Source organism: Thermobia domestica, chromosome 17 (assembly GCF_964235325.1).
Source record: "Thermobia domestica chromosome 17, izTheDome1.hap1.1, whole genome shotgun sequence".
Classification (NCBI taxonomy): Eukaryota; Metazoa; Arthropoda; class Insecta; order Zygentoma; family Lepismatidae; genus Thermobia; species Thermobia domestica.
In genome coordinates this window covers 185,451,549-185,523,637 of record NC_137470.1, presented here as the reverse complement: position 1 = coordinate 185,523,637, position 72,089 = coordinate 185,451,549, and the positions used below count along the sequence as shown (strand labels likewise).

General features: G+C 37.0%; 1 long non-coding RNA gene across 1 annotated transcript; it reads right to left on the bottom strand.

The window, feature by feature from the left end:
• Positions 1-15,927: 15,927 nt before the first annotated feature.
• On the bottom strand, positions 15,928-59,953 carry LOC145673871 (uncharacterized). The gene is made up of 3 exons (XR_014128836.1): positions 59,833-59,953; positions 54,885-54,970; positions 15,928-17,082 (listed from the first exon to the last, which is right to left on the bottom strand). It is a non-coding gene; the product is annotated as an uncharacterized LOC145673871 (long non-coding RNA).
• Positions 59,954-72,089: the final 12,136 nt, after the last annotated feature.

The following is a 72,089-nucleotide window of genomic DNA, read 5'->3' as shown; positions in this document are numbered from 1 at the left end:
CTCTATCTGGATTGACACAAAATAGTTGTTTTAATAAGATGGAACAATCATCAGCATTTTTGGTTTTACGTTCATTCATGGAATCATTAGAGAATTGTGATGGTACGGATCCCTTAAAATTGTATCAATTTATTCAAAAGATTGATGAGTTTTGTAATATTGAGCGTTTTCCTTTTTCTGCGGTTTTGTATTCATTGCGTGGGAAAGTTACGGGTCCACTGCAGGAAATTCTGAACGAGCTGCCACATACATGTAAAAGCTGGGATCTTGCACGTGACTTTGTTTTTCATAATTTATTATCAGAATGTGCTATTCAGAGAATAATAGTAGAATATATGTATCGCCATCAAGAAAATAACGAGGATTTAAAAGCTTTTGTAAAGCGTGTAACCACTGTTGATAAACTTTTGAAGTTGCGTTGTGGGGACGAAAAGCTGATTAGTTTTATTACCAGTGGCGTTCTTCCGAACATAAGGGAGCGGTTGTTTTACCAAAGAAAACCCCAGACAATAGATGAACTTAATAAACTAGTTAGTGAATACAGATATCATGAACTTTATATGAAGCAGTTTAGTTATAAAACGACGTCCCAAACAGGGTTGCCGGATGCTCCGGTAAGGAGTGACTTTAAGAATTCTCGTAGAACTATAAGCTGTTACAAGTGTCAGGGTCCACATCCAGTGAGACTATGCCCAGAAAACAAAAGTTCGAAAACATTTTCTTCTTTTTCAAATAAGACTAATAGGAACTTAAATCGTTTAAATAAAAAAGATGATGCAGCGTGTATTGAAGTTAAAGTATGTGGAATTGCAGTGAATAGTTGTTTAGATAGTGGGTGTGTGACTAATCTTTTGAATTTGGAGCTTTTCAATAAAATTAAAAACTCTAGTGATGTGCAAGTAAATTATAAAGAGTGTTTTAAAGGAAAGACTATAAATAACGAATCTATGGTGTTGAGACCTTCAGTTTTGATTCCATTTACGGTGAATGATTACACTTTTAAATGCAAACTGTTTTTGTTTAAAGAATTGGAATTTCCCATTTTGATGGGACTAGACTGTTTTCGTCAGGAAGGAGTTTTAGTGGATTTCAATGAATCTAAGGTTGTTTTTAGCAAAGGAAATGTTACAACCCCTCTTGTTGACTTCCCCTCCCCCTCATCTTTCCAAACGAATTCTTCTGCGGCTTCTTGTCATTCCAGGGGTCCTGGCGACGGAGGGTCATCCGCTAGGCTATTTTTGGGAGATCTCTCTAGTCCCGATGGTACGCCCTGGAGCAAAAGAAAGAACAAACGTGGAGTAAATAGGCAATTGATCTTCGCTCGCTCGAGTTTTCCTGAAACTACTGCTGATAGGGAGAGCGACTCTGGAACTTCGTCTGGTGGTCCAAGGATGTTTGGTAATGGAGAGGAAAAGAACAGGTTTGACAAAAAGCATTCATTCCAGAAGAAACAACATAAAAAAGTAAATGGTAGGAGAAACAATAAACATTCGGTTGAGAAAATAAAAGAGAATTCCAGCTTTAATTCTAATCGAAAAAGTGTCGCGGATATAGGTGGCTCTGTTAGTTCTATGTCAATAGAGGGAGAAAAACAGTGTGTTAATGATGATGTAACGTCTTGTTATAGTAAAGAAGATTATAATTCTTCTGATGTTTTGGGTCAGGAAGGGGATCCGTTACTATTAGCATTTAACAAATGTAAAAGCGATAAGTGGGAAATTAGTACAGATGAAAAGGTTAAGATTTTGAACGGTATTGATGAGGATATGGTGAAACAAGATCCTACTTTGGTTCAGTATGTAGAATATTTATTAGATAAATATGCGAATGTCATTACCCACCGAATTGGTACTATCAGTGACTTTGAATACACTATTCAATTAAAGTCCGATGAAGTAGTTCGGGAGCGCCAATATCCTTTTTCGAAAAGTCAGCAACAAGAGTTATCGAACTTAATTGAACAATTATTAGAAAATGGTGTGATACAACCTTCTAAGTCTGAATATAGATCTCCGTGCTTCCTGGTGCGTAATAAAGATGGGTCACCTCGATTAGTAGTCAACTACTCTAAACTGAATCGGCTCATTTGTGGGGACGGCTTGCCATGTCCTAATATAGAGGAATGTATTAGTTCGCTCGCTAAAGCTAAATATGTAAGCAAGATAGATGGAAAAAAAGCTTTTTTCCAGTTACAGTTGACTCCCGATAGCCGTAAGCTCACAGCATTCGCCGTACAGGATAAATTATATGAATATTTGCGAATCCCCATGGGTATTTGTGTCGGAGTACAAGCACTTATGAGGGCCTTGGATGATATCCTGGGAGACCTACGTGGGCGCGGGGTAGAATACTATGCAGATGACATTGTGATCTTTGGTTCTACAATCCAAGAACATAATCGGTTATTAGAAGAAGTCTTATCGCGTTTTGCGAAAAGGGGCTTAACCATCTCACCAGATAAATGCTTACTTTTGAGAAGTAGTATAGAATTTTTGGGGTTTCTTATTAAAGATGGTGAGATATCTATGTTGCCAGATAGGTTGCAAGCCATACAGGATCTCCGTCCGCCTGTAAATCGCCGGGGGTTGTGTAAAATGTTAGGATTTTTAAATTTTTACGCTAAATTCTGCGATAATTATGCAGGTATCGTAGAACCGATGAATCGATTAAGATCTCCGAAGGTGAAGTTTGAGTGGGGTCCGTTACAGGATGAGAGTCTTGCACAAATAAAAGAGGCTTTTTCTGAAAAAATTATTTTGCGAATTCCAGACATGAGTAAGCGCTTTTACTTACATACCGATGCAACTTTACGTTGCCAAGCGGCTATTTTGTCACAAAAGGATGAGCAAGGTTTATTGCGTCCTGTATGGTTCTACAGTAAAACTTTGAAACCAGCCGATTTTAATCGCACTATTTTTCAACTTGAACTTCTTGCTATATATAATGCGGTAATGAGATTTCGCCCGTTTTTATGTTCGGAGTTTACTATTTTCACGGATAATAGTGCCTTGGTTAATATGCTGCGAAACCCTAAGAACTTAGGAAGATATGCCAATATTGTACAGAACTTATTTGAGTTCAGATTTAAAATAGTGCATGTCTCGTCTTATAAGAACTATCAGGTAGATTTTCTTTCAAGGATTTATGAGATAAATCCGAATGATATTGATGTTGATCCTTGTCCTTTTAATGACTCAGAGGGATATATGTATAGTCTGTGGAATTTACCGCTAGCACATGAGGACATTAAACAGTATCAGCAATCAGAGGCAGATACTAAGGATATTTATGAGATGGTAAAGAGCCATGGCGGAGAGCATGAACAATATAAGTTAATGAGAGATACTTTATACATGAAAACCAAGGCCAAGGTGTCGCCTTATAAAATACTCGTCCCACGTATCTTGAGACCTCTACTACTAAGCTATTATCATACTTTATTGCCCAATGGCGGGCACTTAGGTTTGTTGAAGGTATACAAAAAGATTTGTAGATATTTTTCTTGGCCAAATATATTCAACGAAGTGCGGGACTTCGTTCGCTCGTGCCATGAGTGTCAATTAGTAAAGGCACGGAATACTCTTCCGCAAGGACAACTAATTTCGGAATATTGTAAGGAAGTTAACGCCCACTATTACGCAGATTTAGCGGGGCCGTTGCCGTCTAGTTTCGGGTATCAATATGTCCTTCTGTGCTTAGATAATGCGAGTCGTTATCTACATTTAGTTCCCTTACGCAATGCTACTAGTAAGTTAGTAGTTAAGGCGTTATATGATATTTTCTGTAAATATGGATTTATTAGAGCTATTTCCACGGACCGGGGCCCTTGTTTTTCATCGGCCTACTTCAAACAATTTTTGTTTGGTAATGGGATAAAGCACATACGCTGTTCTCCGTATTTTCCAGGAGGGAACGCAGTTGAAAAATATGTGAGATTGGTTAAAACGAGCCTTCGGGCATATCTGGATGGTAAGCAGGAGAAATGGGTGCGTTTCCTGAATGAGCTCCAATTTTGTCTTAATGCTGCGGAACATGCGGAGCTTAAGTTTAGTCCATTTCGTCTGTTTTTTGGGAGAGAACCGGTGGATACGTTGATGGTAAAGTGGAGTATTACACCTGAGGATTTGGAGGGTCCTAATAATGCCCAAATATGGGAGCAAGCTTTCGTTAATATGGATAAAGCATGGGAAGCAAGGCGTCGGTTGTATAATAAGCGGATGCTTCCAGTCACGTTTGCTGTCGGAGACAGGGTGTTGGTGAAGTCTCAGTTAAAATCTTCCTTGAAAGATAACGTAACAAAGTCATTGATGCCACAGTGGTGGGGGCCAATGACAGTCGTATCTAAACCTACTGCCAACACACTTCAATGTAAGACTGAAGATGGTAAGACGGTTGTTACCCATACAAGTTTAGCAAAATTATATAGAGAACATAGAAATGTTAATAACATCAGTGATAATTGAAAAACATATGAGAATTGAGGGTACCGGTTTTGTGTGTATATTTTGTTATTGTTCACTTTCATAATCAATCAATCATCTACTAACACTTTTTTTCATCATCATTTCATTTCATCTTCATTGAAAAATGTGTAAGGTACTCCTCAAATTTGGTTAAGATGATTTAATTTGTTCATTTTATTGAAAATTGGTCAGTAATGAAAAATTTCTTTGGGGAAAATTTTTCATCTATGGAGGGGGATGTGTGACGACGTGGATCGTCACGAATATGTGGGTCACTTGTTATTATGGATTATTTAAGAAATAGATGGCGCCATCTTTTATTAATATGGAGATTTGCGACCTTATTCTCCCTTCACCCTTTTCTATCCTACCTTTTTGGTCTCAAAATCAGGTTTGTGTTGTAGTAGGAAAATATATATGAAGATCTGGTACCAGCTGGTAAGGTAATATGACGAGGTCCTCGTGATGTAAAATCCGGATTGTGATTGGTTGGTTTTGAACCCGGAATGGAAGCCATGGATCAACTGACGTAGATCGTCAGTTGGTCACTCTTCGAGGTACGTAGTGTTTCTTTTTCAAATCTGTTAAATTATATTATTGTTTTTTTTTTGTGAAAATTGGTGTAAATTTATCTTCAGAAATTTCGTGAGTATACTCATAATGGTATTCGAAAAATGATAAATACTTCTGAATTGTCATATTTAGTCTCGAGCAAGTGCAAAATATTGCTGATTGAAAAGTTAGATTACTGAAAAGACGAAACATAGTGGTTGGTGTAGGCCATGTTGGAATGGCGACTTTTTTTTTTTTTTAATGTGTGCTAGGCTGTTTTTCCATCAGAAAACAGTAAGATTGTTTGTTCTTCTTATTACTATTAATATCGAACTGTTAATATTTTGTGTACTATTTGTTTTTTTTATTTTTTATTATTATTATTTTTTTTCTTTTTGTTATAATAAATTGTTTATCCTTGTTAAAATTGAAATAGTAGGTTTTGTCATTGCTAATTAACTTCCTTGAAACAACTGAGAATTTTTGCTTGCATTTTTCGTAAATTAAAGGTGAGAGTTATACCTATACATATTCTGGGTGCGCTAAGCGGCCTTTTAATACAGTACCGGCGAAAGCTCTCCTCGCTTTTTTTCAGGATTATCTTCCCCGGTGGGCGGGTCTGTATTTGAATGTTTAGATGTGTGCTATTCTTTTTCATTCTATTCAAGTATGGATTTTGGCCCGGGGTGGTCATTCTGAAAAGGAGGGGGGATTAAGGGTGTTTTTCGTTACAAGGGCACTTCCGGTTGACCTGGAAAGTTGAAATTTGGCACGCTTGAGCTTTCAGAGACTAATCGGCAGGAAAATTACCAAAAGAAAATATTTCTAGTTTTTAGAAAGTAAAGGGGGATGAAGAATTTCCCCATGTTATTTAAATTGACCTTTTCTTGGACCTATAATCTCATGTTTTAGGAACTTGGAATTAAAACTTGAAATTCGGTATGCTTGCACGTTTTTATTAGTATTACCTTAGTAAATCAATAAAATAAAAAAAAATTACAACTTTGGAGTGGTTTTATGGGCCACTGAAAAATCTTTCTCATGTTATTCATAATTGCACACCTTTTCACCCCAAAATTATTGGGCACTTCCTATAGGGCTACACTGACTAAATTTGACACGATTGTAGCTTTTCGGGATTAACCGACAGAAAAATTGCCAAAAGTTAATATCCTTAATTTTTAGGAAGCCTAAAGGGAGATGAAGAAATTTCTCATGTTATTGAAATGGGCCTTTTTTGGACATATAATCTCATATTTAAGGTACTTGAAATTGGAGTACAAACTTGAGACTCGGTACACTTGTACGTTTTTGTTTAGGAATGGGCACCAGTTGAGCTAAAACTGGACTCCAATTGAAACTCGAAGCGAATTCGAGTCGAGTTTCGAGTCGAGTCAACGATAATTTTCTCAAGTCGAGTTCCGAGCTGAGTCACTGTTTTGAGGTCGAGTTTCGAGCCGAATCGACTTTCAAAAATTGCTCGCTCGTTTCTCTTAATATTTCAACTACCCAAAATTTTGTATCTCAATGAGAGGTCTATTTAAATAACATGGGAATTACTTCATCTCTCTTAGACCTCTTAAATCTAAAAATATTCAGTTTTGCCAATTTTCCTGTCGATTAGTTCTGAAAAGCTACAATCATGCAAAATTTCATCATTCTTATCCGCCCTGAAGAGCCTAAGCATTTTGCACTTGAGAAAATGTCCGACATAAATAACATGGGACAGATTTTTCAGTTCCCCATAAAACCACCCTAAAGTTGAAAATTTTTCTTTTGGGTGATATAGTTAGGTAACGCTAACGAAAATGTAGAAACATATAGAACTTTAAGTTTTTATTTCAATTCGAAGTACCTAAAATATGAGGTTATAGGTCCAAAGGAATGCTCATTTAAATAAAATTGGGAAGTTCTTCATCCCCTTCCTTTAGACCCCTTGAAAAAAAAATAAAATGTTCACTTTTGGTAATTTCCCTATGGGTTAGTACTGGAAAGCTACAATCATGACCAATTTGAACTTTTCATGTCAACCAGAAGTACCCCTTTATTTTATGTCAGTTCACGAAGCTTTATATATAGGTCCATAGTTAGGATAATATATATATATATATATATATATATATATATATATATATATATATATATTATGTACTGATTTCCGGTAAATGCAGTATATTTGATTTTGGGGGTTTGGGGGAAAGTTCTTCATTTAGAATTTAAATTAAACGAAAATGAGAAAGTTACTAACAAAAAAAGGACATGAACCTGTCATCCGGACATCCGAATCAAACGTAGTCCATCCAATAAGAATAACAAAGATTGTTCAAGAAAAAAAAAGTTAAGTGTCATGGACAACGGAGAAAATCTCTGGGACCCATTAACCCTGTCAGTATGAAGAAAATTATAAACTCACAGTGAAATAGGTATTGCATCAACACTGTTTATCGGAAAGTCATAGTTTATAATTCAGTCTCTTTAGCATAAAACAAGCTTTCCAGAGGTGCTATGTATTGGGGCCTATAACATACTTGAACATTGAAAATCGGGGGAATGTGGGGAAAATTATATCCGGAAATCCCTTCCATTACTTTGAATCCCTCCGGAGTGGCCCTGGGTAAAAGCATACAATCCAAATATATCTAATAAAGTAATCTAGGGGAGTAAGGAATGTGTGTACCAAGTTTTGTATTGATAGAGAGAATAGATATGAGGGCAAAGCGTGTATTGGTATACAATATTTTCCCTCATACCTATTTTGACTATCAATACAAAACTTGGTACACACATTCCATATTCTCTAGAGTATTTTCCGATATAATTTTGATTGTGTGTTTTTATCCGGAGCCACTTCAGACGGGTCCAAAGTTGATGGGACTGATTTCTGGAGGGAATCTTCCCGACATTATTCCGATTTTTCCTGTCCAAGTATGTTATGGGCTCACATACATAACACCTCTGGATAGCTTGTTTCATGCTAAAGAGAATGACTTTCTAACTAATAGTGTTGATTCAATTACAATTTACTGCGAGTCTACGCTTTTCTTTATACTAACAGGGTTAATGGTCCCCAGGGACTTACTCCGTTGTCCATGGCACCTAACTTTTTGTGCATGAACATATCTTTGTTATGTTTATCGAATGGACTAGGTTTGATTCGGATGTCCGGAGGACAGGTTCATGTCCGTTTCTTATAAGTTTCTTTTTTTTCCTCTTTTTTTAATTAAGCCTTCTGTAATTTCCATAACAATTCACTGCAATAACTAGCACAACTAACAGTTGAAAATGCAAGGTTTCGACATAGCGAATTATCTTACACAGGAAGAAATACCTTTCCTGGTTGGCTGAAGAACCAATTAAAAGTTGATTTCCTTTGTAAAACCAAGGACAATATAATTAGAAATTGCTCAATTCCATCTTAAAGGGTAATTAAGAGTTGAGTTTCTCGAAAATCAAGAAATATATAACTCAGAGAAAATTGTAGTTTCTTCCGATTTCCGCAATTTTTTATTGTCTTCTATTTTAGGAGGAACAAGAATGATTGTTTTCTTAAATTGACTGAATCAAATCTTTCCACTTATCTGTCATAACTTTGTACAATTACTGGCTAGGCGAAACGAGGAATAGGCCAAAGGATGCAAAAGTCATGTAAATGGGATGTTGTGCAGATTCAAAGCACACTTTTAGAAAAGGACTTTAACTCAGTGAGCCCCATTTTTTCTGACAGTGAACCCCATATATCGCTCACGACATTACGACACAATTGATTATTTTATTAATAATTATACAAACTATTGTAGTATAAGCCCTTCCATGAAGTTTCTATGAACTATTAAATCTATGTAGTACTAGCAGGATTACTGCCACTAAAGCATTAATGATGAGCCTGCACTTTGTTTCAAATTGACTTTAACTAATTATTGAATGCTTGTTTGTTTAACGTTTCCGGTTTGGTAATTCTAACATTTCGCGACCTCCCAATGGGATTGTGTTTAATTGAATATGTTGCGACATACCAGTTGAGATTCACTGTTTTAACTAATTATGTAAGTGGAATATTGTCTGGCTTTGAAATGCGTTGAAGAACGGATTTCGTGAAGCTCTTCTTTACGCACGACCATAGTGCGTGTACTACAGGGTGGTCCAAAAGTAGGTATACACTATCGTACTGATCAGTTATTGTTATCCATCAGATAGAGTTAGTTTTTTTTTATTTGTTCTTAATTTGCTTTTACTTATATCTTAAGCTCAGAACAACCAAAGCAAATAAACCTATAAACTATAATGTTATATTAGATCAATGCAGGGGTGTATACCTACTTTTGGGCCACCTTGCATTATCAAAACGTGCCATTATCGTAGCAAGTACATTCTCTTCAAACTCACCCTTTTGCACTGTATGAAGTCATCCATCTTCCAGTCGAAGTGATAAAACGTCTCCCTCGAAGGCGAACATCAAGTTGAAAAAAGTAAGTGTGACAATTAACATCCGAATTAGGGACCGTTCATTGTACACACATGTCCAAAATAATTGTCGCGTATCTATAACTGTCTTCTTGTAAGAATATAATTTGATAATGATTTTGCAGGGTACTTTTAATACTGATACTATGTGTATAATCGGGAAATGCATATTTTCGATAAATTTCATAGGAAAATAATTGTAAATACGAAAATCAGAATGAGTAAAACAAAATGTTGCTAAAAGGAGAAGAAAGTTTTATTTTCGTTTTATTGTTCTTATTTGCTGCTCTTTTGACATGAAATTTGTCACATACATGTCTTTGCCGATTATACACATACTATTTTATAAGAAATACCGGACGAATTCGTTATCAAATTATATTCCTACAACAACATATTTATAGACATGCGACAATAATTTTGGACATGAATGTACATGCACAGCTATTACCTCGCATCTTTCCATAAACAAAATGAATGTCCTCGCGCCTAAGCTGTTAGCGCAATCGCATTTTGCGTGGGAGGCCAGGGTTTTGCGAAATGTTTCCTTTTTTCTTTTTTTGGGAAAATCGTTCAAAAAGGACTGACCCCCAACAGTAAACTATCCCTTCTTGCTGTTTTCCAGAAGGTTTTTACTGAAGTAGCAATATATGAAATTTAAACAAAATTGTAAGAACAGTTTTCAAGAAAAAATAGGTCCTATATATATTTTCACCCTTGAGAAAACTACCCTTAATTTTGAAACTAGGAAGAAAATTTGAAAAATCCCCTAGAGAACCATATGTAAAACATTTGACGGGGTACGGAGTCGAGTGAACGCATTTACATGGGAACGAACGGACGGACGGACGGATGACCCGACAAACTACTATTCAAAAATAATTTTATTTTCTTTCGAGCAACTATGCAAAAGGAGAAAATATGGTGATTGTGAAATAATCCAATTCCAGATTTCAACGGATTTTCACGTTTTATGTCTTATACGAACCGAAAACCGTACTTTTGAATGTCCGTCTCTTTATCCGTCAGTTCATCTCTCCGTCCGTCTATCCATTCTTCTAGATGTGAAGATGTTCATTCACCTAGAGGCCCGTTCAACGTATCGAAACCAAAATTTAAATTTAAGGTTTCTATAAAATTGTGTAGAGGGTATCCTTCATGACTAAGATGTTATCGTATGCATCTTTGGTGTGAGAGACCCGGGTTCTATTTCCAGTGGAGCTCGTGTGGCCATGATTCACGTCTCATATAGCGTTGCTGCTGAAGGGAAAGAGGTTTCTTGTAAATGGTTTAGCGTCCTAACTCCTAAGGCAACGTACCATGGTTATTCCGAATACTCCACCAAAACAGAAAATGATTCAAATTTCATATTACTTCTGGTTTCAATTCTGATTTCCACAGAGCAAAACTGTACGACATATTGCGATTCAGTTTTTTTTCTTCAATGGATTCAGCGTCCCAACAGTATGTTCTTCATTAACCCTGTATTCAATCCAGAAGTGGTCTATTAGCACCTTCCGGTTTCAACACTTATCGCCATAGAACAAATATGATAATAGATAGCGACAATGGGCTTTCTGCAATTGGTTTAGGGTCTCAAGAATACATCACAACCCGAATCGCTCTACCAAAAACGGAAGTTCTTGATTTTTACTTCTGTTATACTTTCGGTTTCAATACTGATTTTCGTATAACAAACAGGCAAGACATATCAGATGCAGTTTTTCAGTCGATTCAGGTTTCCAAGAGTAGATTTTGTCTCCTTCCTTAACCATTTTTTTAAATCCAGAATTGATGAATTGACAACTTCTGGTTTCAACTTTTATCGTCATAGATAAAAAAAGTAAAGCCTGGAGAGTAATAACTTTTTGATATGGATTCAGCGTCCGAGGAATAGGTTTTATCTTCGATCTTATTAATATAATGTAACCGATAGTTATACGAGATGCCATTTTGTTATAAGTCCACATTTTGTCATTTCAAGAAAGCAACTGAGGCGTCCAACACTTCTATCCTTCGTATCTAAACAGTGGAAGTTTGTTTGCTAAACGGCGTGACAAACATCTTGGCATTTGAAGGTGGCGCTCCAAGTTCCATTTAAATGGGGCTAGCAAATGAGAGGCCAGCGGTATTGCCACGTTTATTTTGTACAGATCCACATCTATCCTCTGCCACCTGATCGCGCTGTAGTTTGTCTGCTTAGCCATAGCCACACCCCTTTACAACTTGGTAACGTCGCGTCAGAGCTTGCGTTTTATTCGTTTAGCTGAAATGCCATGATGTTTGTCACAGGCTTTAGGTGGCAGCTGTTGAATCACATCACCTGAACTAGTAAGACGTGTTTCTGATACTGGTCGAGTACATAATTTATAATTTTCGGTTGAAGATCAGTGGATAATTGTGAAATTCCTTACCGCAGCTGGAAATTTGTAGCCAATATCCATCCCCAATTGAAGGATGTGAGTAGAGATAGTGTTCTTGCAGAAAAAAAAAACTGATAGGCAGTGGGTACGTGAGTTCAAAGCAGGGCGAACGAGTGTGAAAGATGAGCTGAGATATGGACATCGAGAAACAGCATCAACTGACGCTAACATAGCCCGTGTTGAAAATTTAATCATGGAAGATAGGCGTGTCACTATGCAGAAGATTTGTGATATACTTTGACTAGAGCAGAAGAACGAATAATTGAGGCAGTCTACGTAAAAAGGGCATATAGGAGAAAACTGTTTTTAGTAAATGCAAAAACAAAATGGTAATACTTTATGCTTTCAATAAAATAACGGTTACTGAGTTGGCAACAAACCGCATAGAAGATACATCCTGTGCAAAACGTAATTTCCCGATGACACTGTACTGCACTTGTATATTCATGAGTAATACATACAAATGTGAAGGATGTTTATGTGCCTTTTTAAGCAGAACATTTTTGTGGTACAGAGCGGATAATTGAAAGTCATATTAAAGTTTCAGAAACTATCTTTATTTCACAAAATGTAATGAAACTGAATTGATTTTTAATTTACTAACTTCGGGATAAGAACATCTTGTAGTTCTTACGTTGCAAAAATCTGCAATATCATGAATAGGTGGCCAATAACTAAATACATTATATTGTCAAAGATAAGTTTTAAAACACAGCAACGCACCACTGGGTAATAATTTGATAACATATTTCATTAAAGTAAAGGGAACCATCATTTTTGAGACAGTATCTTTTTTCTTTCTTCGAAAAGAAACTGTTCACAAAAGGCTCCCAATCATGTAAAAGTTATGCGTTCATGACAACTTCAAAAAGTGATGGGAATTCCCTTCACAACACCATTACAGTTAGATAAGTCTGTGAATTATCAATCATTTACCTGATCACACAATTGTTTCAGTCACACTGGAAGAACCTATGTCCTCTGAGCGGAAAGAGTTGAAGCACATCCCTTTTATAAAGTCTTGCTAATCAAACAGTAAACTTAGTCATCAGAAAATTTCCATTTTGACCACCTGTGGCATCAGAAAACATACGATATCGTCGACTTCAAACAGATGTACCAGCCTCATTTTTTAAGGTATTGATATTAAACTGGCACCACTAAACCTTTAGATACAGGAGTGGATGCAGTGGAAACACACAGATTCCCCCCCAAAAAAATCTTTAGGTGACGTCTAATTAGAAGGTACTGTATGCTATTTTCTGGAAATCCCATGATGTGATATTGTCCCGCTCTATTCCGAAAGCTCATATAATTACAAGCTAGTATTTTCGTATACTTTTGAATACAGAATATTTCCCAAAATTGACTGAGAAGTGACCACAAATGGTAAAGGGTAACTTCATCCTCCACACGGACAAGGCACCGCCACACCTTGGTGACGTTGTGACCCCATTCTTGGCTGACCAAAGTATTGAACTTTTGACACACCCACCTGATTCATCAGATTTTGCTCCGAGTGACGTCTGGTTGTCCTCAAACCTCATTCTCTTCGTGGACACCATTTAGCCAGCAGATCATCCCTGAAAACTGCTATTTTTCCAGTATCTGAAACATACTTCCAAAGATGACTATACTACACAAAATGGACGGAGTGATTGTAACTTTGCACAAATACGGCTCCTTCACACTAGGAAGTTGTGAGGCGCTTGCATGAGCCGACCATGAGAACCTGTAGTGTGAAGGCATTGAATACTTCTGAGCCGCTCAAAAGATAGTGATACCAAAATGGCAGAAATTGTAGAGTCAGAAGAAACTGCAGCTTCAATCTTGGCTATAAATTGCAGGTAAAAAGGAAAAAAAAAAGAATGTAGAACAATGTAGATTCATCCTATAAATCGATCAAGACTGGAATAACGTTCTTTTCACAGTATGTTTCCTAATCTGAGGGAAGATGAAATATTTTTTTCAACTACTTCAGGATGTCTATATCTTCGTTTGACAACTGTATACTAGTATAAAGTGTGAATTTCATAAGAGGAACACCAAAATGAGAGAATTGTCAACATCAAATATATGTACGGTACACTTTCCTACAATCCAACTGAGTTCACGCTGACGTGTCAGGGGCTTTCAAAGGACTACGTGTTAGTTTCTTCCCCTGCAGCAGCTCAGAGGCGCATCCCACTTGCACCAAAGCGCATGTGTGAAGGCGTACATTTAAGGTAACGTAAAGCTAGCAGTTGCAGCACAAGCGAGAGGCACGCGGGATTCTAGTGTGAATGCTACCTAAAGAGGGAGAATTTATTAACAAATAGGCACAGTTTAGTTCCCTGTATTTTTTTTCTCCTGGAAATTAGAACAAAACGGTACGCACTTTTGGAGTGCGCCTCGTAGTTATACTACCTCAAATTTGAGTATGGAGTTCCTATAGTTTGAAAGTCTACCGTAGTTTCTCACTAGAAAACAAAATTAAGTTGTTTATTCTTTTCAAACCACTATTACATTCATTTTTGCCTAAGTGATCAATGTCAAAGATTGCGACATCATTTTTGCTAATTTTCTACATTTGTACAATATAAATGAATCGTCTCTTTACACATATTCATTAGAATTTTTTTAGAAAGTTTTGCACGCTTAGTGGTCGATTAAAGATTAACGTCCCTTTAGAGTTCCAAATCTATATGAGACAGTAGCTATTGTGTATAGTAGAATTCGAATGATAATCGAGTTTCTAAGGCAAATCCTTTCAACGGGAATCGAACCTGAGATCATACGTACACAAAGCACATGGATTAACAATTTTGTCATGAAAGGTTACGACGTGTGTTGACACATTAAGGTAGGGCGCCAGTTGGCAAAATTAAGTGTTCTAAGACACTAGGTTGTCTGTCGCGAGCTCGAATCACGTTCAGGGCATGAATGCACTTTGATTATGATTATTTCATTTTTATAATTCATGGGACGGCAGTGGGCATACCATAAATAAATAAACCCTGGTAAACAGTATCATGTGGTTCTGATTCCACGTTAGTCTGCAGGTCCACGTCTCATATAGCCTCGCTGCTGAACTGAACTGCTTAAACTCAAAATCAACTCAACTCTGTACACAGTAAAAAGGATCCTCTACAAGTTTCAGCTCCGACTCCTAGATGTCAGCCCATAGAAGATGTTTACTGCCATCTAATGGTGAGATATATAAGTTTTACTACCTTTGTATCAATAGTAGAAAACGGGATTTTGATTGCTACCATTAAAATCACCGTTACTTGTGAACATATTAACTGATTGAGTTCATTAACGAAGTCAGCCGAGCCAGTAAAAAACTATATATCCTTTATCACGGACAACCAACATTTCTTTGCAACTGTACAGGTTGCATACAAACTATAGAATATTATAGATTTTAAATAGGATAAGCACAGCCAACGTTACCAGTGAATATGTTAAAAGATTGAGTCCATTAATGAATTCGGCCTGCTTTATCAGTTTATTAAAAACATATGAAAAAATCGTTTGAAGTAATGGTTGGGCGTAACTCACTGTCACCCGTAAAGATCTCAAACGGATTGACCAGATTAACGAACATATCTGAGATAATTGCCACGAAAAAAAAATATAATTAAACAAATCGTTCGTTATCGATAAAGAGTTACCGTTTGGACTAACGGACGGATATAAGACACGTTTATCCGTTAATGTGTAAAGAGTCTTCATCCCGGCGAAATTAAAATACCGCTAATTTTACAGTAATTATGTGATATCTTCAAATAGATAAAAGATAATTGAAATATGGAACAAGAGCGCCCTAGACAATATTATTTTACATGATAATTCGTTATCACGACTCACTTATCTGCTTTCGATTTCGAGCCATTTTGAAAATCGGCATTTATTTTCGCGTTTCTAAACAGCTGAAAACGGAAAGCCACTAGGTGACTTGTGATAACGGTACCTTACGCAAAATAATATTGTCTAGGGCGCTCTTGTTCCACATTTCGATTATCTTTTATCTATTTGAAGATATCACATAATTACTGTAAAATTAGCGGTATTTTAATTTCGTCGGGATGAAGACTCTTAACAGATTAACTTCATTACTGAAATCGACCGAGATAATTGCAGTAAGAAACATTACATATCCTTGTATAGGCAACCTACATTTTCTTGTCACTACACAGGTTGCATAGAAGCTAGGGAATGTTATAGACTTTTTACGGAATATGGATAACACCGTTACCCATGAAGATGTTAACGGGTAGACTCCATTATCAATTAGAAAAACATGATTCAAAAATTATCGTGTGGAGTAACGAACACTCTAGTATTACAATCTCATAAGTTCTATTTGCGTGATTGAGTTTTTTTAATATAATAATTGAATAACACATAATCAGCGAAAGAAGTTTACATTGATATAGTTTTTAAAATTCGGACAGCAACGGCCAAATGTACAGATTACAGAATGTTCAATCATCTGTTAGATTCAGTTATGAGTCAGCAGAGAGTGGTAATATTTCAGTTGAGTCCTCGTTGTATCTGGGAGGGCTCCCTGAAAGAGTCGTCAAGTTCGCGGGCAATTTGTCGCATTTCTTTCCTTACTTTTTTATCTTTCTCTCCATTTGGCCATGCCTCTTTCATCTTGTGTTTGCTTCAACACCTTCTTTCAATCCTGCTTCAGATACCGAAACGCCCAAACAATCTTTCTCTTTTTGAGGCCGTTTTGCTTTTATTGCGTTGAGAAGAAGGCAGAGCAACCCTCTCTGCTGAAATGATGCCAACGCGAGAGCAGTAAATCTGTTCTGGTGGCAAACGAAGAAGCGGATGCAATCCACACAGTGTCAGGCCTAATTAACAATGGCACTTACGGGCTCAGGTTCTTGTGATGCATTTTCGTGGTTGAAAACATGTAAAATAAGCACTTGAGTTAAATCACTAACTCTTCAATGTTAAACGTAAAGAAAAGAGCGTATTTTACAGGACAATTTGGTAGACAATTTGCGTTTTAGAACATGACTGCGAATGTACTGCGATTAAGCACACAACATTTGTCTCGACTAATTGTTCAATACATTCGCAGTACCAACCAAGCAATTAATAAAAGGATTCCATTTTTATATTGTTTCTTAAATTTGGCGTTACGGACTCTGTTTTGTAGCCAGTTCTGGTCCAGGACGTCACACCTGAAAAAAGAAAAAAGAAACTAATGAAGTGTAGTGAGATGCAACATGTAAACCTTCAATACATATAGACTAAATTGACATAAATAAACAGACATCCAACGAATTACTGTGTGGGCATTCTTACGTACCAGAGCACATAAGGTACACCCAGCCACAAAGGTATCTACCCCTAAGTGCTCTAATTCCATTACTCGGGGTTCAGGTCTTTTGCAATTGTGAGAACGCCTAGACAGATGCAATCCAACGTGCACGTAACTTTTCTCGGCACCGAAAGCAGTTGGTACCACTGAGTCAAGTCTGTATACAAGTAAAATTGTGAGTTGATGACGCACGAAACATTTCTTCATTCTGAGATCAATCTCTCTGGTTCAGAGCGTGTTGTCCAATGAACATCATATGTTAATCTCAATATTGTTGTGTATGTAATGTATTTTTTCATTATATAGTGTATATTCAAAGAAATAAAAACACAGATCACATATGAATCAGAAAGTGCTTAAAGTAGCTGAAAATATCAAACCTAGAACAACTGCTGGAAATAACTTTGTAAATGATTGCCTCCATTGAGAGTCCTTATCCAATTCTCCTCATTCCAACATCTTTTTTTCTTTCTGGAGGAGAGAAGATCTTGCTTGTCACACTGAGTATGCATTGAAATTGAAATTGAAACACAAACACTTGAAAAAGTTTCAGCCTCGCCGGGATTCAAACCCGGGTCCACCAAATAAAAGTTCAATGCGCTAACTGCTGAAGTTTTATTGTATATAACTAGCAAACAACTGAATTAGGCCTTGTAGAAAAATTAACCTAGAACATCATGAACAATAAGGCAATTCAACTTAATCAATACATAATAAAAAGAAGCAATAAGAATAATAAAGTAAAATAATAATATAAAGAATAATAATAGTGTGACTATGCTCTTTAGAAAGTAAAGCGAAGAGTTTATTGTAAGACCACTTCTAAAAACCGGCTGAAATATTGCCGGTCCAGCTCCGGGGAGTAGAGCTTTCGACGTGTACGTCTCAAAAAGTCAGAATAAGTGCACGCATCCAACAAGAGCACATAGCGCTGGAAATGTGTAAGAGTGCATGCTACAAGAAAAAGCACTGCCTGAAGCTTAGTGTGGGGGAAAAATGAAAATCAGGAAATAACAAGTGCTCCACTGTAAACTGAAAGGGAGGACGGCGAGTAATGAGTCTTAACAATACCTGTAAAGCATGCCAAATAGGGGGAGCTCCAACGCATTGTGTATAATGATGAGCCAAAGTGTCATCTTGCTTTCAGTTATCACATTACGCATCAGGGACGCGTTGAATATCAAATAATCGCGCACGAGTAGGAATAATCTGATGTACAACCTGGAACCAGGTGGTTTGCATGTACGAAGGTAGTACAAAAGCCGAGATACTAACCCACACTTACTGCCAAATGACTTCTGGAAAATGATGTACTACGCGCAGCCGCGTTTGAGGATAAGTTAACGTTAGGAGGGCACAATATAACGAACGTGAGGTGTGAAGGTGGGGGTTTATGATCATCCCTGAATAGGTCCATTAGCGGATGAAAGTCTGGACATACGCCGGACACCGGGCTGCAAGTTGGATAAAGGGGGGATTCAAAGGGTACTCATAGTTCGACCAGAAACAACTGATCCAGTTATGAGTGAAAGAAGCTGCAGAAGTAAGCGCAGTGAAAGGAATCTAACATGTACTAAGTTTGACATTTTAAGCGGATATTAACTAATCCTAACCCACCAAATATGGAATATGGAAATAAAAACCGCGCCAGATATGCCAAAGAAACAAAGATTCGAACCGTTTGGCGTATACCTCCGGTAATAGGTAAACTCGCGCCTGGTACCACAGTTTGGTTGTAACAAAAATATTGATAAATTGAATACGGCGTAATAAATGGAGCCGACGAAAACGCTGGGAATAGAACAAACGGAGGACCTGTGTGAAAAGAGGGGACCAAATCTCGTCATACTGCGGGGTAGGGTGTGACTTAAAGGGAATGCCCAAGATTGTTAAGGAAGTGACATGCGGCAGACACGGGGTACCAGGAACTCTCACAGATAACTGAAAGCCATTAAACTGTAACACGTGAGTTTTTCTGTCGTTATAATGAAGGCCAGATCAACGAGAATATCGCTGTAAAACAGGAAAAACTCCCTGGATAGCAGCAGAATCCACTCCGGTAATGGTTAGATCGTGGACAAACCCAAAGATGTTTTGGCTGCGAAAAAGAGATGGTCCAGAAGGAGACAAACGATTAAGAAGCGGGTCTAAGACTAAAGCGAATAACGTGGCGGAGAGACATCACCTTTGATGCAAGCCACGCTGTAACGAAATAACGGGAGATAAATGGCCATTAATTTGAATACGGAAATTTGCTGTAGCGTAAAGGTTGGAAATTACTTGACAGAAAGCCAACGGAAAGTCCCACGCTTCAAGCGTTAAGCGAAGGAAACCATGATCCACGCTGTCATAAGCCTTAGCCAGATCTACTGCTAGGGCTCCTGCGAGAACCTGACGAGAATGGAAATATGCGAAAAGATCCCGGAGAGAGCGAAGGGTGTACTGTGTGTTACGCGTCTCATGAAGTGCCGCCTGAAAAAAACTGATATATCGTTGAATAATAGGACGTAATCTGGCTCTAAGAACCTTCGTGAATAATTTAAGGTCTACTTGTAATAAAGAAATGGGTCGGTAATCAGTAACCACGCGTGCAGTAGGCGATTTCGTAATGCACAACGATAGCCGTATTATGGGGGGGAAAATCCCCCGACAACAAAGAGTTAAAGATCGATACAAGAGTCGCACTGAGAATAGGCCAATAACGTCGGTAAAAAGAAATGCTCAAACCATCAGCCCCTGGTGCACTGCGACCCTTGGCACGTCAAAGAACAGAAGATATGTAATTGGGCGCATCAAATTATGACCGTCGCGTGCCGTCAGCTTCTGGGGTATTGCGAAAAAAAAATTCTGGTACTGAAGTATAATCCATAGGCTGAGCACTCGCAAATACGTTATAGTACTGAGTGAATTCCTGTAATATTTTAAGCGAATCTGTATTAGTAGTGCCATCCGCAAAAACAATGGAGTCGATGAAGGTCGAACTCCGTTGTCGTAACAGGAGGTCCACGTGATACAGGGAGGAGGTATCCTCCGGAAAACAATGATAGAAGTTCTCTGAAAAATAAGCTTGAAAAGAGGCGTGAGAGTCAATCTGTCTCATCCGACATTTAAGTTCGTGAATACTGGCGTGATTGACAAGAGACGGTGGTGTCGCCCAATGTTCACAAAGTGTACAGTAAAAAAAAAGTCGTGTAACTGACGGTCCTGTTTACCACGTCATTGAAAGAAACTACGTATATGTTCACAATAAAGAAGCCAACATGCTCCAACAGTCGGATAATTTTGTTGCATTCAACGCAGTACTCAAAACGCGTGGAAAAAGCTTCCACCACTTCCTCACCTGACATCACTACATTATTAATCTTCCAAAAGGAAGGGCCGCGTGCAGCAGGAATAAAAAAGGGAGCTTAAAGGCTACTTCTATTACTGCGTGATCTGACATAGGTACGGGTAAAGCTAAGACGTGTAGCGCTGCAGTACATAAATGGGCCGTAACATAGTCTCTGTCAAGTCTCCTCTTAGTCGTGGGGCCGCGGAATGTCATTGCATGCTTAGAATTAGATGTAATCAGCGCATCTTGTAACTTCAGAGCGCGCACCAGCTCCACTAAAGAATGACAAGGAGGTGAAAGGGTGAGAAAATCACGAGGGTTTATCACCGCAATAAAATCATCTACCAAGATACATTGGTTTACACCGGGAAAAAGCAAAGACGGAATGGTTGTAGCATAAAACTCTCCCTTTTCTCTTATCCTGAGTAGTGATGGGCAGTGGGAATATTCCCGGTGGGAAGGAATTTTAAAAAATGGGAATATTCCCGGTTTTTTCCCTAGCCTATAAATTCCCGGGAAGGAATTTATTTCCATTTCTTTTTTTTATCTTCCAAATTATAAGAACCATATGACTAATTACTTAATTTTAATATATTATGATTTACTTCTAGGTTTTAAAGAATTTGGAGGTTAAAAAATTTAAAATTATTTGACGGCACTTTATATAACTAATAATATCATTTTTTAAAGTTAAATTTCCATTTGTACTAAAAAGTAAGATAACTGTTTAGAATTGGGGGGCCAAAACTAGCAAAAAGTAGGATGATTTACGGAGAAAATGAGTTGAGAGTGATCTTTCAAGTAGTCAAGAAAGTATCGAATACCTTTTTTTAGGGCAGTAAGGGATTTATAGAAAACGGAAAGGTAAGTGGAAGTGATTTATGTAAGAAAAGAAAGTGAATTGTTGGCAACGAAGATAGAAAGCAACGTGCCATGCGGGGCTCTAACCCACCTTCATTCGCTAACGCTCGCTCTGCAGCGCTGTCTGAATTTAATGTTGTAACGTAATTTAACGTATGAAACCATAAAACAACCGCATCGGAATAGAATATCGCAAAACAGTAGGCGCAAAAGCTGGCCCCCAATGCTAAAGAACAGCCGAAATTAGCAAAGTACTAATTTAAAAACGATGAAAAAGAACCATTTTGTAAAGTAATTTAGAATTATGTAGAAATAGAGATGAAGTACTATTAATAAACCCTGAACCACCATTAGTAATAGATGTCGGTCTGTCTCCTCTATCTGACTCGAATTTCTGAAGTACTTGGACTTCTCTTACATGTGAATTATCGTATGGAATTTTAAGAAATAGGTAGAATAAAAGGTCGTGTATGGCAATGTTACGTGCTAAAATATAAAGATAATTTTGTGAACATAAATATGTATGCTCAAATGTTGATAAAATGGTGAGACATGTATCTTCTAGCATTTACCCATTCTAATTGGTTAATAACATTTATAAATTTAATGTGTTATAATATCAGTAATAGAGTCAAGTTGATCAAATCCACTTACATAAAAATTCAAACTGTTTAGTAGTTTAAAAGTATTAGGTCTTACTATATAATATTTCACGCATATTTAATTGATAGAACATATTGTAAATAAATATGCATTTATGCGTACTCTCTAAATATAATAAAGTGCTAACAAAGTAGCATAGCAGCGTTCAGAATATGCATTTTAAAGAATTCTCTGTGGACAACAGTAATAATATGCTGTGATATAAAAATTAATTCAACTTTGAAATCATAATATAGTAATAGAAGGAAATTTTCTTTCTGATTGAACATAAATTCCCGGATAAATTCCCATTTTGGAAATCTTCCCGGGAATATTCCCGAAAAATATCTTCCCGGGAATTTACCCGTCACTAATCCTGAGATAGCCAGACCCATGACCCGTGAACCGTGACCCGTGACCGTGACCCGCTACGACGCACCACCTACCGTGACCCACCACTCACTATGACGCACTCTGACCCACTGACCCTCTCTGCTCATTACATTGTAGACAGCATCTTCTGACGCGACAAAACGCCAATGAACCACAAAATTACTGCCCCAAAATATGTTAAATCGCCTATATGTGTGATTTGTCTACATTAAGGTGAGTCTAGAAAACACTAAAAAAAGTACCAAAAAAGTACTTTGCCACGGAGGCAATAAAGGAGACGTCGCTTGTAAAGGGATAGATCGTTGAGATTTTTTAATTTGGTCAATCAAAGTGCTTTTTTAGGGTTACATGCGTAGGATCGAAACTGCGTAGCGTCGAAACTGCGTACGATCGAAACTGCGTACGATCGAAACTGCGTACGACCGAAACTGCGTACGATCGAAACTGCGTACGATCGAAACTGCGTACGATCGAAACTAAAACCGGCGTAGGATCGAAAACAGATAAGGTCATATGATCAAGCAATAAAAAAACAATTATTTTATAATCACAGAATATTAAGTAATAGTAATTTTTTGAGGTTATATAGGGAAAAACCGGAGTAGGATCAAAACTGTATACGACCGAAACTGCGTAGCGTCGAAACTGCGTAGGATCGAAACTGCGTACGGTCGAAACTGCGTAGCGTCGAAACTGCGTAGGATCGAAACTGCGTACGATCGAAACTGCGTAGCGTCGAAACTGCGTAGGATCGAAACTGCGTACGATCGAAACTGCGTACGATCGAAACTGCATAGAAACGAAACTGACAAATAAAATAGTGACAAATATAATTAAATAATCATACAGGGGTGTACCCAGGAAGTTTTTCTTGGGGGACTATGACTTATTCAGGAGGACCAAAAAAACTAAGTCTTGTCTCAGCAGGGAGAAAGGAGAAGCCTCCCCCCAAAAGCCACTACTTCTGATCAAGTTGGCAAATTCCTTGTTCAGAAGATTGCCGTTAAGTTCAATTGACTTAGCTTAACATTTTCTTAGTTACCTAGTTACTGTGAATTGTCACTTCTTTTATAGACTTTGCAGGTGGCACAATCGAAGGTTCATGTAATTAGTTCAAGTTTTTGCTAGTTTGGGCTTCGTCCCAAATTTACTAACTTCCAGGGTTGTTTTGTTTAAAACAAAATATTTAAAACAAATGATTAAAACTTTTTTTTAAACAATTGATTTTGTTTAAAACAAATTTTGTTTATGTTTTAAACATTTTGTTTTAAACACGTGTATTTTGAAGACTTGTCTTAAACATATGTTTATTTGCATTTTATTTTATGTTCGTAAAAAAAAAAAAAAAAAAATCTTCCAGAGCAAGAGAACTGTCCAAAAGTGCTCCCCAATCAGAAGACTATTTTCTTCCCATGTGAATGGTTTGATTTCTCGTGGCTACAGCAGGTCAATGTGGTGATCTACAATTTATTTTGTCTCTTTTCCTCCTTATTTTTAACGTATATTGTATTGTTTAAATGCTTCTCAGTTAACTTGCGAGAAAGTGTAGTAGTCGAAGGTTGGACTACTTATAGAACTGATATTAAAAAATAAATAAAATAGTTATCACGGAAACAAACTGTTGTGTTATATTCATTGCGACGTTGAGGTTCTGAAATTAAAATATCGCAAGCATTCGTTTGTACAGTACATGTTAGTTCTGTCTCCGTACAACATGGAATCGTTTAACATGGGTTATACGTGAAGAAAAGGACATGATTTGGTACAAATTTATTAGAGTAACTCAAACTCAATCAGGTAAGTAAACGATCAAACGAGTTTGTTGCAAAACGTGTAAGAAAGAAATGGGTGGTTTAGCTCCAAGAACGAAAATCATTATGAAAAATACAATGCTTGGTAAAAATGGAAACCCAAACAAATGGTAAAAATGTTGATCCGAAAATTGCTTCTGATGAATCTAACGTCAGTGGTGTGGCTGAGATGCAACTGGAAACTTCAGGTAACAATTAATTTTGTATCAACAATATCTTTTACATTATATTATGAAAATTTTATTTCGTACCTCTTCCCCACCACAGTTCTAAATTTTCTTTGAAACTTTACAACTTGGCATAGCTTGTATGAAGAGACCAGGTGAGAAACGCAAGGTATGGCAGTCGATCGTGTAACTAACCAAGTGTGATACTTATTATAACGTTAGTGCTGAACGTCAAGGTCTGGGACAATTTGATCTCAATTTTGTTTGTTTGTATGTATGTACCATGCTACAGGGTGCAATATTCAGTCTTTTAACATTGATTTTTGAGGATAGAGACACGAGGCGTCGGAATTTGCTGTATAGATTTTGACTGCGATCCCACGTAAAATTTCAAAATTAGTGGGTCAGATCCCACTTTAAACAAAAAGCCCTGTCTCATATAGCCTTGCTACTGATGCAAGTTGTAATCAATCAAACTAAACAAACTAATTTTATATGTTTCGAACAAACTTGGGTTGCAGGATAAATTTGGCTTCAACTCAACATTTAGAGCACAAGGGATCCAAGTTCATTTTCAGAAAGGTTCACTTTTGCTCAGCAAACGTAATATCTTCGTAGCATAGGGTATGAAATAAATGAAACAAAAACCACGGGAAAGCGTATGGACTAGAGTTTCATAGGACAACCGCTAGACAAGGGCGTTGACGGAATGGGGAGGAGGGCTAATTTTCCCTTCCCCCTCCTTGCTCATACATTTAAGATATTAACATTATACTTGTATTGTGTATGTTGCAGCGTTGGAATGATTAACAAGTCAAGCTCCGAATGTCATAGTCAATGATGCATAATTACGTTACATAAATGCAGAATGTGTTCAAAAGAATACATCGACGTAAAATGTCATATTTTCACAACCACGAATCCGAGATGAAAGAAAGAAAAACTACCTGAAAAAAAGGAATCTAGAATTTTGTATGAGTGCCGCTAGATAGGGGCGTTCGTTTAGAAATCATCCGTCTTCTACCCTGAATTTCAGATTTTTGGGGGCAGTAATGCAGATTTAGAAACATTTTGCTTAGCAAAGTCCAACATTTAAAAATTGAAGTCCTTGCACCGAATAAATACGGATTTTGATCATTGGCCGTAAGGAGCTATAGGCCTATATTGCTTTCTTGTATATTTTTTTTACCCAAGGATTTCAAAGGTAGCTCTACTTTCGAGTTTCGGGCCTGCTTAAAATTCAGGAAATTGGACCTAAGCAACTTCCCAGTTTTAATCATCTGTATGTTCTTCGTATTTATTCGGTATAATTACCTCAGGCTTATTCTGTTGGACTTTGCTTATCAAAAGATTTCTAAAACTGTCTTACCGTCCCCAAAATCTGAAATGCAGGGTGCGGATGAGGGTGGTTGCCCTCCTGTTCCACTGACGCCCTTACTAGCGGGTGTCATATGAAACTATCCCACGCCTTTTCGCATGGTTTTAGTTACATTTGTTTCGGATTCTTGACTGCGAAGTATTATTTTTTGAAATAGAATTCATTTGCTGAGGAAAACTGAAGTTTATTGAAAATGGATTTGGATCTATTGTGCTCTGAACGTCCCAAATATTACCTTTCGTCAATAAATTTTTGACTCAAAAAACAACCAATTACATAGACTTGCAGAAAATATAAAGTTAGCACAATATGAAGTGTGCTTCAAACATTACTTTTCGAAAACGTAGCACTAGTATTATAAAATAATTTTATTAGCACCAGTGTTATGAAATAGTAATCAAATTTTGCAACAAAAATCTCACCCGCCTCCACGAAACGCTAGCTTAGCCCCTAAAGGCATAACTACAAAACTTTTAGAAGCGGTAACTCGAAATGATTTTCTTTATGGTTAAAATAACCGCACAACAGCATTTCTGGTAAAATTCTAGCCCTCATGTAACATGACACCATTTGCATTTGAAATTTCGAATACTAAGCACAGATGTTCGCCATGATGCTTGATAGCACCATCTGATGTGTCAGACCACTTCCAAGATTCATCATTCTCCCTCAACCCGTTGTCAACGCACAAGGATGGTGAGGACTTTTGTTTTGCCATGTATATTGATAGATTGTGTGAAACCTCTATAGTTGGTAAATTTTAAAATCTACCTTAAAAGTTTACTATATCCAAGAAAATACTTACTGTATGAGAGTCGCTGGCAAGAGGGTGTAATAAAAGGGGTCGTTATATGAAATAAGTTCAAAATTACTAATCTATACGGAAATGTTCTGTACCCAACACTGTGTAGTCTTAAAGAGAATAAAATAAATGAAAAGATCGGTTGAAAGAGCAAAAAGTCTTAATAAATACGTGATTACACAATTTTGAAATATGTTTAAAATAATATTTTAAACTGTTCAAAATGTTTAAAACATGTACTTTTTTGTGTGTTTTTTTAAAACATCTTTAAAACATTTTAAACACTTTTTTCATGTTTTAAACACGCGTTTTGTTCTTTTTTTTTTAAAAAAAACTGTATTTTTTCCAACCCTGCTAACTTTTGACCAAGTTGGAAAATTAGAATGCGTTGTTGCCAATATTTACTTAAAAGACTTCCGTTTCTTTCAATTGACATTTGGATTAGCATTTTCTTACTTACCCAGTTGCTGTGATTTTCAATTTCTTTATGAACTTGGCAATTGGCAAAATTGAATGTTTATATAATCAGTTTAGTTTTAAGTAGGTGGGAATTTGTCGCCAGATACAAAATTTCTCATCCTACGGCCTCGCGCCTCATAAACCTACTAACATACCAAAATTCTTAGTTTTTATTCCGATTTCAATTACGGTACCTAAAATATGAGATTTTGTACATCCAAAAAGTCTATTTAAATTACACAGTTTTTTGTCTCTTTAAAGCTGCTAAAAATGGAAAATATTCACTTTTGGAAATTTTCTATATAGTCCCAGGAGGCTAAAAACTTTGCCAAATTTAATCCTTGTAGTTCTACTGGAAGTGCCTATCTGTAAAAAATCGTTGTATTATTTCAACGACATGCCTATGTGTTAGCACGATTGTGTTAAAATATAACACAAACAAGTGGTTAGAACAACTCACTCTCCGTTTGGAGTTGTGTGTCAAATGCCGCTAGTTGAAATGACACACAGCCTGTGTGTTAATACAAGTGTAGAATCTTCGGTGTTGTTTTCTGCGTGATTGCCAAATATGTTGGGTATCTAATTATAAAGGCTTATGAACTGAAGCTACAGGCAAACACAGTAGAAAGAAATACTTAAACAAATCCAAGTATACGCAAAATTTCAAAATACAAACCGCGCGATGTGTTTTCAATTGTTTTACAAAATGTTTCTGAAGAAACCCTAACAGCACAAGATGTGCTAGGCATGTACCATTTTGGTGTTCTAAATTCATCTCCCACATTTGATGCATTTATTGCTTCTTTTTTCAAAGTGGTTGTGTACTAGAAGCAACAAACGCATCAACTTTATTAGATGGCAACTGGCGCCGATCATTTGAAAGTGAATATGGAAGAACTATAAAATAAAGTAAATAGACAGTCGTCATTTTGTAATAAAATTAGGTCTACATGGCGAGCAGATTTTATCCCGAACGGTTATCGTCGCATATACGCGGGTTAAAGGAGCACTCTGATTAGCCAAATTCAAAAGACCTTAAGAATTTATCCCTCTACAAGCGACGGTTTACGTGTTATAGGCTGCCAAAAACATGAAAAAAGGAATTTTAAAGGTCCATAGCTCCAAAACTATGGGACCTACCGCAGTCGGGTCAAGACTTAACTTAGAAACTAGTATGTGCCCTATCCAAAAATGCGTGTGTGAGAATCCTGAGGTGCTTCCACAACAATTTTTATAGAGGGAGTTTAACTACGGGCCTATGATATAAAGTATTCTCCAACTACCTCCATAAAAATTGTTGCGTGAGTACCTTAGGAATATAAAACATGTATTTTTGGATAGAGCACATACTAGTTCCTTAGTGAAGTCTTGACTCGACAACAGTAGATCCCATAGTTTTGGAGCTATGGACCTTTAGAATTCATTTTTTCATGTTTTCGGCAGCCTTTAACACGTAAAGAAGGAACTGCCATTTCGCCCCGCTGCTACAACCGTCAGCGTCTTGTATCGTGTTTACTGTAGTTTTTCTTTCAGTGGTCGACGGGATTGCAATGATTGTTAGTGACTGAATAGGTAGTTATTACTCCTTGTTGCACATTTCATGAGGACTTACGTAACACAAATGAACATACTAATACATACATAAAATAAACTATAAAATTGTATTAGTTTAGCGATGCCACGTTTTTCATACTCGATACATGTGGGGTGAAACCCGATTAGCATGTACACCTGGTCTTACCCCACCATTAGGGTACTTCCGGGTGATTTGCTTTTTTGTGAAAAACATATATGCAAAACAATAGACAGAACCTATCACATTTTTGTAGTATTCACGAATTATAAGTCAAGAGTAATTGTTCTGATCATCATTCCATTTTGTTGCCAATCTTGACTTTGACAACACATCAAACCTTAGTTACCCATTTCTATCCCACTTTCCCCTATATAAAAATTACTTTAATATCCTTTTTCATTCATACATTACAATATACGACTCAATTTCATTCATATAGTACTTTATAATATATATATATATATATATATATATATATATATATATATATATATATATATATATATATATATATATAGCCTGTCATATTTTTTCCATGATAATAGAAGACACCTTCGATCTCTTCCCCCACTTAAAGAACTTTACAACGCAATACATTATTTTGAAACATTTTCACTGCAATATTTGAAATGGATACAAAGAAATAGCGAACAATCTAAAGCGTTCTCAGGAAACTTTATGCTTCTGTAGAGTGTTTTTCATTTACATGAGATTTTTATTTGAAAATGCTACCCAAATAATGTTATTTAAGAATCTAGCAGACGAAAAAATCATCAATCTACAATGTCCTACATAGACATAATAGTACCCATTCTAGGATGACTCAAGAAAATTGTCTTTACCAAAAAAAAAAAAGTTGTTAATGGATTTTCACAAAGAATATTAGTACAAGAAATGCTATTCATTTATTATACGAAACATAATTTTCTTTTCTTAAACAATGAACGTTGCATCTTGCTCATATTGATATAGATAAGCTTATATTGAGAGCTGAAATGGGACGGAACTAAAATACGGGACACTTGCCTGTCCCGTCTAAATTGATGGGGACGCAGGACACTTGAGTCCAAAATCGGGACTCCCGTTTTTTACGGGACGTATGGCAGGCATTATATATATATATATATATATATATATATATATATATATATATATATATATATATATATATATATATATATGTGTGTGTGTATATATGTATATATATATATGTGTGTGTGTATGGAAATCACTGTAAATATGGATAATTGTAGTAGTGTAATGTTGTTTTAATTTTTAATGGCATCAGTACATCTGTTTGAATTTAAATCTCTTCTACTTATTGTTTGGAACTTCCAGTTGTTTTGTCTTATATGCAGTTTTATAGAAATTCATTACATTGGTGTTCTTCATGAACAACCCCCCCCCCCCCCCCGACTGACTGATCCTTGTACAGGCCAAATCGCTTAAGGTAGGAACTTGAAATGTGCACAGTATGTATAATTTATGACGTAGGGTACCACTAAGGAAGGATTTTTGGAAATTCGATGTGGAAGAGGGGGAGGAAGTGGGGTTTTAAGAATTTCAAAAAATTGAGCGTATCTCCAAATCACTTATCATCAGAAATCACTATGCCAACAGACGTATAGTCAGGCATAACCAGATTGTTCAAATTATTGAAAGACATTGCGCGTTAAGAGGCTATCAGAGGGGTAAAGAGCTAGAGTTTGATATTGAGAATGTACAATTGAAACAAGACCTAATTGTTGAGAATAACTGTGTTTGTATGTAATTGACATTATCATTACGTTTGAACTAAATGACATGGATGTAAGGGCAAAAGAAGAGAAAATAACTAAGTATGAAAGACTTAAACATTAGGTCCATGACAACAAGCGATTTGAGGTTCTCCCCTTGGTCATAGGATCCAGGGGAGCTAAAACACGGTATACGGACAAAATCTCGCGGCCGAAACATCGCCGCCCAAAATCTCGCCGGCCAAAACCTCGCAGGACAAAAGCTCGCCGGGCCAAAACCTCGCGTGGCCAAAACCTCGCCGCCCAAAACCTCGCGTGGCCAAAACCTCGCCGCCCAAAACCTCGCGTGGCCAAAACCTCGCCGCCAAAACCTCGCGTGACAAAATCTCGCCGGGCCAAAACCTCGCGTGGCCAAAACCTCGCCGCCCAAAACCTCGCGTGGCCAAAACCTCGCCGCCCAAAACCTCGCCGGGCCAAAACCTCGCCGCTCAAAATCTCGCCGGGACAAAACCTCGCCGCGAATGAAACTTTTCTTTAAAATTTACCCAATGTGTTTCCTAATATGCAATTCCACATTACAAATAATAATAATAATAATAATAATAATAATAATAATAATAATAATAATAATAATAATAATAATAATAATAATAATAATAATAATAATAATAGTAATAGTAATATACAAAACATCGTGTGCGTGGGCTTTCTCGGGTTATTCCCGTTTCCTCCCACTTTCTTTATTCGATCATTTCCTTCATCCTGGTCATCTACGTCTCCTTTAACCTATAGGACATAATGAAGGGACGTCGTAAAAACTCATATATTATTTCATACTTTCATAAATATTATTAGATTTTTGTTAAAATTTTAAGTTTTTGGATGTTCCAAAGTTCACGAAACTAACCTCGTTAGTTGTCATTACTTTCCTTATGCAGACTTTCTTTCTCTATAACCAGTTTAAAAACATCTTGTCGCCCTACCTTCACATTGAAAACCTCTAATACAGAAATAGAATTTTCATATGGTATCGCGGGACTTGGTCAAATACCCGTGATACTTCTTCTGAAACAGCGTCTTTTATACCGTCATCCTTATCATCTGTTCGAACATTTACATTTTGGTCAGGCGAGATTTTGGGTATGGCGATATTTTGGGGCGCGAGGTTTTGGCCCGGCGAGATTTTGGCCCGCGAGGTTTTGGCCCCGCGAGATTTTGGCCCGCGAGGTTTTGGGCGGCGAGGTTTTGGCCAGGCGGGGTTTTGGCCTGGCGAGATTTTGTCCCGCGAGGTTTTGGGCTTCGAGGTTTTGGCCAGGCGAGGTTTCGGCCTGGCGAGATTTTGGGCCGCGAGGTTTTGGGAGGCGAGGTTTTGGCCAGGCGAGGTTTTGGTCCGCGAGGTTGTCGCCGCGAGGTTCTGGCCGCGAGGTTTTGTACCCAAACCCTAAAACACATGTTGCAAGAAACGTGTTTACAAAACTTGGGGTGCCTAAATTCACCTAAAAGAAAATTGCTTTTGCTGCTTTGAAGTCTACGATTGAAATGTTAAATTGCCATTTTCATTATGTTAGTGAATGTATATTTTATGTGGATGTTTAAAAAAATTAAGGGACATTTCAATTTATTTTACTTTAATACGTATTTGAATTATGAGTAGGGATGCGCACGAGACAAGATTTGTGGCTGTCTCGTCTCGAAAATGTGCTGTAAAAGTGATGTCTCGACTCGAAAAATGTATATTTCTCTATTAGAAGAGCCGTGTCTCGACTCGAATATTGTAAGGAAAATCCTGTCTCGACTCGTCTCGTGCGCATCCCTAATTATGAGCAATGATGCCGAATGTAATTGGCTATGGTAAATATTGTAAATATGTTTTTTTACACTGCAAATATGGTTAATTATATTGTAAATTTTATTATTTTTTTAATTGACTGGTTTCGTGAACAATATTTTATTAATGTGGTGAATGTAATGCTTTTTTAAATTGAGAAAAGAAAATATGAATTGCACAACTTTTATGTGGAATTTGTGTGTGAGAGGAATATTTTGTACATTTTGAAAATTATTGACAGGCTTTTCAACATTACATTTTGATCGGGAAGAAAAATGTCATTTTCAAAATTTATCGCAACTAGGACTAAGTTATTTTAGGAAATATTGGTAACTTTAACAATAATTATTATACCTCCAGAACGGTTTGAATTATCAAATTGCCGTAAACAGTATTATGATCCTCACAACCTTTAAAAAGAATCTACGTAATTAGACATGGTACGTATCTAAGCACTATTTTTTTTTCGAAATAGTCCTTGGAAATGCAATTTTCAATTCCTTGCAACTGTTCCGTCCGTCTTACTTCAGTTATTAGCATTGTAGAGGCCTCCAAAATTTTCGCGTTCCTGAATATTGGTGATGCTGTAGCGTCCTCGGTTTGCAACAATGAACAACAAGTTTGGTTTGGTTTGTTTTTGCTTTGAATGTAGATTTGAAATTTATAATAACCTGACGTAGTGCCATTAAAAAAAATAACTTTGTGATGGGTTGGCAACACTGTTAATTTGGTGGTATTGAAAAGTATGCCAGAAAATGTCACCCTGCTGATATTTGTATGTGCAAAATCCCAGCATTATATATCTATTCGCTTAAAAGTTATAAAGGCGTATCAAGATGAATAGTTCACCCCATATCCGAACACAAAGATGCCGCCTGTCGGCAAACACAGACTTTTACATGGGAATGGCTGATCCCACGGTTTTTGTGTCCAATAATTTATATAACCTACATGGTTTCATTTAGATTCTTCCGTCCGAGTCCAGATACATCCCTTGTTAGTAAAATTAATTTTCAAGCTTATAAGAGTAAATGGTACTTAAGATGCATCAAAGTGCTTTTTTCGTGATTTTCGGTGATGCAGCGATGTGGATAAATATTTTTTGTACGATGCCCCTGTCGTTCCATTTTGTTATGTCTCATGATGGAGACATATTTCCGAGCCTACATTTAGTTACCTAATAATGACCTAACCACAATTTGTAAATAGAAAATGCACTAGAGAGAGTTTGCGAAAAGATCTTTTCTATTACTCAACACATCCCGTTTAAATATGTCATATACCTAAGCAGTGGCGTACCGAAGAGGGGGGATTGTAACCCCTCCCATTGAGTCCTTCATATACTACAGATCAGTTCACCCAAGGTGGTTTACAGTGCTGATAACGAGCACAGCGTAGAAGAAGGAACCAGAAGTCAGTAGCCCGTAAATCCAGTAGTGAGTAACGTACACCGCTGTGGAAGTTGTTGTGGTGAGCAGCTAGTATTTCTGTTAAAGTGACACCTTATTGCGAAGGTCACATATTTGCACTTCCCGATGCAAAATGCAATGAGTCAGTGATTGTGAAAATGTGTGCGGCAAGCAGCAACAACATCATCAAGCGTGCAGTAGGAAGGGTAATAGCGCTGTAAAAGCACCAGCCCTAAATGTCAAGATCAAGTCGTGAGAGTGAAGAAAGGAGTCCAGCCAGGAAACCACGCGTTGTGAGAAACATCAGGACAGCAGTTGTGAAGAAGAACCCACCCACCCAAAGCAAACGTGCCATCTCATGCACTTATTTGTATGGCAGCCAGCGACTTCAGGTTTTTACTGTACCTTGTCAACATACCAGAAAATTCTTTTTAGGTGACTTGAACTCCTGTGGCTTCGGTGTTCCCAGCTAGAAAAAATCATGAAATTCGGCTAGGGATTTTTTTTTTTAAATTTCACTCCTACATTTTTTCAATAATCCCTCCCGTTAGCAACACTGCAATCTAACTTACACCAAAAAATAGCCATGTCCCTCTTCTAAAATACAAGACGTAAACGATATCAATCGGGATAACAGTGTTTGGGCAATAAATCATTAACTGAAAGTCTACCAAAAACCCCAAAATCGATTTTGTCCCGAAAGGGTTAATGAGATATGCGCGCCAAAGATTTCGGGCTCTAATTTAACGTGACCCCCCCCCCCCCCCCCAAAGTTTCTGGGCTGGTCCAGAGAATGAATGGCCTACATAGTACTGCCTACGGGCTGAATAGGCTACCAAATTTCAGCTTTCGTTCTCCCATAGTTAATGTGATATAGGCGCCGAAAATTTGGGGGCTAACTTCACCAGAGCCTCCCAACTTTCTGGGCTAGTCGAGATAAAGATCGATGGGCTAACAAATTTCATCTTTTGGGCCAATATAGTTAATAAGGTGTGAAAATCAAAGTTTTGGAGCGTTAACTTAACGTGAGCCCTTAACTTTTTGGGCAAGTTGAGATAATGAGTGTATCAGGTACTAAACTTCATGGGCCTTCCAACCCATTATTATTTAGCATTTGGGGCACTCAAGGAACACAGATACAGGGTCTCCAAATGTGAAAATGAAAATGCAATCTTTAAGTTTTATGTCCGACTGTCATCCTGGGTAGACTAAAGGAGACGCAGATGATGAGAATAAATGGAATGGTGAAATGAAAGAGTTGTGGGAAAGGGAAACTCCGAGAAAACCCTCACACACGGTGTTTGTTCACCACAAACCCCACTTTGCGCAAGTTGGTATAGAACCAGGGCCCCGCAGCATGTGTGAACCCTCTGCCACTAAGCCACTGCGGCCCAGAAGTCCTCGAGACGAGACACATAGGCGTATACCTAACGTGTAATTTGTTCGTAGCGGGAATTTCTGTTATGGTATAGTTAATCACATACAATGAAAATCCGAAAATGTGATGTGGACAATCGCGACCGAAAATGTAATGTGGACAATCTCGAACAAGCAATAAACAATCTGCGTGATTTGTTTTAGATTTCGGAAAATAGGTTCTGCCAGATTTACGCTTATCGACTGTAATCGTTTATTTATTTATTTATTTATTTGGGAAGGAAGCAAAGTATAATACATTTCAGTCATTACACATGCAAAGAGATGTTTTATGGTAATTGTTTTTTGCTGAAATATAACTTCGGTATCTTTTATACGTGTTTAGGAGCTGAGATTATTATCTAATAATTATAAGTAAGATACAAGTTTTTTTTTTTTTTTTTTTTTTTTTTTTTACGAAGATACAAGTTTTTCACCTTCGTACAACAATTCATGTTTAATAGGCGTATAGAAGGGGCTCATGCCCAAAACATTGTGACACCATTTCTGGGGCCCCATGTTGGGGGCCCGGTTCCTGACCACCACTGTGCTGAGGGGTATCGGATCTTTCCAACGTCACCATCTATATGAAACAACTCCATGCTGAAACGAGAAATAGAGTGGACTCAAGCCCAACATTTCGGAACCACATTTTCTGGAGCTTCGAGGCCAGGGCCCAATTTCTGACATTACCGCTTTCGTTAATCGACCCCGACCTTTCAAACGCTAACACTATAGTACAACACCATGTTAAATAGGCAAATAAAAGAGACCTGAACCCAAACTTTTGGGATCTCATTTCTGGAGTCTCAGGTTCCGGAGCTTTCCAACACCACAATATGTATCCAATAACTCCATGCTTAAAAGAAAAATATTGAAGCCAAGCTCAAAATTTCGGGACACCATTTTTGGACCTTTGAGACAAGGGCCCAATTTCTGACGTTAACACTGTGCTCAGACGACCCGAACATTTCCAACTTCACCACCCACATACAATTCCATGTTTAATAGGCGTATAGAAAGAACCCGCGCCCAAAACTTCGGGACCCCATTTTTCTGGAGCCTCATGGCTGGGGCCCGGTTTCTGATATCACCACTGTGCTCGGGAGACCCGGACTTTTCCAATGCCACCATCTGCATCCACTAACTCCATGTCTAACACGGCTTCCCCATTGTAGGAGGATTTTGACGAATTTTCTGCAGGTTCTTTACAACTATTTACAACGTTTCAAACTATTCATAAGAAATGAAATTTCAATACATTAGAAACTATGTTCTTTTAAAATGTTCAAAATGGATGACAGCATTGATTTCCAGTAATAGTTGTAAACTTTCGTAATTTTATTCTCTATTTGAATAGTAGTTTAATTTCGAATCTTTTACTGTTAAAAATATTTTTGTGAAATGTAACGGAATACATTGAAATGCTCCTACTCCCACGGGTACGTGTTCCAATTATAAATCGATTTGAGGTTCAGCGTACAAATGAGAAACTCCCAAAGCGAAGTACAATGTTGTAACGTTGTTGACATACATATGAATAACTGGTGATTAGGTCGTTAAGCTGTACATAAAATCATATAAATTTTCATTCATATTACGCAGACAAGTACACACAGAACAGCATATGAATCTTTATCTGACTTTTGTTTCTCTAACTTTCTGATAGCCTTTAGAAATAATATCTTTACAATCGAAATATTCGTTAAACATTATTATTATTCTTATCCTTCAATATTCATCATACATCATATTCTTCATTACTTTAAATTCTTCATATTACATAACTATTTTACATTATATTCCGTCGAAGCTGTTTCAAAGTTAGTATTACACTTCTGACATAGTCATCATTACAAATCATAATTGATTCTCAATCCATACGCCTGTAACTTGTCCATCCTACCTGCAGTGTGGATCCTACGCAGTTTCGATCCTACGCAGTTTCGACGCTACGCAGTTTCGACCGTACGCAGTTTCGATCGTACGCAGTTTCGATCGTACGCAGTTTCGACGCTACGCAGTTTCGACCGTACGCAGTTTCGATCCTACGCAGTTTCGACGCTACGCAGTTTCGATCGTACGCAGTTTCGACGCTACGCAGTTTCGACCGTACGCAGTTTCGATCCTACGCAGTTTAGGTCGTGTGGAGTCCATGGATATAACCCTAATTTATAGCTGCACAGGTTAAACAAATTAAAGAGAGAGAAAAAAATATATATTTTTTGAGCGCATGATTAAAACTTAAATTATTTCAGGGCAACTGCGTAGGATCGAAACTGCGTACGGTCGAAACTGCGTAGCGTCGAAACTGCGTAGCGTCGAAACTGCGTACGATCGAAACTGCGTACGATCGAAACAGGTTTTGAGCTGAATTTTTCGATCGTACGCAGTTTCGATGCTACGCAGTTTCGATCCTACGCCGCATTCCCCTTTTTTAGCCGTATATGTGAGACGATAACTGTTTGGGATAAGATAAAAAGCGTTCGATATGTAATTTTATAACAAAATGACGCGTGTCTATTTATTTTATTTCATAGTTCTCCCATACTCAGTTTCTAATGATCGACGACAGTTGCCAACTAAATTCATACAATTATTGCACTCAAGATTTTTCACTTCATGACGTTGAGGCAGAGGTTATTCTTGACTCCCGGAGCTCACTTTAGGATCAATTCGTCAGGAAAAAATAATATATAATAATAACCGCATGCACATGACTGGCGATAGTTCGTGTTAGTCCCTTCGCGATTCTCGATGGAGCGCGGACTAAAACGAAGTCCTCGCTGCTACGCGGTGGTAACTTCAACATCTCGACGCGAGATATTTGTTTCGACTCGACGAATCCCTGCCGGCAGTGGGACACTAGCGACAATCCTTCGACTCGTCTTTATGTTGACGATCGACATTTACCCGCAAGCGGGCCACTAGATATTGGCGTAGGTTCATGTTTCATATACTCAACTCAACAAAAAATTCAGTGCTTCGCATCATACATCCATATATATGCTTACCATGCGCTTTATAATAATTGCTGAAGCTTGTTTATTATATGGAGTGCTTAAAGCACAGGGCAATCAACCCATAAAGTTGTGAGAAAAATAGACATAAAATTTGTAATGTAAGCTTCTGTATGTTGGTCTACGTGTCTTGATTTGGGACTTTCAAATTTCATCCGTTTTTTCACTGAAAATTATAGATAATTCAACAAGAAAATAATTAGACCATGATAATTTCATTGAAATTCATCGTAATTTTACCCATGACAAACACTTTACCATTTTATATCTTAAAGGTCAGATCCATCATTATTGTTACAGAGCGGGGCTTGAGGGATTGACCGTAGACATTCAAACTCCGATTAATTAGAATTTGACAACCTGGTTTTATTACAATTATAATCTTTTTAGTTGGTAGAAAAGAGGACGTGGATCATGTGTCAGAGTTGATGACGATGTGTTTTGATGGGTCAGTGGTTCATGGTGGGTGGTGGGTCGGAATGGGTCATAGTGGGTAGTGGGTCAGAGTGGGCCAAGGTGGGTGGTGGATCATGGGTCATAGTGGGTCGCGGTGGGTGATGGGTCAAGTTTTTTTGACCCACCCCATCTCTGATCAAATCTGTAAAACCAAACAAAAGAGCAATATTACTACACAAAACGCTCAATATCTTAGCTATCCATGAAAAACTGTTGCATGATCCGTATAACTCTAGTATATCCACAAGCCATTATTTGCCATATTTTACCGAAATACGTCATGACTTTTCTGACAACCTGATACTTTAAATGTTGTTAATACGCAAAGTTCATTGATCTAACCACTTATTCACTTATTCTCTTATGATCATCACAACCTTTATTGTACTTCCCGTAGGTATAGAAAGGTGAAATGTAGTATCCATGCTTGGTGTAGCGCGCAAGTAAACAAATTAAAAGCAACAGGATAATATGTCCCTCCTCCAAACCCCATAAAGTGGAGTGTGTTGATTTTTCAACGAAAAACTTGAAATCCAATCAGAAAATTGATAAAATATAAAATATGTAGCCAAGTCTCGACTTTGCAATAATAATAATAATAATAATAATAATAATAATAATAATAATAATAATAATAATAATAATAATAATAATAATAATAATAATAAAGGAACAACAGAATTACAAAATCAATTATGTAAACGATAGCTTCGAATTAAAAAAAGTGATTGTCGCGATGCAGGGCCGTAGCTTGAAAACGCCACTGTCCTCCAGGGATGCTCTACGCCGTTCGAGGGGTTCCCACTTCAAGACAAAATTGTCTTAATCCATATACGACACGAACATGAAATTATAAGTGAAACATCAAACAGGTTCACTACATTACATAAACAGAATAGCACACAAAAGGTAAATAAAACAAAAATGAGTCGTGGGCCCATTTCAGTAAAACAAACTACTATTAGGGGCCCTAGAAATAATATATTTTCGTATATTATTGTCAGATTTGTCAATATTGCCCCCTTAATTAATTTGCCGTGTATGGAACGGGTCCAGAGGCATAAGTAACGACCCCGCAGACCTCCGGGGACCCATAAAGAATAAGAGAAGGGTGGAAAGAGGGGCCCCAATAATTAGGAAAACGGTTTTTTCTAGGGGGCGCAAATACGTGTATTAATGCTTGTCCCCGAAAAAAATCTAAATTACGGCGCTGCCACGTCGAGATTCGAACCTGTGTATCTTCAAGAAGCGTTCCATAATTTGCAAATTTACTACAAATTCCTTATACAAAGATAAAACAATAAACTAGTAGTTGCGGAAGATAAAAATATAACTTTCTTTTTCTACACCTGTTGATGCATTTCAAAGGATGCGAAAATAATGTCTGCCGCAGACACGTAGCCAAGGGGTGGGTCCGGGGGTCCGCACCCCCCCCCCTTTCGAGACCAGAAATGAAAAAACTTTAAGGCAAGATGAAACAAAAAGAAACGAGAAAAAGAAGAACCAGTGTTACAAATATGCTACAGCAAGCGTTTGGTTACTCTTTCTTATGAAGAGCCTTGTGTGGGGGAAAGAGGGGGGAGTCAAGTTAAAAATGGATGTTATTGTAACGGAGCATTCTGAATTGCATCTGGCTCAATGCTAATCCTATGGACTACAAATGACGATCAGATAGAGTCTCGGGTAGAACTTAAGAAATACCAATAATCCCCAACAATATGAGCCTGGAAACATATGTTCCAGTGACACTTGTTAAATAAATGTTCAATTTCGCGGCAACACTAGTCCATTTCGCGACAGGATGTTTTCACTGCCAAAAGAGATCTCGTTGCTATTGATTAATAAAAATGTGTAATTAATTATTTAGAGTTAGGTTTAGTAGATGACTTTAGAAACCGTATTTCATGCTTTTGTATTAACGCATGAGAGGCAGGTTTTAATTTCTTTATAGAAGTGAAAAGTAAAGGAACCCTAATTTACCTCAAGATTCTTAGTTATAATTTTATTTATACCATGTACATAATGCTATTATTTGCACAGTATTTAAGTTACAAGTTACTAATATGATTGTTGCTAGGAAATCAACTACGATGGCTATTAGAGGAAGTAGTTGAACTTACAGGTAAATGTGTATACCTCTCACCAAAAGTTAGTGATTGTTTTCCTTTTCACATGGCTAACTTAAAATTACTTTTGACGTCTCGGCTGCCTCCGTGATTTTTTTCCTTCTCCCTTCTCTGTCTGCCCGAATCACATTATATTACCCAATTTTATTAATTTTTAAACTTTTCCTTAAAGACTTGATTTTTTTTTTGTAATTAAAAGATTTCATTATATTTTATATCCATTGTCCCTTAGGACAAGTTGTTATAACCAAAAAATATATTAATGGTTCCTCTTTTTTTGTTATTAAATCTGCTTTCAACACATTACCCTTAACGGCATTAAACGAAGACAAAAAAATAAGAAAAGACAAGAAGAACCGTGTTCGAAAGACTTCGGAAGACTATATCTTTTTCAATTGTTTTATATCCTTTTACTCAAGATTTCTTCATAGTTTACTAAAATACTAACTAACATATCCTCATTTTAATGTCCTAACAAACCAATATTGTTACGTTGTCAGTAAAATGGTTTAGATTGATCGAGCCTTTTGTGGGTAACCACAATATTTCATGTCGCGCCCCCTCATTACAAAATCCTGGCTCATGTGGTTCGGATTCCACGTTAATCAGTAGGTCCACGTCTCATATAGCCTCGCTGCTGAAAGGGACGCTAAACTAAAATCAACAACAACAACAAAATCCTGGCTACACGAACCAAAATATTTTACCAGTAAAATAGTTTAGAATGTTCCAGCCCCTGGAGTGATAATTTCAATATTTCATCCCCGCTATTACGAAATCCTGGCTACGTGCCTGTCTGCCGGCTTGCATATTCGCGGATTCCAAGAATTTCAGATATCCTCTGAACTTATTGGCCGATACAGATAAGACATCAAGAGTCATGACCTACATATAGCGGAAATTAAGGCCAACTGCTATCAGCCTTCCTGGCCGAGCGTACTAGGGCAATACTCTAATAGTGAAAATAGTTTTTGGCGTGCGTTCGAACCCTGCCCAAGGATTTTTTTTTAAATTTTCGTAACGCTTTTTTCATTAAAATAAGCTTGCAGTTTTATTATACGGATCCATAGAAAAAGTAATAATAATAATAATAATAATAATAATAATAATAATAATAATAATAGCAGTGGTAGTAGTAATAGTAGTGGGAACTTGTTAGAAGCCCTTTAGGGGTCGATTAGGTTCTGTTCTCTTGCTCAATTTTTCTGTACATTTTACATGACCAACTTCAAACAGCTGGCTAGGGTAGCGCGCGAATACTGAAACTCTTGGGATCGGCGTAAATGCTGCCGGCTTTTCCTTTTTAGAATTAGAAGTTACGATGAGTAAGAATAGTAGTAATGTAAATCGGGAGCAATTATAAACGATGAGGTACTCTCAACATGAAGGACGTTTGTGATATTTTGCTCATTGACGAACGTCATAGCTTCTTTTTTGATTTAAAGAAGGAAATCTCGAGTAAATCATTGTGACACTCATAAGGAACGTCTTCTCATTATAGTACTTGTATAGCCTTACATGCAACGATTATAACTAACTATAAAGTTTACATAAAAGGTGAAGTGACGCTGTAGGTGAGTGGTTAGAATATTGAACTTGGGTTCGGCAGACCCGGGTTCGAATCTCGGCCAGGTTGAAACATTTTCAAATATTTCAATTTCAATATATACTTAGTGTGAAAAGAAAGATCTTCTCTTCTCCAGAAAGAAAAAAACGATGTTGGAATGAGGAGAATTGGAGAAGGTCTCTTAATGGAGGCATTCATTTACAAAGTTATTTCCAGCAATTGTTCTAGATTTGATATTTTCAGCTACTTTCAAACATTTCCTGATAAATGCGTGGTCAGTATTTATATTTCTGTAAACGTACGGTGTTCTTTGGAAAACACGATCCGAACCATGCAGATTCATCTTAGAATGGAGAACTGTTTCGTTAGTCACCTATTTTACAATTTTACCTGAATAAACACCTGGATCAGGTCTACCAACTGCAGTCAGTGCCGGGAAAAGTTACGTGCAGGGTGCGCGTCCCTCCCAAAGTATCAGGGCGCGTATTTCGCCATTCACAGTGCATCTCTCTCTCTCTCTCTCTCTCTCTCTCTCTCTCTCTCTCTATATATATATATATATATATATATATATATATATATATATATATATATATATATATATGTGTGTGTGTGTGTGTGTGTGTGTCTGTGTGTGTATGTACAGGGTATTTCAAAACAACACCGACTACGTTTGGGAGGTGATTCCTAGCACCAAGATAAGACAAAAAGTATAGACCAACCTGTGTGCACAAATGCTTCCTTTCGGAGTTATAGGCTGCCGAACCCATAAAAAAATGAACTTTAAAGGTCTGTAGCTCCAAAACTATAGGACCTACCGTACTCGGGTCAACACTTCACTTGAGAACTAATATGTGCCCTATTCCAAAATCCATGTTTCAGAATCCTGCGATACTTCGACAACAATTTTTATAGAGGGAGTTTGGCTACGGGCATATAATTTGGAATGTTCACCAACTACTTCTACAAAAATTGTTGTTGAAACATCACAGCATTCTGAAATATGGATATTTGGACAGGGCACATACTAGTTCCTAAATGACGTCTTGACCCGACTACGGTAAATTCCATAGTTTTAGAGCTATGAACCTTTAAATTTTTAGGCAGCCTATAACTCAGAAGAGAAGCATTTGTTCACACAGGTTGGTCTATACTTTTTGTCTTGTGTTGATGTCAGGAATCAGATCCCAAATGTTGTCGGTGTTGTTTTGAAACACCCTGTAAAATTGAAATAGATCCAGCATTTAACTATATTTTTGCATCAAATGATTGAATATGTATTTCAGGCAAAAATTTTCTTGTAGATTTTATACCTGAAGAACTACATACAGTGTAGCCAAAGCCAAATTATCACTTAACTCAGTATGATGTGCTTAGTTAATAAAAAAAAATACAAAATCTCGATTTAAAGGCCGTTCAAAAATTTTGTGGCCCCTGACACAAAAACTAATTCTTGGCCAAGATCGAAATCTTTTGATGCATTTTTTTTTGATCATTCCTAAATTTTTTGTTATTTTCGTTTGTTTGTTTGTAGGTTGCGTTGAAATTTCAATTCTCTTCAACCGGGAATCGAATGCGAGACCCTGTGAACCAAATCCACTTCTAGACTATCACAGAGTAGAAAATCAAGAAAAACTTTGTATGTATGTCGTTCCAGACATAGAATGGGTTCATGGGTCGTGGGTCAATATGACATGACCCACTGCCCCTACCACCCACACTGACCCACTCTGAGTAACCGACTCACTACGATCCACGAACCCTCTGTGCTTAGTACATTGCAGACAGCATCTTCTGAACACTGGTGAATTTGTCTACGTTTTACTTTCAAAGCCTCCATTTTCTTCCTTTTTCATTTGTTTCAATTTACTTACCTGAGATGAGTATATCTAAGTGAAAAAAATAACTTTAGATGCTTTTGGTTATTGATATTTGTAATTGTAATAATAGCAATAGGACTTACTACTTGCCTTTCGAGAGACAGTCGAAATTTAAATATATATATTAATGTTTTTCTACTTTATCTTGATTAGAGACTTCCAAATTTCATCATATTTTCAACTGAAAAGTATCTGTAATTCAACAAAGAAATAATTATATATGATAATTAAATTGAAATTGATCATATTAAGGCCTATGGCAAACACTTCATCATTTTATATCGTCAAGGTCATATGCACCGGTATTGTAACAGAGCAGTGCTTGAGCGATTGACCGTAGAAATTCAAACTTCGATTAGTGATAATTTCACAGGCTTGTTTTATTACAAGTGTAAACTCTTCAATCAGGGGAAGGATTGCGTAGATCATGGGCCAGAGTTAATGACGATGTTCTTTTTTTTTTGGATAGTGGGTCACAGTGGATCATGGTGGATGGTGGGTCGGAGTGGGACATTGTCGCTGTGTGTCAGAGTGGGTCAATGTGGGTGATGTGACAGTGGGTCATGGGTCATGGGTCAAGTTTTCAATGACCCACGCCATCGTTGTGTCCTTCATTGTCAATAATTAACACTAAAAAATGCTCGAACAAGTCGATTATTTGCCTAACTCTATGGACTACATATGTAAAATATACAGTGTTACGTAAACATGGTATTTCTCTTCTGCTAAAGTGACACTTCCACATAGTGCTAACAGTGATACAGATATCCCTTATATTGATTAATAATAAGAACAAATACAATCTAAAATTTTCCTTCACCATTACTTAAATCTAAATCCAACCTTAAAACAGTTGAGAATGCTCCAAGAGCATTGCCAGACCGAACATAGAAAGAATGAAGAGATGGAGCGGGAAGGATAACTGTCATTGCTCCTGAATGTAAAACTAAATCATTTTATCCGCACCTTCTTCTCTTTCTCACAAAAATTAGCAAATTATCATCTATCTACGAATTACAGTTCTCGAGATATGGCTGCTTAAATATCCAGAAATTCGAACTTTTTTGTCCAATATCTGGAGAACGGTGGTCAGTTGGCCAGTAGACAGTTAATCAGTGGCAACCGGTTACTATTTGGTACCAAAATGTTTAACAGCCTCTTAGGTATTGATCGACACCAGTATGATCTCTGTGTGATTTACGGTTCCCGAGATTTGGCTTCTTAAATCTCCTGAAATCGGAACTATCTTTTGGCCAATATCAGGGAAAGGTAAGTCATAGAGAGAGATGATATATGTGTTAAACAATCTCTAATAGAATGTTAAACATTCTCGTACCGATATTAATTGATGGCCCCTATACAACTGGCGAGCCAGTTGGACAGTGGCCACCGGTTACTATTTAGTACCAAAATATTTACCATCGTCTTAGGTATTGATCAATGTCAATTTAATCTCTCTACAGCTTACGGTTCCAGAGATATGGCTTCTTAAATATCTAGGAATTGGCCATTTTTTGGCCAATATCACGGGAACTGTAAGTCATAGAGAGGTTATATTAGTGGTAATCAATCCCTAAAAGAATACTAAATATTTTCGTACTGATATTAATAGATGGCTACTATAAAATTGGCCAGTAGGCAGTGGCCAGTTGGACAGTGACCACCGGTCACTATTTGGTACTAAAATATTTACCACCCTCTTAGGTATCGGTTAACATCAATATCATCTCTCTACAACTTATGATTGGCGGGCTATGGCTCCTTAAACATCTAGAAATTGGCCATTTTTGGCCAATATCACGGGAATGGTAGTATAAGTGATAGGGAGATGGTTTTGGTGTTAGTCTATACCCAAGAGAATATTAAACATTTTGGTACAAATATTAATTGGTGGCCACTGGCCAGCTGGCCATTAGCGAAACCAGTTACCAATTAAATAATGGCCAGCAGTTAGTATTTGGTACCAAAATATTTACCATCCTTTTAGATATTGATCAACACCAATATGGTCTCTCTATGACTTACGGTTCCCGCGGTATGGCTCCTTGAATCTCTGGAAGTCGGCCAGTTTTTGGCCGGTATCTCGGGAACGGTAAAAGTGACGCAAAAAATTTAATCACTTTCTGTGATAGTTCTTGATACTCTATCGAATGCAGGGTTCAAAATTGAACAAACCGCAAATAACAGACAGACGGACAGACAGAGAGACAGACATAGAGAATTCAGCAACGAACTTTTTAAGTTCGTTGAATGTAAACCCTGTGTTGATTGTTAAAGTGAAGTAAGTGAAAGAAGAAGCTTCCAAAAAGATAGAAAGAAATTCTGAACGTCTTGTTGTGAATTATTCCCCTGGTCTTCGAGGTTAAAGTGATGCCAGAAGGAAACCAATAAATCTGTTTCCCGGAAATAAAAATGTTTCATGCATAATCGACGCGTTGTCAGGCTTAATTTAAAACACTACCTGTATGGTGGCGGAGTGTGCTCCGTAAAAGGTTTCTCGGCTGCAGCACCCATTTGGGCAGAAATTGACAAACTCCAGAATAAAGAGGTAATTATTCCTAATGAATCTTCAAATGAAATGAAATGAAATCTTTAAGTTTTACTTCCCACGAATATACCAGTTAGGCTAAAGGAGACGGTGATTATGAGAAATGAATGAAATGGTGGAATGAAGAAAGTGGGAGGAAACGGGAGAACCTCGAGAAACCCCACGAGCACAGTGTCCACCACAAAGTCCATACGGCGCGAGCTGGGATCGAACCAGGGACCCCAAGCACGGGAGGTGAACGCTCTACCACTGAGCCACCGCGCCCCCTCCTAATGAATCTTCAAAAGTTATCGGAAGTAATATGTGCGTTACAGTTAGGATTTTGTGGGCCACTTTTACCACTTTTATTACGACGATCTATGCCATTATTAGCCAGACCGCACATTGAAAGATGCAGGACAGCCAAGTGAAGACAGAGGGAAGCAGAAGAGGATGGGAAGCGAGAGCAATCACAATGTTGGAGAGGCATTTGTCTAGTATTTATTCCAGTGAATCACTATTACCTTCCTCACAGTGGTGTAGTTCTGTAGTAGAGCGCTTACCTCTGGTGCGTGGTGTCCTGGTTCGATCCCCGGCCAATTAAACTCGTGATGGACAACATCATGTTCATTAGTGATCTCTTAGTACGCCCATATCCTTCCACTTCCTCATTCCACAAATTCTTCCATCATCAATAATTTGCCTTAATCATCGTCTTCCTTAGCTTAAACTTCATAATCATCGGACGTTAAACTGAAATATTTCATGTCATGTTTTGTATAAATTATATTTATTGTCCTCCTTCATCCCTTCTCATAATAATAATAATAATAATAATAATAATAATAATAATAATAATAATAATAATAATAATAATAGTGTGGTAATATTCCCATTTCCTTTCCACATCCCAATGCCACTGGGCACTTACAGTTCATTCTGCCTTTTATGACAGTTTTCCCTAAGGACAAGAAGTTGTCGTGATCTCCACCCGCTCATCTGCACTGCAAGGTAGCTGTTGACACTTACTTGTTAGTACAGGTTGACTGTCTATCACGGGAGTCAGACGGTCTTCACCTAAAACTTTACCTGCTTTCTCCCACGAGGAGGTATAGGTTGGGATTTTCCCTTGGCTGAGCTCCGAATGCATTTTTCAATCCTCTGCAGAACTTCTAGAAAGACCTTGACTGATTATGCCATGGACTTTGCGGTGATTGCTTGGTAAAGTAAATAAAAAAAGGGGAAAAATAATCACGTGTACACCACATAAAGAATTTTGATTTGTATGAAGTGCTTTTTTCTCAATTAATATACAAACCAGAATGTGTAGTACATATGTGCCACTTTAGGTTTTAGTAGAGATTCTTGTGGAGACTAAATATGTAGTTGGGACGCTTAATTTGTTTTACAACACCGGTTTGCGCTATGTGTTAGCAGCTTTACTTTTTAACCATCAACGTTAAAGCCAGACGAGGTTGGTTTCTGCTATTTTTGAGATTAGAATTAGGATTTAGATTTCTGCGCTTTCACCATCTATGGCCATGTTAGCCCATCACGTATGAGGGATGACGTCCCTCGTCGATCATAATATACGAGGAAAGCAAAGAAAAGGAAAGAAAGGGAAATGAAAGGAAAGGAAGGGAAGGGAAAGAAAAGGAAAGGAAAGGAAAGGAAAGGAAAGGAAAAGAAAGGAAAGGAAAGGAAAGGAAAGGAAAGGAAAGGAAAGGAAAGGAAAGGAAAGGAAAAGAAAGGAAAGGAAAGGAAAGGAAAAGAAAGGAAAGGAAAGGAAAGGACAGGAAAGGAAAGGAAAGGAAAGGAAAGGAAAGGAAAGGAAAGGAAAGGAAAGGAAAGGAAAGGAAAGGAAAGGAAAGGAAAGGAAGCGGCCTGGCACCTGTATGTTAGGTTCCATTCGAGCATTTGCCTGGTGTGAATGAGGAAAACTCAGGAAAACTTCATTCAGGATGCCTGGCCTGAAAAATCTTTTACACTACTTCGAAAGAGTGTCCCCACCAGGAATCGAACCCGGGACTGCTCGTATCAAAGGTGATAGCGTTAGCGGCTATACTACACAGGGCCACACTGTGCCATTTTTGGCTTTGCTAGAGAAAGAATAGAATTGACATAGAACCCACTCATGGGAAGCTTAAATAATTAGTTAAGACCGCTTCTTCCTATGCATTACAATCTTTATTCTATACGGATCAATGTTAAACCGCAAGGGGTCGATTTCTCGCTCTTCCGATTTGAATAGGGCGTTAAGGGAAAAGATGGTACATATTCTTAGAACAGTTAATCGATTTTTGAAAAATGCTTCTTGTTGTGTCTTATCAGTTTTGTTCTGTAGGTCAATATAGAATCCGGTAGCTCTAGTGAATTTCTACCGCTTCCCGTTTTCGTAGAGATTTCAGTGTAGTGTTCTTGCAACGCTTAATCAATTGTAGACAACAGATTCTCTGGATATATTACCGTTTTTGTTCTATAGTGACCAAACTAAAAATCGTAAATGATCAATTTCCTCCAGATCCGGTTCTAATTTGGCCTAACTTTCGAACCATCTACATTCTAACGAAATTTGCTGGCGATTGATTAAAGCGAAGCTCCTTTTTACTTGACTTAGGCGTTCGCTTGTCCGGATACTTCTCCGAAATGTCTAAACCGTTCTTAACAAAATTTGACATGGTGATTTAAGAGCACGCGCTAGGTGTCGGAAGGTCACAGGAATAGAGTGGGTGAGTCATATTCTCTTTGAAATTATTATAAATATAAACTGGAATTCTGTTTTCTTCATTTATTGCAACAAATGGTAAGAGGACAAGTGGAAATTAATGTACAACTAAAAAAAAAAAAAAAGTTGACTTTTCAGTTCACTTTTTGAATATCGAAAAAAAGAAAAGAAAACGAAAGAAAGAAAGAAAGAAAAAGTCCACTTTTCAACCGGGCAGATCTTTGAAATCTTGTCATCGCAAATTGTACAGCGTTCACACTCCTGAGTGTCCTAACTCCTTTTGCACCACCGTGTATTTTTTGTGTTGTTTTCACTTGTTTCAAAATTGTGAACCCAACATGTGATGACTTTCCTTGCTGGCACAAAAGAACGAGGCGCAGACTAAAATGCGCGTTGTGCATGTACTGTACGTTGCCTTCACCATGTTTACGGGTCTAATGCTGCAAACATTGTTATTAAACTTTCCACCGTGTAGAACATCAAGGTCGCAGCCTATCAACCCCACCACAAAAACTTCCAGTGCATGCGGGTCTTAGAAAACAATGTGGTTTCATTGCGCAACCCTGTATATAAATGAATTTTGGTAAAGTATATTACTTATGAATGTTAAATATGAAAATTTAGAGCTTTCTATTTTGCACGATTTTAGCATATAATGTATAGCTTGGGTGAAGCAACTAGGCTGTAGTAAAAGTTATCTTATTTTCAACACGTATTATGCCTACTTTGTATTAAACAGGATAAATATAAGACTTTTTTTATTCTACAACATAACCTTTTGATCCAATTATTATGATTTCTAAATATTCAGGGAGCCGCGGTGCCTCAGTGGTACAAGGTACGTCTCTGCTGCGTGGGGTCCCCTGATTCGATCCCAGTTCGAACCAAGTGAGCTTTGTGGTGATAAACATCGTGTGAGTGGGTTTTCTCAGGTTTCTCCGGTTCTTCTCAATTTCTTCATTATTTCATTGATATGAGTTCTCATCATCACCGTCTCCTTTAGCCTAACCGGCATAATCGTGGGACGTAAAACTCAAAGATTTTGTTTCGTTTTATTTTCTAAATATTCAGATTGCGTCCAAAGTTGACTAGTTTCCATAATTTGAGTTTCACCATATTATTATTATTATTATTATTATTATTATTATTATTATTATTATTATTATTATTATTATTATTATTATTATTATTATTATTATTATTATTATTCGAAAGTCGCTTGTTAACTTGAATTATCATCACAAGAAGCGATATACTTGTGTAAAAGCACTCAACATCTTGAATAGGAGGCACTCACTCAGAAGTGTATGAACATACGTAACAACTTACGTTCAGGAGGCGGTTTCAACAGTAGCGTCAGAATGTACAGCTAAAAAATGGTTTCCAGTTTCTTTCACTGTAAAGTGACTGCAACCGAAAGAAGATGAGTGCAGACTGGGCATATATATTTTATTGCAGCGTAACTTCTCTTTCGCCTGAGCGATCATCAACTGAGAAACTGCATTTCAAGAGTGTTCCTTCAAGTGATTCTGTGTGAAATGTTTTTTTTTGAAGAATAGCCAGTCTAAAGAGTCAAGTACGCTTCCGAAACAAGTTATTTAGTTCCCGGTAAAAGCGCACTCGTATCTCAGTAATTAACTGGTTTTAACACCCACTCAATTTATGATTCTAACTGTCCCTTTCAGCTACAGTACCCAAACATATTTTTGGACAGTGGTCTCTCTCTCTCTCTCCCTTTGTTCTTTTTTAAATAAAATTTTACAAATGTTGTCCAAAGGCTAACTCCTCTCCAATGGTTTTGCCCTGTATCAGGGTTGAAAATTTCGGGACAACAGCTGCCGTGGCTATTTGATATCTAATGAGGTCTCTGAATATTCATTTGATTTTATTGGTACAAGGTGTGATTAAAAAAAGGAGAATAATTTTATTACAAAGTAATAACTTTGCAAGGAATTTGCTTTAATCATCTTCAAAGTACTGTCCTTGGTTAGCAATGCACTTATACCAAGTTGAATCGATGATTGGAAGCATTTTTGGAAGGCTTATTTTGGAAGAGTGTTCATCTGCTCTGTTGTGGCTCTCTCAATGCCAGGAAACGTTTCGAAATAGTGTGGAAACGTTTTCTTTAAGAACGGATTTAATTATTGAGAAGACCCAGTCGAATGGTGCTAAATCTGGTGAGTAAGGCGTACGTGGACATGAACACATTTTCCGGCCGAAAACTCGCTGATTAAAAGCATGATGCGGCACTGGACGTTTTCGTGGTGAAGAAGGAAGCCATTTGTTCATTTAATGAATGGTTAAAATGCTTTTCACGGACCCATACGAGATGTTTAATTCTTCAGAAAGCTCTCGAATAGTCATTCCCCTGTTTGAACAAATCATTTGTGCCACTTTCTGTACGTTTTAATCCGCTTTTGATGTCCAAGTATATCATTGTTCTGTTTGAACAAACTCCTTGCCGCTTTTGAAACGTTCATACCACTAGTAGAAAGTCTTCAATGCCAACGCTTCATCGCCATACACTGATTTTGACATTTGGTGAGCTTCTTTGGCACTCTTTTCCAGCTTAGAACAAAACTTAATGTTGGCACGCGAAAGACGCCTTTAACACATCCTCACTCTTCTGTCTCTGGAAGCCAACTAACATGTCACAACTCGTTCAAACTCGACATTGGCTGTACTAAAGGTTTAGGCTTGAAATATATACATCGATAGATGGCACTGTGCAACTGCATTCTCCGTACTTTTTGATCGCATCTTGTACAATGGAGTAGTGAGTTTCCCGACTGCAAAAATAATAAATCGTTCTTCTTTCATTTTAGCAAATTTTCACTTACCATTTTTATTATTTTTTTTTAATCTCAAATTAACGTATATTGTTCTTTTACCTAATTCTTCTTTTAAATAACAATTAATAATTTAAAGAGGAAACGGTCTCACGTGTACACTACGTAAAGCATCATGGTACTTTCTCAATAATATTGCAAGTGGAAGTTGTAGTGAATTTCTACTGATTCCAGTTTTAGTAAGGAGATTAGAATAGAGATAAACTATATTCTTAGGATGCTTAAACGATTCCAGAAAACCGATTCTTTGTAGTACTCCGCTTGAAGCGCTCTCACTCCAACTACTTACAAATTGAAACTTACAAGTTTCTTGCATAACTTGTCATTGGGTTGAAACAAATGAAATTGAAATGAGGAAAAAGCATTATCAGAGCAAGTGAATGTTGATGGAAGAATTGGTGGAATGACAAAGTGGGAGGAAACGAGAGTACCGCGAGAAAACCCATGGACACAACCTTTCTTGACCGGGTTCGAACCAGATACCCCATGCACTAGAGGTAACAGCTCTACCACTGAGCCACCATGCTCCCGTTATTGGCTTGCTAATTTTGTTGTTAGTCTTTTATTTATTTTCACATGTATTTCAGTCTTGTTACCCGTTTGTTATGTTATTTTGTGTAGGCATGTGCACCAGACGAGTCGAGATAGGATTTTCCTGACAAAATTCGAGTCGAGACACGACTCTTCCAATAGAGAAATATACATTTTTCGAGTCGAAACATCATTTTTACAGCACATATTCGAGACGAGACAGCTACAAATCTTGTCTCGAGCGCATCCCTATGCGCGTCTGTTTTCTTTTCTTTTATTTTTAATATGCTCTTTCTCAAATGACTGAGAATGATCTAGGATTGATTTATTGTAAAGTTGGAAATAATCTAAAAATTTATGACTTCTTTGATGTGAAAAGAAAAGAAAGAGGAATTTAAAAATTATTATAAGAAATATACGGACATAAATAAAGTTAACTTCCAAAAAGTTCGTAAAGAACTGTTAGTAATAATAATAACGTGTCCATCGCACGATAATACACAAATTCAATTTCAAATGTAAAAAAAAAAAAAAAAAAAAAAGTCTAAACAGAATATTAGTGTCATAGCATCGTAGCCAATATTATTAACAAGTGAGGTATCAAATATTTCTAAGGAAACTGTGTAGTTATTGATTATTCGTTTAAGTACATTGATATCATGCACGTCACAATAAATATGTCAGAGAAATTGGGTCTGGACCCATTTGGATCCTGTATTTTCTCGTTAAGTCCCGATATTAATGAGAATAGTACGAATTGATTAAGTGAAATTCCAGTAAGGCTACATCGTCATGTTAAATGAATCTTGTAGCTGTCATAAAAAAAACAAAAAAAAAAAACTTCCAACCCATCTTTCTATTTATTATTTAGATGTTACAACTTCTTGAAAGTAAGAAAGGTATTTCCACCTATGCAGAACTGCAGTCTAGTGGACAAACAGTGAGCCTCCTCATTAAAAACGTGCACTCCTCCTCCCTGTCCAAAAGAATCCGTTGTTTTGGAAGCGGTGAAACTGTTTTTTCCTTTATGTCAGCGAGAGGGCGATAGCAGGTAGCAAGCAAGAAAAAAATGAAATCTTTAAGTTTTACGTCCCACGGTTATGCCGGTTAGGCTAAAGGAGACGGTGATAATGAGAAATGAGTGAAATGGTGGAATGAAGAAAGTGGGAGGAAACGGGAGAACCCCGAGAAAACCCACGAGCACGGTGTTTGTCCACCACAAAGTTCACTTGGCGGGGGCTGGGATCGAACCCGGGACCCCAAGCACCAGAGGTGAACGCTCTACCACTGAGCCACCGCGCCCCCAGCAAGCAAGACGTCCCAGAAAGTTGCACACTGTTCAACTCCTTGCAAGATGGAAAAAATGTTTTATGACCCTTTCAAGACTATGTTTACATGGTAAAATATGGTAGGGTTTCAAGATTTTTTTGATTTTTTTGATTTTTTTTTTTTTTTAATGACAGCTACAAGTTCTTCTAACGTGGTAACCCGCTTTAAGGCACCATTTTAAAGGAGAACTAGTGGTGATACTAGGTTACGGTCTTGACTTCAACTTTGGATAGATGGCTTATAGTTGACGCTGATATAATCTGCGTATCTATAAATAAAGGAATTAGTTATTACATAATTACATTTGATAGTTGCGTAAATATATACTAGTAATAGTAAAATTTTGTGTCAAACGATGTTAGTAAATAGAAATCTACCATAGTGGTAAATGAATGTCAGTCCGCAACGACTACTTATGAAAAATAATTGAACAGGACTACAGTAGTTTTTTTTTTTTTTTTTTTTTTTGCGGCGTTCGCGGATAATTGGGATTTTACTGTAATGCATTATGATGATCGATGGATAATGAAAATGAAATGAAATCTTTGAGTTTTACGTCCCACGGTTGTGCCGGTTAGGCTAAAGGAGACGGTGATGATGAAAGATGAGTGAAATGAAGAAAGTGGGAGGAAACGGGAGAACTCCGAGAAAACCCACGCACACGGTGTTTGTCCACCACAAAGTTCACTTGGCGGATGGATAATGAAAAAAATATGAATAGAAGCATGAAAGATAAATGTATAAATGTATATATGCTATTCGTATTTTCTTGATGAATTTCGTCTAGCTAAGGGGATACTTACATGAAATATGACCTAACCTACTTAACCTAAACATACTCACCTTTAATGACTCATCTTGTAGAATGTCATGTCCTCGCTGGTGCCGGTGATGTTGAATAGGTACGCCTCGGGAAGATTCCGCCGAATCTGAAAGAGAAGGAAGAAAAGTTAAAAGTATAATGCAATTAAAATTCTAAAAGAGTGTATTTGAAAAATTAACCGTTTTAAGTAATAGTTAAATGTCACTTACGCTGTTTGTATTAGTTTATTATGTGTTCTATTTCTTGTTAACCTTGACATTATTGTATTCCGGAAACTTGCATTCTGTTTCTTGAAGTTTCAGCCAAATTTTAAAATATGTTAGCGTTGCATTTCGAAGTTTGTTATGCATGGGAGTTTCGTCTGTAGGATGCATTGGGAATTTGATGTTCCTTTCCAGAATTTTTGTTTCGGAAAACCCTGACTTGTGGTCGACGACAGTGATGTCAACAACTTGGACATAATATGTTCAGATAAGCGTTAAAGTTAATGCACACATGCCGTGTCCCGTCTGTGCTGTGGACCACGAAGTTTCATTTCACACTTTTACATTGAAAAATCATTGAGTTGTCTTTTCTAATTCACACATAATGTGCCGTGCTCCGACAGGTCGCCTTAAAGAGAAACCAGCCCGGTCGTGGCTCGTCGTCCGCGATCCTTCGTCTTTCCTCGGAGCACACGAATTGACAAAAATTGAGAAATAGTATACAAATTAGCAGCGGCTCGGCACGGCAGGACACGGTACGACACACACGGCATGGTATATGTGAATAGTTGCGGCCGTGGCACGATTTATCTGATTTATTTGAAGAGTCAGTGAGCTCTGCTGGCGACCGTCCCACGTCGCCTCGCGCTGTTTCGGCTTCGTGAGGTGCCATATTTAAAACTGCTTGTGTTCGAACGGCATATTACTACTTCGACCGAGTGAACACGTCTTGGTAGAGGCTGCACATAACAACATAAGACGCCGTCGAGGTTGAATTCACAGGGCAGAGCATCTTGTTATGTATTATCGTTCTTGCTCTATCAACGTTAAAACGCGAAATGACTAATTTCTACCATCCCCGATTTCAATAGAGGATGGGAGAAAATATTATCTTGGAACGTTAAATTGATTCCAAAAATTAACAATTCCCATTAACTTTTATCGCTTCTGGTCTATGTAGATCAATATTGAAACCGGAAATTGCAGTGGATTTTTAAGACTACCGGCTTTAGTACAGATATTAAAGAGGATTATGGACTATATCCCTCCGACATTTAATCGATTCCAGAAAACCGCTTCTTGTTGTGTATTACCGTTTCTTCTCTAGGCTGGCCAAGTTTAAAGCTGGAAATAACTAAATTGTTGGCATGGTGTCTCAGTGGTAGAGCGTTTATCCCTAGTGCGTGAGGTTCGTGATTTGATCTCCGGTCAAGTAAGTTTGTATGGGTTTTCACGGCATACTCCCGTTTCCTCCCGCATTATCATTTCATCAATTTTATATCGTCATTCATTTCCATCAATCATCCATCTCGCTTAGCCTGAAGAAAGCAATCGTGGGACGCTAAACTAAAAGATCTCATTTTATTTTAAAATATACCTTTTAAATATTTTCAATAAAAATATACTTTCCGCGTGAACAACAAGTATCAGCTAGTAATTAAATAAATAAAAAAGCCATACCAAAACATACTAAACACGAGACAAATAGATATTTAATCATTTCAACACGTATATTCATAGTTTGTGTGGGCACACTGCCAGATTACGACATGCATTAAAGCAGAAAAAGTACAAAAGAAAATGGAGGGTTAGTGTTGGAGATGGAAACCCTGTTGTATGAGGGAAGCTGGTGTAACACCTCACCGCCCTCATCCATCACTCATGAACTTCCGCGCTCCTCCCTACTTCTTATCCCCGCCATCATTTCTTTATTTCTTTGTTTTGCTTTTAGTTTTGAACTCTGGAAAAAGTGCATTATTCTTTTCTTTTTCGCGTCGTCATTTTTTTTCTTGTTGGTCCGAAACGGCTGAGTGAAATGAGACGCTCTGTTCTTCCTCAGCTCTCCCACGCAGACAGCAAAGCCCTCCATCTGTCGGAAAGAGCGGGAAACTACATCAAATATTATGCAGGTCTATTAGGAAGGATGTGGCTCTCTGACACTACACAACTCAAGAGTGCCCTCTATTGGAAGAGTATTAATTAAGATGTGTAAGTGACTACCTGTGTAAAAGAAGCCATCTTAGGAAGTTCTTTGTACGTGGTATCAAAACTCTAATTCCTCCATACCAATCTTTAGTTTTTTAAGTTATTGTACACCCAGTGGCGGCTCCAAACCTCCATGAGAGGGAAGTGACATTGTCAGGAGCAGCGAAAATGGCTTTCCCTCTCTTCCCAGGTTTATGGGCCTTTAGTAATGTTTCATTTTGGGAACACACATTTTGACGTGAGGCAGAAATATTGCATTAAAAGTAACAATGAATTTGCCATTTCATAATTATATATCCAGTACAGGGCCGCAATGAGTCCGGATCCTCGCCCCCCCTAAAAAAAAAGCTTCCTAACTCAACATACATTTGTACATTTCGTCAATAAAACTATACTTGTTTAACAGGAAAATAATTGATGCAGGATGAAAATTTGATCTTACGCTTTCTCTTATAATGTAGTTCTATCATTTTAATCCTGAAAATATACGTGAGAGTATTTTACATTTACTTATCGTCTTTTCGGATGGAGAATAATACCCGTTAAACACTGCATAGATATAGAGGCTTGTAGTATAGGACCCGTCCCAACAAAAATGTCTGGATGCGCACGTGATCCTGTATGTCTTACATACAGAATTATTAAACTTAAGTTCCAATGCTTTACTTAGCACAAAAAAACTCAAGCTATTGAAATGAATTAACTATTTTAGTTTAACGTCCCACGTTTATGGACTCATGTCCCTGTGGACCTGGGTTCGATTCCCGACCGGTGCTTCCCAATTTTCGGCGTCCACTCAGCGTTGTGAGGGAAAAAAGGGAAGTCCTGTGAAAACAAGACTAGATGTAGAAAGCTCCTGATGCGCCTGTTCGTGACCACGTAGTTCAGCCTTTCGCTAGCGGATGGCGCTGGAGTAGGCATAGTCTCTCAAGTGAGCCGTTACGCCAACTGGTTTGAATTTGGTTTTTGGTCCCATGATTATGCCTGTTAGGCTACGAGTGACGATGATTACAGTAAGGGAATGATGACGAAAGAATTGGTAGAATGAGAGTGTGGGTGGAAACGATATTGTCCACCACGAACTTATTCGGCCGGAGATCGAATCAAGGAACCCATGCACTAGAAGTAAACGCACTACCACTGAACCTTCGTGCCCCCCTCAATGTATTTAAGAAGTGAAAAACAGTAGATGTTTCCAACACTGGTGAACCTATTTAATTTCAAGGGATGTGTGAATTACTATAGAACGCTGGAGGTTTTCTCACTGGGAGTCGAACCTGGAAGTTCATTCCTGAAAGGAAATACACCAGTCACTTTTTTTTTTTTTTTTTTACTAATTTTGTTTTTAAATTCTACTTAATCCGATCTGATCGAGATACGAACATGGAAACTGTAAGGACAGCTAAAAATGTCCATATTCTTCATTAGAGGGGCTCGAATGGACATACATAGGCGTTCAATAGCACCTACACACTACATAGTTTGGAAACAAACAAGTTTCAGACTAATTCAAGTGAGCGTAGCAAGCTTCTACCATTTCACTCAATCGGTATGTGTGTGTTTGTAAGATAACATGTGTCGTAAAAGGTATCAAATTCTAATAAAACTAGGTCATTCTACCAACAGAAATAATTATGTAGATTGAGATTCCAATCCATGGGGAATGAGAGAGTGAGAAAGCTCACTCAAAATTCAGCCTTGTTTCAACTTTGTTCATTATAGATAAAAATAATTTTGTGGTATATATCACTCAAAAATTATTCGATTTTGATTGTTCTTCGTCACGAGACATAGAGTTTAAAATCTGTGAAGGAACCATGATAAAATCTCTTCCTCCAATCAAAGAGAAAAAAAAATGTTAATTTTCGTAAGAAACTGCATTTGATTTTCAAGCAACAGAGAGCATATTTCCTTTGAAAATTTCTGACGATTCGCATTACAGGGAGTTAAAGTAATAAACAATAAATGGGTTGAATTTATCCCCAGTACGCAATTAAGATGTTCTATGATAAACTTTGTATGAAAATATTTGTTTTTTCGTACGGAATACGGCACGTATATTTCTGAGGCTTTACAGCCAGTTTTAGTGCTTGACTTGCATTTGATTTCATTTAAGTTTAGCATCCCGATCAGCAGCAAGGCTATATGAGAATTGAACTTACAGTTGAACGTTGAATTGTAAACACATGAGTACCCGCCGGAAATCGAACCCTGCTCACCCAAGCCAAAAGCGCGTACACTAACTACTTAAGCAAAATGAAGTTCATGCTTGAGTTTGAACCAATCTAGACTGAGGGTCTGAATTTTACATTCTTAGCGTTCTTGAAAATATGTCTTACGATATCTTTTGTAAAAGCAATTTGATTTTGATAGAATAGTGTGCGTATATGTTATATGATGCTGTTCCTTAATATGTACTGCTTCGATGAAATCAGTTCTTAAGTAGTCAATACAGAGAAAGTGAATTAAACCGTCTTCTGATTTACGATGAAAATTTCTGAAAGCATATTCAATTTTTATGAAACATAGTAAAATTGTTAAACCACAAGGAGATAAAAATCTGGAATTGAAATATAGAATGTTTTCGCTCACTTTTACAGTGCAGAGAGCATTACTAGTATGAAAAATGTTCTTGGCATTCAATAAGCCTGTGTGCAAGTCATTACCACGAAGTTTATTTTTCTTTTAATGCGGAAAACTCGATGAATGGATTTCTAGAAACCGTGCATAAAACCCAAATATATAAATATATCTTCTTATAGTGGAGGGAGTAAATTACCTTGTGTTGGAGCCAGCAGTTTGACTGACAACCTCATTAGGATAGCAGCGCGACTAGTGAGAGAGTGTCTACATCCGTGAAACAAAATGATGTTGACTCCCAAAAGATTTTTTTCTGCTCTGGAAAAAAAAGAACAAAAAAATATATGCATGCACATTAACAAAGAAGAGAGACTGTTATGCTAGTGATCAACCACTGAAGTGCACGAAAAAAATTGTCACGTGAATCATATCAGGGTTCAAAATATTTTAATCAGTCGTTTGAGAAACCAGACTTATTAAAAACACACACATACATTGTTTTTCACGTTAAGATTGAAATAAAACCCAAATAGTAAACTGAATTTTATAGCTTTCAACACCGAGGTAACGTATGAACTAACCGAATAGAATCCAAAATGGAATGAAATCAAATAACTTCCTGCGTTTACGCCCCTTAGGCTAAAAGAGACGGATGACTAATGAAACTAAATGATTATTGGTTCAACCATAAAGCATAAAAAGCAGTAAAAGCATAATGGAATTCTTCACCTATTGTTGGTACCATACCTGTGATTTTGACGACTTTACATATCCAAATTTGATAATCTTATAAGCATAATTTACAGAAATAAAACATAAAGCATAATGTTTTTTATTCCAGAACTTTGTGTATGTGTACAATAAAGAAACATTGGTACTATATTTGGATCCAAAGAAGAAAAATATCAACAAAGGCAGTTATCAATGCCGCCAACAATGGAAATCAACTGTCAATTGTCTTTACACGTAACAATGGAAAGTTTGAATTCCTCCTCTCTCCGCACCTTCCGCTAAGAAGGATTTTAGAAAGATTCCGCTTAGAAAGATTGGTTGTGCTTATTCCAAGATGCCAAAATCAAAAGTATGTGAAATGTCAGAGAGTAAGAGAATTCAAAGTAGAAGGCGGTGATCTATTTTGTACTTCTTGTTCTGAATTCATTAAATATGGGAAGTCTACTGTGCAGGTACATGTTTCTTCTTCGAAACACCGGGAAAACTCCACAAAATGAGGAAATATGTTATAATTTTTAGTGGGGAAAATTAATAGTTTCATACACATTTTAAATGTTTGTGTAATAGAAACGAGTAAAATTAAACAAATGTGTAATAAAAATGGGTAAAATGAATTATAATTCATGGAAAAGCATATTAAGGCATAATTTAGGCAAAAAGCATAATAAAACATAATGTAAGGAAAAATAAAGCATTATACACAGCTATATAAAGCATAAAGTTGGTTGCCCTAATTATTATTTTGTACTTTCCTACACTTACCCAAACATTGGGCAAGTCATGTAGCCAGAATGAAGAAAAGTACAAAGTTCCCAAAGTTTTAATTGGAAATTCAATCAGAAAACGACCGTTAGGAACACCTATGCGCAGAAATAGGAATACAAAGTGGAAACTGGATTCAGTTGGCTAAGGGCAGAAGTCAATGGAGAGCTTTTCTGAGCGCGGCATTAAACCTCCGGGTTCCATAGACCATAGACCGCTGCAGTTAGTTAGTTAATTTGTTTGTTAGTTAATAGCACCAACAAAAGTAAATCTAGCGATGTCAAGCAAAATCCGACTTGTAAAGTGTTTAGGAAGTGAAGTGAAATGAAATGAAATTTTTGAGCTTTACGTCCCACGATTATGCCGTGTGGGCTAAAGGAGACGGTGTTGATGAGAATGAATGAATAAAGAAAGTGGAAGGAAACTGGAGAACCCCAAGAAAACACACGTAGAAAACCCTACACGGTGTTCGTCCACCACAAAGCCCACTTGGCGTGAGCTGGGATCGAACCAAGACCCCACCACCAAAGGTGGGCGCTCTACTATTGATGTTCTAAATGGAGACAAATATAATGGTGATGATATATATATATATATATATATATATATATATATATATATATATATATATATATATATATATATATATATATATACTGTAGCTTCTATTAATTGCAATGCATTAGATTCTAAGAAGGTTGAAGAAGCTCAAAGAGATAAATGAGCATTCCTTGGCCTTTCGAAGTTATGCGCCTAACTACCTGGAAAACGCTGGTCACATCCATAATATTTAGTAAACATATGCAGGAAATCTCGACAGTTCTCTCAGGTTCTACAGCGGAGACTAATTATGAACTTTTACGATTCTAAGTCTGAAATTGTTGAAAATATAGCGTCTGGAAGTAGTGAAAGTGTCGAACTTCTGAAAGTGAAATATTGGGTTGTCATAAAGTTCATACGTCTGAAGGGGACGAAAGAAAAGGAGATCTATAAAGAGATGAAAACTGTTTATGTTGACATGTGTTCGTTCTTACATGCTATTGAAACATGGAAGAGACAGCTGAAATCTGGACTAACCCAGAGATGGCTGAGCTTGTTATGCGATTTCTGAGATTGGAAGGGTGTTATTCTTACTGATTTCGTGTCCTATGGGCATAATGTGACTAGTACATGTTACGTACATGGCTTTGCTGTGAATAAGTGATGCCTTGAAGAAATGAAGGAAATGGTGGAATGAAAAAGTTGGAAGGAAACGGGAGAACCCCGAGAAAACCCATGCACAATGTGTTTGTCAACCACAAAGTTCACTTGGCGCGAGCTGGGATCGAACGAAGGACCCCAAGCACTAGAGGTGAACGCTCAACCACTGAGCCATCGTGGCCCTCAACTAAACCAAACCAAAAATGTAAACTTTTTTTTTTTTTTAACAAGGTGACGAGAAAAATTTTATATATTTTTTTTCTGTAGTATGGTTAAGAAGCTTAGAGTTGGGCTTAGTTCTTAATTTGTTGTTATAATAGGTTTCATAGCGTGAAGAAACGTTTACACTTCAAACCTCGGGTGAATAAAAAACAACTTTGGTCGAACTCTAAACGACTGTACTTTCCGGAACTGTGGAGAACTCCATCTGATAGTGAAAGGGCATTTGTTCGTTTGACATGTACTGAGAAAAATCCTCTTTGTTCTAAGTGTTATATACTTGCATAGATGTTGAAGATAAAACAAAGCAACCTTCTACTTCATAAAATGAATGCGATTTGTCGAATTAAAAAAAAAAAAAAAAAAAAAAAAAAAAAAAAAAAAAAACATGTACGCCACATTTCTCAACGCCTCATCCTGAAGTCAGTCCGGAAGAGAACAGCGAACAGACCGTCCATTGTTCAAGAGCCCCGTGTACCTGGGACATCTTCCAACAGAGTTTCGAAGGTGGTTCAATGAAGGCGTCCGGGAAAGAGCGTCTCGTCCAAAGGGGAAAAAACGACGCGGAGAACATGTAACAAATTTGCTAGATGCTCTTCCGTCATTGTTCGTTCTTGCAACCGACAGGTGTACAAAACGACATCAACAGAACAGAACAAAAAATCAACTAAAAAGCTAAGTGTCGGCTGCGCAACACAAGGACTTAACGGCAGCAGAGATAGGACATTAGAGGAAGATCTGGGAAGAAAGAAGAAAGAGAAAATGGCTGACAGAGATTAATTGGGTGCGCGTGGAAGAGACGGAGCGCTTCCTTTCCCTCCCCCAACAGATATATATATATATATTCCCTAACGCTCACTCTCACAGTAATTAATGCTTAGGACTAATCATGTTAGAAGTTTTAGAACATGAATGGTTCAACACTTCAGTCTTTTAGGCGAAATATACGGAACTCTGCACTCAACTGGCCCTTCAAAAATGCCATCATCCAAACAGATTCTTCATTTTTAAGCAGTGTAGCGAACTCAAAACTTCCGTCGGTCTTACCAATAACATTATTTTGTTGACTTGCATACTCCAGTCATCTGAGACGATTGCAAGCATCAAGCGTTTTGATGTGGATATTTGGCCTACGTAGAATACGATCAGGGGATTCAATCTCCCAGTTCATATAATTTCATGTATTTGTGTACCTATCCTAATATAGTAAATGAGAGTGCTCAGTGGAAGCCATCCTCGGTGGTCTAATGGCCAGCGCGTGCGTCATTCGTGTACATAGTCCTGGGTTCGATTCTCGGTGGCATAGAATTTGGAATTGTAACTGTCCTCGTGTCTCTGTTCTTAAATATAGAGAAAGTTACTTGAAAAATAGCAAAATTGAAGTAAAAAATTGTAGTCATTAGGAGAATTAAGTTGCTAAGGAACGTTCTGAAACTCAGTTCAATTTTAAATAAAATAAGTGGTAGAGCGCTTACCTCTGGTATGTGGGGTTCCTGGTTCGATCCCCTACCAAGCACGTTTATGGTGGATCTCATCGTGTCCTTCGGTTTTCTCAGGGTACTTCCGTTTTTCCTAATTTCTCATTTCACCAATTCTTCCATCATCGTTCACTTGCCATAATCGTCGTCTCCTTTAGCCGAAAAGACATAATCGTGGGACGTTAACTTCAAAGGAAGAAACATTTTCATTTTAATATAGAAAATATGTACGTCCACATAATTATTTTATTCAAGTATGAGGTTAAAACCCGAAATAGCCGTGAATATGCCGTTGGTCACTTTCATGCTAATCTATAGAGTTGCGTCTACATCCAAGTGGAAAATAAGCGTGCCTTCAGTGCGTCTCGGGTTTGATTATAGGTGGGTGCTTGCCTCGATTACAAACCCGTTTTTGGATCAAAAGATTCCATACATTTCAGGAAAAATAAAACTCTGGAGAACTACAAACAGTGTAGCCAAACCCGAACTATCACTTAGCTCAGTATGACGTCCTTATTACGTAAAAAAAAAAAAAAAAAAAAAAAAAAAAGCTTGATTTAGGGGCCATCAAATATTTTGTGACTCCTGATCCAAAAAACTTCAATATATTTCAACCAAAAATTTTCTTTTACGCCTTGTAACTGAAGAACTACATATAGTGTACCAAACCCAAAATATCACTTAGTACGATGTGCTTATTCCGTAAAAAAAAAAAAAAAAAAAAAAAAAAAAAAAAAAAAAAGAGAGAGAAGAAAAAGAAAAAAAATCGAAAACTCGATTTAGGGTCCGTGCAAAAATTTTGTGGACCGTTATCCGAAAAGTAATTATCGGCCAAGATCGCAATCTTTTGATGCATTTTTTAAATCATTCTAAAAATTCTTGTTCGTTTATTTTTCGTGTGTTTTATTTTTTCTTAATTTCAATTTAAGCAGTACTTTAGGTTTCGAATAGCCTCGGTGCTGTAAAGTCTCCAAAAAAAAAAAACAGTTGAGAATGCTCCAACAGTATTGCCAGAACGATTTTAAAAGGAATGGAGCGGGAAGAATAACTGTGATTGTTCCTGGATGTAAAGGTAAATCTTTTGTTCGCACCTTCTTCTCTTTCAAGTAAAAATTCACAAAATATCATTTCTTTATGACTTACAGCTCCTGAGATATGCCTCCTTAAATCTCCCGAAATTCGATATTTTTTGGCCAATATCTGGGGAATGTTGGTCAGTTGGCTAGTAGCCAGTTGATCAGAGGCGATCGGTTACTATTTAGTACCAAAATGTTCACCATCCTCTTAAGTATTGATCAACATCAATATCATATCTCTATAACTTACGGTTCCCGAGATATGGCTAATTAAAAAACTGGAAATCGGCCATTTTTTTCGCCAATATCACGAGAATGGTAAGTCATAGAGAGACAATATTGGTGTTAATCAATACCTAAGAGGATGGTAAACATTTTGGTACCGATATTAATTGGTGGCCACTGGCCTATCCAGTGGTCAGTTGGACAGTGGCCACCGGTTAATATTTGCTAGCAAAATATTTACCATCCTATTATTTATTGATCAACACCAATATCATCTCTCGATGATTTACAGTTCCCAAGATATGGCTCCTTAAATCTCTGTAATTCGGCTATTTTTTGGCCAGTATCTAGGGAACTGTAAGAGTGACGCAAAAAATATGATCACTTTATCAGACTTTGATGCTCTATCGAATATAGGGCTCTAGGGATGCGCACGAGACAAGATTTGAGACTGTCTCGTCTCGAAAATGTGCTGTAAAAGTAATGTCTCGACTCGAAAAATATATATTTCTCTATTGGAAGAGCTGTGTCTCGACTCGAATTTTGTCAGGAAAAATCTGTATCGACTCGTCTCGTTCGCATCCCTATAGGGCTCAAATTGAAAAAAAAATCGCAAATAACAGACACACACATAGACATATAGAATTCAGTAAAGAACTTTTTAAGTTCGTTGATAAATCTTAGTTGATTTCTGCACATATCTTTATATCTACATTTATATATATCCATCTATCTATATACAGCCGCAGATCCATGATATGATCAAGGATATATATATATATATATATATATATATATATATATATATATATATATATAGAGAGAGAGAGAGAGAGAGAGAGAGAGAGAGAGAGAGAGAGAGAGAGAGAGAGAGAGAGAGACAGAGGCAGAGAGAGAGATGTACATATTGTTATCTTATACACCACGACTCCACATACAAAACTCCCTGAATGTGCGTACAGCGATTTAAGAAAAGGTTTAATTCTGAAAGTAGAATTGAATTCACAACATCATGAAGTTCAAATATCATATGTCTATAAAATAGATCTGCCTAGACCTGACAGTTTCGAGCATATGGTAAGGGCAAATATAGGCTTAGTCTTAGAAATCGAATTTAATGAAAGCCATCTTCAATTTTATTATTTATATATTAAGTAGCTAGCAGTGACTAACTGGAAGTTTGAATAGCAACTGTTCCAGGACCTGGGGTCACTCTTAGCAGATTGAGAATCCCATGGATGGCTTTCTTCTTCTTTTTTCTACAAGAGCATTCTGATAAAGATGCTGATATATCAGTGACATAACTAACGCCTTGTTTGTTTGGATTGTAAAACGCCTCATAAAACGAAAGACAAACATATGTCTGTAGGCTAGATTTCAGCTCCCTCCGAAACTCACAAAAATGTCCCTGCAAGTTGCATACCTTTGACACTAGCAACGAACGCCGAATGTTTGAGTTGCAATTTAGCGTTGTTTGAGAAGCAAAACGCAACGTCTCCCCGTGTTTGGAGTCCAAACATCTCGGAGGCTGGACCCCTTCTCCTCCCCTATGCGTCCCTTGGAACAAGGAGGTGTTATAGTAACAGCTACTATTCACCTCCGGGTACATTACTTGTTTTCTTTTTCCAGTGTTAAAAGGCGCGGTTTTAGCTTGAAAATTGAAATCCCAAAGATAGAGTGTGAGGATGTGTGCGGAGAGATCAAGTGGGGAGGGGGAATAAGGGTTTGAAAGCCAACACACAGACACCTCTCCCTCCCTTCGTTTTCGCACTTAGCGTAAAATTTGCATGTCAAACAATAGCATCATGAAGGGGGGATCCTACAAATAGACTCTCAGAAAGAACTGTTTTATCTATTGCGTACACTCTCAAATGAAACTGTGTTACCGCAGGATTTTGTGCTATTTTTTTTTCTTTTTATTTTAAACAATCATCTGACTGATGGTGCTTCAATGGTGATTAATACGCGATTTACAGAGGATTCGGTTTCAACACACCACTATTCAACTCATTTTTTTCCCGTAGCAACTGACTTGTGTCGAAGATACACTGACTCGAAACATACGTGAGCTATATTGGTCAAGAATCCCCTTCTGTTTCCCAATACTACATATGAAGTACAAAAATAAATAAATAAATTTGGCGTACCGATTGTGACTATAACATACAATGTTTTCTTTACAATTAGTATTTATTTTAAATGTTGATCTTAGTTCAGATTTGAATTGCTGCAGAAACACATTTTACCCCCAAAATTTTGTTGACGTGGAATAGTATTCGCTTTATTACACAGGGTGTTTCAAAGCAACACCGACAACGTTTGAGAGATGATTCCTGACATCAGGGCCGTCGCGACGGGGGTTGAGCCGTGCCATCGCCCAGGGCAGCAAGTCTAATGGGCGGCAAAATTTGAGAAAGAAAAGAATACTATCAAAATATTATGCTTTGTAATACGCCCACATTGAAAAATAAAATTGTGTTCACCTGAGAATGTAATTGAACTTATTTGATTCACACTCAGGACATTCAGAGCATTCCCCGTCATTTTCAACTATCAAACTACTAACTATCTCGTTCAATATTTCCATTGCAGCGGCGTAGTTAAGATTTGCAGCTAGGGTGAATAAGATTATTAAGGTGTCTTTTATATTCTTTCTATTCAGCAATGTTCTAACGCTCCACTCCTAGAACGCAAAAGGTACACTTGAGACAGGCCGTTCTAACCTACAGCATCCAGATACAGCCACAGTATCTCAGTGCGCCGTTTCATTTTGTTGTATAGTTTAAAAAGTTTATGAATTTTTTTCTGCGTCAGTCAGCGCTGTGCCATATTAAAAGAGCATATTAGTAGTCTCACTTTAAAACCCGAATGTGGGATAACCGAATTGATGTTCTGACTCCACTTAGATATCAAATAGGTTTATGATGCCTTACTTCAAATAAGTAACGACAATAGAACAGATAGAATGGTCGCTTACGATGCTCTGTGTATAGCAAATCGCTGTGTGACTACTTAGCTTTGCTCACTCATAGCAAAACAGCTGTGTGACTTTACATACTTTTGCTCACTCGTTATCTGGTATGACTGTTTACTCTACATAAATACAGTAAGCAAAATTCTCCAAAGCATTGATTCTCATGTGTTGGATGCAGTCGGGTTTCTTCAAAATATATATCTGAGTACTTTGAGAGGAGAAGAAATGATGCAAAGTTTTAATCTTACTTAGTTGGTGTGATGGAGTTGGCATCAGCATTAGATATAGATGATCCACAGATAGGTAATACAGTGCAGGCTCGAAGTCGAAAGAAGAGACAGTTTCAGTACGAGACAGAGGATGAAGCTATTGAAGATCCACAAACAAGATACCAAGTTCTAGACTTGATTGTGTTAGCTTTAAGAGAAAGGTTTGAGCAACATAAACATCACAGCGAGTGTTTTGATTTTCTTTACAATATAAGTAATCTTACAGATATGCCACCTGAACTTTTGTCTGAAAAGTGTACTAAACTTGTCAGCATTTTAACACACTAAGAATCGAAAGATATTAAGCCCAGTGATTTGAAAGACGAACTGAAAATGTTATCCGCTATAATTAAGTCTACAAGTTCGCCAAAGGAGACTTTAAAATTAAGGAACATGCTTTACTCCCAATGTCAGTGTTGCATTTAGGAGGTTTTTTTTTTTTTTTTTTTTTTTTTTTTTTTTTTTTTTTTTTTATCTTACCGGTAACAGTCCCAAGTGGAGAAAGAATGTTTTTCGAAATTTAAGATTATTAAAAACTATCTACGTTCTTCCATGTCTGAAACACCTTGCGTGGTCTATTAATGATATCAATAGAACACGAATTGGTTAAACATTAGACTACGCGAATGTCATAAAGGAATTTGCTCATATCAAAGTAAGAAAAGTTTCTTTCAATTCAGGTATGTTAAATTTATGTATTTCTATTGTTTTTGAAAATTATAAGCGTAGATCAATCACTTAGTTTTGCCGTAATATTTAATTCACTATATTGTCTTCATGTTCCATACTCTATTGGAAACACCTTTTGATAAAATAAGCTTAAAATTTAAAATTCTTAGTCGTGACTAAAGCATATATATATATATATATATATATATATATATATATATATATATATATATATATATATATATATATAATTTTATGTATGCGCTGCTGTACATCACAGATATACAGCGAAATCGTGCATACTGAATATTATGTGATATATACATGATTTAAATATTAGGCCCTACGTAAGCATTCGAGAGAGGTAGTTCATTTTTTTATTTACTTTTCCATTTCATACATGTTTTAAAATGGGGTCTCTTACATTTTCGTGGCAGTTGAACGTCTTCTGTCAAAACAAGGTTTGCGGATTAAAGGGCGACATGTGAAAGTACCGCCCGGGGCGCCAAAACTGATGGCTCCGGCCTTGCTGACATCAACATAAGACAAAATGTATAGACCGACCTGGGTGCACAAATGCTTCCTTTCGGAGTTATAGGCTGCCGAAAACATGAATAAATGAACTTTAAAGGTATATAGCCCCAATACTATGGGACCTGGGTCAAAATTTTATTTGGGAACTAGTATTATATAATAAGTGAATTATCACTTAATAGTGCATAAAGTTTTTTTTTTATTAACATGGAACAGAATGGATAATTAAAATAATATTTTTAGTGTAAATATTTGGTACGTGGAAGGTGAGAGAATAGTTAAAGCATTTAAAAATAAATATAACATGAGGCTAAGGTTGTGTAAACTAAAAAATAAACTTTTTTACAACAATCTATAACATAACATTTATATGCACATTTATAATTTAATCTATTGTTTACAAAAAAAAAAAAAAGTTAAAAACAAAATATTTAGTAAGGTTTTGGTAAACAAATACACATTTTTTTAAACTAAATAAAAAACAAAATTAACCTTTATATTTATATGCATAACAATAATATTTATCAAGAAACTATAATTTAAAATTTTTAAAAATTCAAAAATATAGTACCAACTAGTTGTAACAAACCAAAAAAAAAAAACATTTACAAATATATCAAAAATAATTATAAACCAAACCATCATTTAAAATCAATCAATCATTCAACAATCATTCATTTGGCTTCCACCATTTTAAATTTACTTCGTTCCGCTTAAAGCTTCAACATAAAATCTCTAGATAGCTATTATCAAAACATTAAATATAAACTTAAAAAAAAATATATAATTAATATATGGTATAATATAACAAATCAAAATTATTTAATAACAATCTACATGATTTTATAATAATAATAATTATTATTATTATCATTATCCTTCTCTTAATACCATAATATATTTGTATATTTAACTTATATATAATTATTTCTTTTATTCTAAATATTAATTAATTACATTATGCATTCTTATTATTATTTTTATTCAATATGTTTTATTTTACTATTAATCACATCTAAATAAAATATCATAAATCATTTAAATAATAACCTCCATATAACAAACAATACACTATAACTATAATCCCACTATACTACCCATTCCATTATTATAATATACTAATAACTTTACCCATTACAGTATTATAAATCAATTTTATATTTATTATTTTCTACATATATGTTACTAGTATGTGCCCTATCCAAATATCCAAGTTTCATAATCTTGCGGTACACAACAGCTTTTATAGAGGTATTTGGAGAGTATTTCAAATTACATGCCCGTACCAAACTTCCTGTATAAAAAATGCTTCGTTGAGTACCTTAGAATTCTGAAACATGTATTTTTGGATAGTGCATATATTTGTTCCTAAGTGAAATCTTGACCCGCCAATGATATGTCCTACAGTTTTGTAGCTATGGCACTTTGAAGTTCACTTTTTTTTTTTCATGTTTTCGGCAGCCTATAACTCCGAAAGGAAGCATTTTTGCACCCAGGTTGGTCTTATTTTTGGTCTCATCTTGGTATCAGGAATCACCTATGGAACGTTATAGGTGTTGTTTCAAAACACCCTGTATATAGTATACTAACGGGTTTTTACAAATGATTGGTCCGATTTTATAAATTCACAGTAGCTTTAATATTGGGCATATTGTCACAAAACTGTGCAGACGCATTGAAACACTCATTTTTTTTTTAGGACATTCGCAAAAAAAAAAAAAAAAAAAAAAAGTTGCATTACTGAACATGAGTTTCTCACAAAACATATTCTTCCATGAGCTACTGCAACTGTGTCGAAAATTCAAAGCTTCTGAATTGTTATCAAGCATCACGAATTGTAGCAATTGCAAGCAGTAAGGTTTCTGCTTCAATCGTTTCCGTAAGATCTTTGAAATTATAACGTGCAATGTTCAGCTATCTGCTTGCTCTGTTCGTCGATTTCTGTGGGATTCGTGCAAAACTCTCTCGCACGCCGCTCAACCGTACCTCACTGTAGGTTGACCAGTTCGTTTCTCCTTACAGAGGCATCCTGAAGCTGTAAACTGTGCATACCATCTCCGAATGGACTTGACAGTTTGCTGAATCTTTGTTGAACTCCGTTCAGAAGTGCCTTTGCACTGTTAGGACAGACTGATGTGAATGCGCTCTGGTGACAGAAGTGAACGTACAGCAAGAAAAAAGCTTTTCGAGTTTTTCAATACGTCTGAAAAGCTACAGTGAATTTATGAAATCTGGTTAATAATTTGTAATAACCTTATATTTTTTGAAGCCTTAAAAGTAAATTAATTCCTAGCGCAACAACTTGTGGGGTCGACGGA